The sequence below is a fragment of the Henckelia pumila genome, chromosome 2 (genome assembly GCF_033568475.1).
Source record: "Henckelia pumila isolate YLH828 chromosome 2, ASM3356847v2, whole genome shotgun sequence".
In the NCBI taxonomy this organism is placed as follows: Eukaryota; Viridiplantae; Streptophyta; class Magnoliopsida; order Lamiales; family Gesneriaceae; genus Henckelia; species Henckelia pumila.
The window spans coordinates 118,624,588-118,696,676 of record NC_133121.1 but is presented as its reverse complement, the minus strand read 5'-3'; the positions used below and the strand labels follow the sequence as shown (position 1 = coordinate 118,696,676).

Sequence of the window (72,089 nt, the reverse complement as noted above, 5' to 3'; positions counted from 1 at the left end):
TCTTTATATATAACCATTAAAAAACTAAAACATTTTTTAGTACATTACAAATAAACTAAAAAAACTACTTGATTAATAAAAAAATATATAATTATTCATAATAATAAAAAAACAAAATAAAAAATTATAACTCAATGTTAATATTAAAAAAGATAAATATAAAAAAAATTATTTGGTATATAATTATAAAACATTAATATTAAAATATAAAATTAAAAAAAATTATTTTTTTAATTAAAAAATATTATTAAAAAAATTTATTTTTATATTCGGGTCGGGTCGGGAATCCCGTCGGAAAGGGTTGCCTATCCCGATCCCGATCCCGACATTGATCGGGTCAGGAAAAGTTCGGGACGGAAAAAATTCGGGACGGGAACGGGTTGGAAATCGGGATGGATCGGGATTTTTTTAAAATTTGCCACCCCTAGATATATTCCTACAACATCAACCTTGCAAGTGTTCGGATTGATTTCACTCCTTGTTTTTAATTTCTCTCATTTTTGTTGATAAACCTGGAATGGAGAAATAATAGCTGGATTAGTATCAATCTTAGATTTACTCTTGTCAGTGTTGGGCCTAAGATTGATTTCTTCCTCTTTTACCCCAGAGGCGGAGGGTTGAATTGATGAGTATTTTTCATCAATTGTTGCTTCATCCAATTCATCAAAAGCTGATGATAGATTAGCACTTGTTTCTTGGATTTTGGAATCCTCAACCCTTTGTTCTACAACCAGTGGCTGTATTTTTTCTTCTTGTAAAACCAATGGTTTTAACATTTCCTGTTTATGAGAAACCAATAGTTTCTCTATAGCCTTAACAATTGGTCCTTGAATAGCAGCTCATAGTTGAGTTTGAGCTTGCATACATCCAGTAATACGATTAGATACTTTGATCCGATCAGTTTGCTGTAACCTGCCAGCCATTTCAGCATTAATGACTAACTGGTTGAACTCGATTTGAAGCAACCCAAGGTGTTCTCTGAGATGCCTCGGCATTTTCATGATGGAATCCACGTCACTGCCTTCCATCTCTTGTTAAGAAATCTACAAGAATATTTTCATGAGATTTAATAATAACAATATCAAAAATATAATTTTGACATAATGCTTGACATCTTAATAACCTAGCTTTCTCAGGTTTGGATTCAATCTTATTTCTTAAGAAAGCTTTTACCTGGGTGTTATCAACCTTCAACGTGAATTTTTTAGCAAGTAAAAATAATGGCCATTTTTCAAAAGCCCTTTTAACTGCATAAAATTCCTTCTCGTTGATATGCCATCTGATGGCCTCAGATTCTGAAAGAAGACCGCTACAGTATCTGCATGGTATTTCTCCATCCGGGGTGATCTTGGTAAGGACAGCAGCCCACCATTCGTCACTGGCATCCGTAAATAATACCAGATCATCTTCATCTACGGGTATAGCCATTTTTTGGAGATTCATACATATCTCCTTTAATTGGTTTACCCCTTTAGTATGGTCATCGGTCCATATAAACCTGACATCCTTTTTTAACAAAGGACTGAACACCTTTCTGTATATTGCTAGGTTGTTTATGAATATCACTGCAAAATTAACTACTCCTAAAAAACTCTGGAGTTGTTTTACATCTTTGAGTTTATCTGGAAAATTCTTTACATTTTCCACAATATGGGGTTGTAGAATTATTCCAGTTTCATCAATCTCAATACCAAGGAATTCAATTTTTCTTGTTGCTATGACTGTTTTCTTTTCAGATAAAACGAGTCCTTCTTGTTTACAAATTTTAGAGAAAATCTCTAAGTGTTTAACATATTCGTCTATATTTTTTGATGCAATAAGAATATCATCAATATAAACAAACATAAAGTTGAAATAATCTTTAAAAAGATTATCCATCTTTCTTTGAAATATTTGGGGTGCATTGGCCAATCCCATAGGCATAACTTCCCAAATATAGTGTCCTTATGGAGTAGAGAAGGGTGTGAATTTCTTACTGCCTTCTTCCATTCGAATCTGGTAAAATCCAGACTTACAGTAAAATTTTGAAAATACTCTAGCATTTCGTACACAACTAATTAGGTGTTCTCTACTAGGTATGAAGTGCCCATCAAACTCCAGGATTTTATTAATACCTTGGTAGTTAATAACTAACCTGAGTTTCCCTTTTTTTATTTCACCATGATTTCTGACCAGAAAACCTGGGCTGCTATATGGTGAAACTCCTTCTTTGATTAGACCAAAGTCCAAATGTTCCTTGATAATCATTCTTATATCCCTTTGATCTGTTATGTTCATCGGGGTAGGCTTATATCTGACGAATTCATACTCTTTGCCTTCCTTTAGAGTAAGGCTGGCTTTGAGTTGATTTCTATCCCACCATGTCAAAGGATGCTCATTACAACTTTCTTTGAGTCTCTTTTTGACATCTTCAAGGGATACTTTATTTTCTAACTCTATATCTCTGTTATTTAGAGTTACCTTGAGAAGCTTCATATCCTCTGTTCGGAGTTCTTGTTCTGTTGTTATTTTCAACATGGTTTTTCCAAACCTTCCTGAATCTTTCATTTTTGGGTGAAAAAGTTGTCCTTTATCACCACGCTGGCTGCAAAATATTATCGGCAATTGTAGATAAAAAGCAACCTTGAGTCTTTGAACGATAATTTTATGATCACAAATTGTAGTGAACATAAGTCTTCTTGACTCATTGTCTTGTGTGTACTTCTTAAACATTTGTAAGAAGTTATTTCCTAACAGGATATCAGCTCCTGTATCATGGAAATATATTGGTGGTGTCTTTATCTTGTACCAAGGTGTTTGACCTGCTCCTCCCACAAGGATTTCTGCTTGTTTTATTCCTTTGCAAATAATTAAAATTTTTCGAGAGAAATCTCGTCCAGCAATTTTTGGCAAGTCCTCTTCACATTTTTCAGGAAAGACTCCTCTTTTTGCTGTACAAATTCCTTCTCCCGAGTCAATATAAGCTGCAAAGTATTCAGCCTTATATTGTTCGTATAACATCCCAATTGGAATGTAGATGGAGAAAGAACTTGTTGTCATTTTACTTAAAGGGATTACTAAATGGTCCTGCCATTTTTAGTAAAGTGCATTGTAACTCAGTAATCCGATTAAGACTTTTTAGTCTTAATACTTCTAAGGCCTCATTAGGTAGAGTATTGTTACTCTTTTCTACTTCTTCAATGCGCTCTAGTAAATCATGCTCATGATTTACTAATCTCAAAAGTTGCTTCTTTCTCTGTTTGTGAACAGAGTTCTCGAATTTGATTAAGGGATTGTCCCTTATCCGATTCTCTTGGTTTTCCATCTCGTAGAATTCTTATTGAATCCTCCAAGTCTTTTCTTTTGCCATGAAATATATTCTCTTTTTAAGGCGTTTCCATGGTTTATGATCATCCAGGAACTCTAGACCAAGAATGAGCTGATCCACTTCTTTTCCTGGAATTCCCCAGATTTGAACTTCCAATTCTCCAATATTTATCACTCCTTGGTAAGTTCTTTTTTCCTGTTGTTCCAAATAGTAAATCGAGTTACAAAGGAACTGGTTCCGATGACTTGTAATTTCGAATACTATTTTCACTTCTTTCCATCCTTCTGGAGATCTAAGTTTTCCTATTATAGAAAACTCTTTTTCTTCTGGTGGAATTTCTTGAATAGGAGATTTGTCCCATCTCCTACTTGTCATTCGATTTCCTTGAAAAGATAACCTTCAGGGTTCTATTTTAAGGTCTTTATATAGAACTAGTCTGTCTTGAATTTGAATGTCTGTTTCCTGAATTAAAGGAAACTTGATTCTTTCCGGGTATATTGCTTGAGCAACTTTCCCAATGATCTCTGGAATTTCAATGAACTCATTTCTAATAAATAATTCAAAATGATAAGTATTAGAAAGAGCATATGAAATTTGATATGTAATAGATATGGTCTATTACCTTCCTTCATTAGTCTTTTTTCCTTGAAGTTTTGATGCAACGTCAAGGCTCGACTAAAGTCTCTGTCAGCTAAATTGTAGGCTATTCTTGGATAAATAACTCCTACAATTTTTCCTGCACAAAGATTTCCTGAGATAGTACCCAGTACAGCATCTTGCATATTCCCCATTCTTTTATCACATACTACGATATCTATGGATGAATCTATTCCTTTCTTAAAAGTTGCCTTAATCATAATTTGGATTGCTCCAATATGAATCCAAGACATCGTCCTTGCTACCTCACTTTTCAGCTTTTGCAATTCCTCTCTTATTTCTTCAAAAGGAATTAACTGCATCTCTATTTGATTACTTGTTAACTCCATAGGGATTGTCATTTCCCTTCTGAATACTTTGTAAATCAAATGACGTCTTCTTTGTCTAAGCCCTAGGTTGCCTAAGACTCTTTCTACTTGTCATGCCGAAAATCCTTAGTACTTCTATAACGTTGGATTTTCTCTCATAATCCTTTGGACAATAATATAAGATATAGTTGTTTGACTAAAGAACCCAGCCAAACTCTCATTTGTTTCATTTCGAAACACTTCTTCTTTATTCTGATTCTGATTCCGATTCATCATCAGATTCTTCTTGGCTAAACAACATCTCTTCTTCGTATATGCTTTCATCTGAGGGGATATCCTCAAATTGATATACTTAGACTAGATCTTGAAAGAAGACCGCATCATCCATATCCGGTGTTGCTTCAAAGAGTTTAACTCTTTTTTTTCTCGTTTTCTGGACAGTTTGTAGATATATGTCCTCTAGCTCTACATGTCCAGCAGTTACAATCTTTGAAACATTCACTTGCTCTTGTATGAGTTCTTCTGAAAGTTCTTCTAGATGGTGTTCTTCCCCTGCTTTGTGATGAGCCTGTTGCTGGGGATGTACTTGTAGGTCCACTTCTTTTACCCGATCTATAGGATCTGGCCTTTTGTTTGGACCAAAATGTTCTTGGTTTCCAAGAACTTTTCATTTTTTTATTATAGGGATTATTTCTGAATTTCTTCCTTTTAAATCCATGTGATCTGTTTCCAATGATCGTTGGAAGATCATTTTCTTTACAACATAAAGGTGTACGTTTATCTATACCCCTTATTTTCTTGTAGTTCTTCTTTAATGCTGCCATGTGGCACCATTCTGCCAATTTTCCTTTCAAAAAGGAGGCGCGTCTTGCCAATGCATCAAGATTACCTGGAACGTATTCTTTAATCAGCATTTCTCTCCAGGGACTTGACATTTTTGCGAAAAATAGCTAAATAACTACATTTTCATCGACTCCCAAATTCTATATATATTTAGTGAATAACATAATGTATTCATCAACTAAATATATATCATGTAACTCGAGGCTATACAGAGCTTGAGTATATCTTTTCTTTTTTTCTGTATCTTGATTATTGAAATAGTCTACCCCTATGAATTGTGCTTTAAATAGGGTGGCCATTCTTCCTCCAATTTCGCTGAGGGATTCTCCTGCTAAGATTGATTCCTTAGTTTCTGGCATAATCATCTCCCAAACGATTTTGACAGATCCCATTAGATTCATTTCTAGAAGTTTAATGAATCCTTCTTTATTGAGATCTAATGTTCCTGCTGCTATTCTCATAGCTGATGTCCAATCATCTATGAGATCTTCTCTATTTTTGATGTCCAGAACATCAAGGTTTAACATAACCCCATAAGGATGTATCGGGTCTAAAACAGTTTTTCCATAAGGAGTCTGATGTAGTGGTATCTTACTCCTTCTTGATCTGGTTCCTGCTGGATGTGAATTTTCTCCAACATGAAACTCACTATGTGGTTCTTCTGTTTTAACCACATATCTTGAGGGATTCCCTATGGGTTGTTCACCCTCAGGAGAATAAATTTTTAGATCTACTACTTTGAGATTCGCAAAAGATTCCGCAAGATCTTGTAGATCTTTGAGATTTAATCTTTCTAAAGTAGTCATCAGATAGTGTTTTTCTCTGATACTGTTTTATAAGATTAATCATTATTTCATCATCAGTTAAACGTTTTTGAACCATTTGGTTTTACCTTCTGATGTAACAAAGGTTCGGTACCAAACGAGAGTGGTAACCTTCCTCCTGTGTTTTCTTTTCTAGAACCAGAAGTTTGTTCTAGATTTGTGATTTTAGTTTGAAGATCCTTTAGAGTTACAAGAATTTCTTCTTGTTTCTTAAGGATTCCTTCAATCTGCCGAGGTATTTCATACAGCTGATTGCTGTAATATTGTACCGTCTTTTGAATTTCTCTAAGATCTTCGGAGAGTTTAGAGGAATCTGGGGTAATCTCTAAAAATTGAGAGTTAGAAATCATCTTTCTTTATCCCTTCAAAATTGAGAGTATTAATCACAACCTGTTGTAAGTAATCTATTGTGAATAGATTAACTTGTTTATAGGATTTCATATGAATAAAATTCTCTTGATTCAAACATTCGTTTGAAGTCATTTTTTGTAAAAATCTTCTGCTCAACAAAGAAAAGTATGAATTAACGAATAATATAAAGTATGAATAATAAACCTAAAGCTCTGATACCATTTGTGCGGATAATTCAAGTACCATAATTAAGCACATCCATTTGTGTGGATAATTCAAGTACCATAATTGAGCACAAACATTGCATAAATGAAGTACATAAATGCATAAATTGAGTACAAGAATTAAACATTGGATTTGACCAAGTTTGGTGGTCCTAGGGAGTTTTAAGAAAAAAATTTTAATGTAGAAATTTATAAAAAAGTTAGGTTTGAGTTTAGAGATTTATTCACAATTGACTCATAAATAAACGCAAATTCACATTTTACTAATAACATATAAATATATATGGTAGTTTATAGCAAGGCAATAGGCATCTCAAAAGTGATTGCAAATGTACTCTTGGATATATAAAATTGGTAAATATATCTAATATTTTTTATTTAATTCATGGTTGAGCAAATTAAAAGATACACGAACTGTGTGTCTATAATATTTATACATGACTAAACAATGTGTTCCATTTCATATCAAGAGTTGAATATAATGACATGCATTGTGTATAGTTTCGTGTCATTATATTATAAGCCTATCAAATGGACAATCGTGGAAAATCTTTCATTGAATAATTGTTTAATCATTTATATAATATAGTTCTGATTGATTTGGGAATATTATATTTTTAGTCACTAATTTCATCCCCAGTTTTAATTGACAATAGTGAAGTATATATGAATATGCATTGCGTACGTAAAATATATAATGACTATAATTTATGTAAGTGAAATGAACATATTATTTTTGTTAAAATTTTATTAAACGCTTAATTTTATGTATTTTCTCTAACTATAAATGTTTGCGTGAATTTTGACTTAAATATTATATAATTTAATAAGAATTGATAAATGATCAAATTTCAAAAACAAATTATAGAGAAAATGCAAAAAGGGATATGAATGTTAGAGAAAAAAATAGAGATAATGTAATCATTTAATTTGAGATCTAATTTGAAGAAGATATAAGTTAAATTTTGGGATAAATGGTAAGAAAATTTGGATTATTCTATGCTACACCTGGAGTACTTCTCCCCCATGATGTGATCAAATATCAACCATTGAATCATCAAGACATATGTCAATTTTTTCATAAAAATATATGGGTCCCACGTGATTTAATGGTATTAAAATAGGGAGAAAAGTACTTCCGGTATAGCATAGATTAACCCAAAAATTTGGTGTTGTTTGAAATACAAAGCAATTATTATGAGCTGTACAAGATAATACTTGCATTGATACGAAGATACGACATTGATTTTTTATTTATATTTATTTTATTTAATGTTTGACTCAAAGTTTTACAAATAAATAACATTATTAATCGATGTTATAATACCTAAATTATATTAATTTATGATTCAATTATGAATAAATCCCCAAACCCAAACCTTTCTTTCTCCCAACTCCCTCCCTTAAAGATTTTTTCTTTGCACTCCCTAAGGACCACAAAACTTGATTATTTTAATATTTAATTTTTGTACTCAATATGGGTTGTTTTGTGCTTAGATCTGAAGGTTTTATACTTATATCTAAAGATCTCTGTGCTTATATCTCATGTTTTAATGCTTATTTTGGTACAAAGAATTATGTGCAAAAAATGGTATCAAAGCTTTAGGTTAAATATTCGGACTTAATATTATTCGTTAACTCATACTTTTCTTTGTTGAGGAGAAGATTTTTACAAAAGATGACTTCAAACGAAGGTTTGAATCAAGAGGATTTTATTTATATGAAATCCTATAAACAAGTTAATCTGTTCATAATAGATTACTTACGACATAAAGATGATTTCTAACTCTCAATTTTTAGAAATTACCCCAGATTCCTCTAAACTCTCCGGAGATCTTAGAGAAATTCAAAAAATGGTACAATATTACAGCAATCAGCTGTATGAAATATCTCGGCAGATTGAAGGAATCCTTGAGAAACAAGAAGAAATTCTTGTAACCCTAAAGGATCTTCAAACTAAAATCACAAATCTAGAACAAACTTCAGGTTCTAGAAAAGGAAATACAGGAGGAAGGTTACCACTCTCGTTTGGTACCGAACCATTGTTACATCAGAAAGGTAAAACTAAAATGGTTCAAAAATCTTTATCTGATGATGAAAGGATGATTAATCTTATAAAAGCAGTATCAGAGAAAAACACTATCTGATGACTACTTTAGAGAGATTAAATCTCGAGAATCTACAAGATCTCGCGGATTCTTTTGCGAATCTCAAAGTAGTAGATCTAAAAATGAACTCCCCTGAGGGTGAACAACCCATAGGGAATCCCCCAAGATATGCGGTTAAAACAGAAGAACCACATAGTGAGTTTCAGGTTGGAAAAAATTCACATCCAGCAGGAACCAGATCAAGAAGGAGTAAAATCCCACTCCATCAAACTCCTTACGAAAAAACTGTTTTAGATCCAATAAATCCTTACGGGGTTATGTTAAACCTTGATGTTTTGGACTTCAAAAATAGAGAAGATCTTATAGATGATTGGACGTCAGCTATGAGAATTACAGCAGGGACATTAGATCAATAAAGAAGGATTTATTAAACTTCTAGAAATGAGTCTAATGGGATCTGTCAAGATTTCTTGGGAGATGACTATGCCAGACACGAAGGAATCAATCTTAGCAGGAGAATCCATCAACGAAATTGGAGAAAGAATGGTCACCCTATTTAAAGCACAATTCATAGGGGTAGACTATTTCAACAATCAAGATACAGAAAAAAGAAGAAGATATACTCAAGCTCTGTATAGCCTCGAGTTACATGATATCTGTTTAGTTGATGAATACATTATGTTATTCACTAAATACAGATGGAATTCAGGAGTCGAGGAAAATGTAGCTATTCAGCTATTTTTCGCAAAAATGCCAAGTCCCTGGAGAGAAATGCTGATTAAAGAATACGTTTCAGGTCATCTTGACACTTTGGCAAGACGCGCGTCCTTTTTGAAAGGAAAATTGGCAGAATGGTGCCATATGGCAGCGTTACAGAAGAACTACAAGAAAATAAGGGGTATAAATAAACGTACACCTTTATGTTGTAAAGATAATGATCTTCCAACGATCATTGAAAACAGATCACAGGGATTTAAAAGGAAAAAATTCAGAAGTAATCCCTACAATAAAAGAATGAGAAGTTCTTGGAAACCAAGAACATTTTGGTCCAAACAAAAGGCCAGATCTTATAGGTCAGGAAGAAGAAGTGGACCTACAAGAACATCCCCAGTAACAAGCTCATCACAAAGCAGGGGAAGAACACCATCAAGAAGAACTTTCAGAAGAACTCATACAAGAGCAAGTAAAAGTTTCAAGGATTGCAACTGCTGGACATGTGGAGCAAGAGGACATATATCTACAAATTGTCCAGAAAACGAGAAAAAAGGAGTTAAACTCTTTGAAGCAACACCATATATGGATGATGCAGTCTTCTTTCAAGATCTAGTCCAAGTATATCAATTTGAGGATATCCCCTCAGATGAAAGCATATACGAAGAAGAGATATTGTTTAGTCAAGAAGATTCTGAGGATGGATCAGAATCAGAATCAGAATAAAGAAGAAGTGTTTCGGCATGAAACACATGAAAGTTTGGCTGGATTCTTTAGCCAAACCATGATATCTCATAATATGGTCCAAAGGATTATGAGAGAAAATCCAACGTTACAAAAGTACCAGAGATTTTCGGCAGGAAAAGTAGAAAGAGTCTTAGGCAACCTAGGGCTTAGACAAAGAAGACGTCATTTGATTTACAAAGTATCCAGAAGAGAAATGGCAATCCCCATGGAGTTAACAAGTAATCAAATAGAGATGCAGTTAATTCCTTTTGAAAAAATAAGAGAGGAATTGCAAAAGTTGAAATGTGAGGTAGCAAAGACGATGTCTTGGATTCATATTGGAGCAATCCAAATAATGATCAAGACAACTTTTAAAGAAGGAATAGATTCACCCATAGATATCGTAGTATGCGATAAAAGAATGGGGAATATTCAAGATGCTGTCTTGGGTACTATCTCAGGAAATCTTTGTGCAGGAAAAATTGTAGGAGTTATCTATCCAAGAATAGCCTGCAATTTAGCTGACAGAGACTTTAGTCAAGCCTTGACGTTGCATCAAAACTTCAAGGAAAAGAGACTAATGAAGGAAGGTAATAGACCATATTCTATTACATATCAAATTTCATATGCTCTTTCTAATACTCATCATTCTAAATTATTTATTAGAAATGAGTTCATTGAAATTCCAGAGATCTTTGGGAAAGTTGCTCATGCAATATACCCAAAAAGAATCGAGTTTCCTTTAATTCAGGAAACAGACATTCAAATCCAAGACAGACCGGTTCTATACAGAGACCTTAAAATAGAACCTCGAAGGTTATCTTTTCAAGGAAATCGAATGACAAGTAGGAGATGGGACAAATCTCCTATTCAAGAAATTCCACCAGAAGAAAAAGAGTTTTCTATAATAGGAAAACTTAGATCTCCAGAAGGATGGAAAGAAGTGAAAATAGTATTCGATATTACAAGTCATCGGAACCAGTTCCCTTGTAACTCGATTTACTATTTGGAACAACATGAAAAAGGAACTTACCAAGGATTGATAAATATTGGAGAATTGGAAGTTCAAATATGTGGAATTCCAGGAAAAGAAGTGGATCAACTCATTCTTGGCCTAGAGTTTCTGGAGGACCATAAACCATGGAAACGCCTTGAAAAAGGAATAGAGTTCATGGAAAAAAAAAGACTTGGAGGATTCAATAAGAATTCTACGAAATGGAAAACCAAGAGAATTGGATAAGGGACAATCCCTTAATCAGATTCGAGAACTCTGTTTACAAACAGAGGAAGAAGCAGCTGTTGAAATTAGTAAGCCATGAACATGATTTACTAGATCGCATTGAAGAGGTAGAAAGGAGTAACCATACTCTACCTTCTGAAGCCTTAGGAAGACTAAATGTGAATAGTCTTAATCGGATTACTGAGTTACAACACAGTCTGTTAAAAATGGCAGGGCCATTTAGTAATTCCTTTAAAAAATGACAACAAGTCCTTTCTCCATATACATTCCGATAGGGATGTTGTATGAACAATATAAGGCCGAATACTTTGCAGCTTATATTGATTCGGGAGCAGGAATTTGTACAGCAAAAAGAGGAGTCTTCCCTGAAAAATGTGAAGAAGATTTGCAAAAAATTGCTGGACGAGATTTCTCTCGAAGAATTTTAATTCTTTGCAAAGGAATAAAACAAGCAGAGATCCTTATAGGAGGAGCAGGTCAGACAACTTGGTACAAGGTAAAGACACCACCAATCTATTTCCATGATACAGGAGCTGATATCCTGTTAGGAAATAACTTCTTACAAATGTTTAAGAAGTGCACACAAGACAATGAGTCAAGAACTTATGTTCACTACAATTTGTGATCATAAAATTATCGTTCAAAGACTCAAAGTTGCTTTTTATCGACAATTGCCGATAATATTTCGTAGCCAGCGTGGTGATAAGGGACAACTTTTTCACCCAAAAATGAAAGATCCAAGAAGGTTTGGATAAACCATGTTGAAAATAACAACATAACAAGAACTCCAAACAGAGGATATGGAGCTTCTCAAGGTAACTCTAAATCATAGAGATATAGAGTTAGAAAATAAGGTATCCCTTGAAGATGTCAAAAAGAGGCTCAAATAATGATCATCCTTTGGCATGGTGGGATAGAAATCAACTCAAAGTCAGTCTTACTCTAAAGGAAGGCAAAGAGTATGAATTCGTCAGATATAAGCCTATTCCGATGAACATAACAGATCAAAGGGATATGAAAATGATTATCAAGGAACATTTGGACCTTGGTCTAATCAAAGAAGGAGTTTCACCATATAGTAGCCCAGGTTTTCTGGTCAGAAATCATGGTGAAATAAAAAGAGGAAAACCCAGGATAGTTATTAACTACCAAGGTATTAATAAAATCCTGGAGTTTGACGGGTACTTCATACCTAGTAGAGAACATCTAATTAGCTGTGTACGAAATGCTAGAGTGTTCTAAAAATTTGATTGTAAGTCTGGATTCTACCAGATAAGAATGGAAGAAGGCAGTAAGAAATTCACAGCCTTATCTACTCCACAAGGACACTATATTTGGGAAGTTATGCCTATGGATTGGCTAATGCATCCCAGATATTTCAAAGAAAGATGGATAACCTTTTTAAAGATTATTTCAACTTTATGTTTGTTTATATTGATGATATTCTTATAGCATCAAAAAATATAGACGAACACGTTAAACACTTAGAGATTTTCTCTAAAATTTGTAAACAAGAAGGACTGGTGTTATATGAAAAGAAATCAGTCATAGCAACAAGGAAAATTGAATTCATCGGTATTGAGAATGATGAAACTGGAATAATTCTACAACCCCATATTGTGGAAAAGGTAAAGAATTTTCCAGATAAACTCAAAGATGTAAAACAACTCCAGAGTTTTCTTGGAGTAGTTAATTTTGCAGGGATGTTCATTAACAATCTAGCAATGTACAGAAAGGTGTTCAGTCCTTTGTTAAAAAAGGATGCTAGGTTTATATGGACCGATGACCATACTAAAGGGGTAAACCAATTAAAAGAGATATGTAAGAATCTCTCAAAAATGGCTATACCCGTAGATGAAGATGATCTGTTATTATTTACGGATGCCAGCGACGATTGGTGGGCGGCAGTCCTTACCAAAATCACTCCAGATGGGGAAATACCATGCAGATACTGTAGCGGTCTTTTTTCAGAATCTGAGGCCATTAGATGACATATCAACGAGAAGGAATTTTATGCGGTTAAAAGGGCTTTTGAAAAATGGCCATTATTTTTACTTGCTAAAAAATTCACTCTGAAGGTTGATAACACCCAGGTAAAAGCTTTCCTAAAGAATAAGATTGAATCTAAACCTGAGAAAGCTAGGTTATTAAGATGGCAAGCATTATGTCAAAATTATATTTTTGATACTGTTATTATTAAATCTCATGAAAATATTCTTGCAGATTTTTTAACAAGAGATGGAAGGCAGTGACGTGGATTCCATCATAAAAATGCAGAGGCATCTCAGAAAACACCTTGGGTTGCTTCAAAACGAGTTCAACCAGTTAGTCATTAATGCTGAAATGGCCGGCAGGTTACAACAAGCAGATCGGATCAAAGTATATAATCGAATTACAGGATGTATGCAAGTTCAAACACAACTATGGGCTGCTATTCAAGGGCCAATTGTGAAGGCTATAGAGAAATCATTGGTTTCTCATAAACAAGATATACTAAAACCATTGGTTTTACAAGAACAAGAAATACAACCACCGGTTGTGAAACAAGATGTTGAGAAATTTAAAACTCAAGAAACAAGAGCTAATCTATCATCAGCCTTTGATGATCTGGATGAAGCAATAATTGATGAGGATAACTCATCAAGTCAACCCTCCGCCTCTGGGGTAAAAGAGGAAGAGATCAATCTTAGGCCCAACACTGACAACGGCAAATCTAAGATTGATACTAATCCATCTATTATTTCTCCATTCAAGGTTTATCAACAGAAGTGGGAGAAATTGAATACAAGGAATGAAATCAACCCGAACACTTGCAGGGTTGATGTTGCAAGAATATATCCAAGGGTTTGGCTAAAAAACAATGTCAATCCTAAAGATGTAAAACTCTGGTATGAATTTGGGGCTTTGGCCTCAGTTTATACAACGTCACCAAGCTTTCTGGAGATATCACAGTTACCAAAATGGATTCAGGAAGCAGTCCAAGAAACATGGGCAAATAATGATCATTTGTCCAGAGGAGATGTGCTTGAGTTATATTTTTTCAGTGCAGCTCCAGAACCAACAGTGAAAGGATCACACGAACCCTTTCATTTTATCAAGCTGAGGAGACCTGATATAAACAGTCATAAATTTATCAAGGATCCTAAAACTGAAGAAATACCCTTAGTGTCCATTTTCGGGGAAAATGAGATCTCAACCAGAAGGGCATGGGGTATTTGGGTCTGTCTTACTGAGATGGACAAAGTCAAGTTTCCATTCAAATTTTATCAGAATTCTGTGAACGGATCGTTCCTGTTGAACACAATGACAGGAAAAACTACAGCATTTGCGGAAGAACTCTTCGAAAAGAAGAGAAATCTTTTGTGGAACAACAAGCTGCCGGGGAGTAAAGAAACTCGCCGAAAATTTTGTAACATGGCTCATATTGGACGATGGTCAGAGAATATCTGCCCAGAATGCCCAAATCAGAAGGAGCCAGAATTTTGAAAAACCTTTAGACCCCGAACGGATCGAAATGATTTTTTCGAGACAAGCAAAGGTGGACAAGGACCACCAAAGATGCGTTTTCACAGGGGTCTACTTCAAAAGCAAAAGATGCCCCGACAACAATAAAGCAGGCATGTGAGAAGAATAAAGCCAAAAGAAAGTGGCAGGCATGTGATTCCTCTACTAGTAAAAGATGCCATCAATAATGGCATAAAAAATTCAAGACAGCTGCCTCCTCCACTAGTAAAAGATGCCATCAATAATGGCATAAAGAAATACAAGACAGCTGTAAGATTTCCTGAAGTTTCTCGGTGAAACGAGTGGAACTACAGCTATAAATACAGGCATTTGAGGAAGCTGAAGATATCGATCATTCCCTTCGGTTTTCTTACGAATAAAATTGTTGTAATATTTCTCTTTTTATTGTAATAAGTTTTCGTTTATGTATTTCAAGAACGAGGCTACTATGAGTAGCTAAACAAGTTGTCTTCTCCTCTTCAAAGGAGTTGATTTATGTAATAATATTATGTCTGAATAATTTTTCTAAAGTCTCTTGTTCTTTCATGTTCATATTTTATAATTAAATTTATATATCATACGCCTTAAGGTAGAAAACGAATTAAGGCTGTGTTGAGTGTCGTTGAAGGAGTTTGTGCAGAAACCATCTGTTGCGACTGCGTGGTTGGAGTGTGAGGAGCACTTCGTAAAACTCGGCAGGTATGACCCGACGACATTATGGTCAAAGAGGTATTTAAATTTGATTTACTTTACGGAAGCATGTTGGACCCTAATCTAAAGTATATAGGCTGAAAACCTTGCGCAACCAATAGTTCTTCACGACATGAACTGGTTCGATAGGTAAAACAATGCCAAAGTACAAAAGATTAGTTAAATACTTGTTTAATCAAAATTGGGGACCACTAGGGAGTGCAAACTAAAAAATTTGAATATAGGAAGTTAGAAAAAATTTATTTTTAAGTTTAGGGATTTTAAAATAATTACCCCTTAATTTATCATCATTATATGATAATTTTTTAATATCTTATCCACGAGTCGTGCATTATCTTTAATAATAAAGAATAGATACATGGTATATGATGTCAACTTCCTTCAAAACTCGCAACCATGCCCCAAAACGTGATCAGTAGGAATCATATCAATTCAAATTCAAAATATTGAAATACTAAATCTGAAAATCCTATATTTAATCATCGATTACTCTGATGTATTTTGTGACCAATACTATATAGGCATAGTTTGGTACACATAATAAGGAGTGATTAATAAATTATCCTTCTCCATCCCATGTTTGGTACATTTTTAAAAAACCCATGATAAGTCAATGGACTCTTGATAAATGTTTTGACAAGAGACTATGTATCCCTTTGATTTGGTGTGATAAATTTAATGCAACTAAAAAAATACTAAAAAAAAAATGATTATCCTCCACATATATAAAACATCTAAACTCTAAACACGCCTCATTCTCATCCACATTACGGTAGAGTTAATTTTGTCATTAAAATCGAATATATAAATTTAATCACTCTTATTAAAATCATACCATACATTCACTATAGTATCCTATCATTTTATTTATCCTTAATTTATCTTTATATTATATATCATATACTTATACTATCCTATGTACTAAACTATGCCAATATATGAATTAAAATCATAGTTATGCATTCTTCAAAAAGAAATTATAGTTATTCCCTCCGAAATTTATTCGAATCTGGATATGAAATCTATTTTAAAATCTTAATTCTTGGATTCGGATCAATGTCTATATTTTTACATTTTTTAAAACCGGATGTACATTAGGATGACAAAAATTTTCGAAATCTCGATTCTTCCCAAATCTCATCTCATTCCCATCCCGAAAAAATCCTTACTCTACATTTTTTCGACCCGAACTTTTGAGATTTTTCCCGTCCCGATTAATATCGAGAGAGAGAGATCGGGAAAAATCCCTTATCCCGACCGAATTCTCGACCCGTCTCGAAATAATATAATAATATATTTTATTATTAATTTTATTAATATATGGGGCTAAATATTAGTATTATGTTTCAACCCATATAATTGTCGATTTAATTCACATAATCTTTATTGTTGGAATGATCGAATCGTGAAATCACGAAATAAAATTTTATTATTGTTTATTTTTTAAAAAATAAATTAATAATTTAATTAATTCATATTTATAATTATCTAATTAGAACAAATATGTAGAACAAGATATCAGTTTGACTATCTATTTAACAAAATTTATTTACTAATTGTATCCAAATATTTTATTAGTAATTATCAGATACACTTTTTTTTCTTACCAAAACCTTGAAGCATTATTCGAAATATATTCGGAATATTTTAATATTATATGTTTTAAGTTAAATATTTATTTTTTTATTTAGAAATACAAGTTTCTAAATAGCATTTTTAATAAATTAATCATATTTTTTTGTTTTTATAACGAAATTTTGAATTTGAAAAAAAAAAAAGAATTTCTCTTTCTATCCGACGGAATCTCGAATGTTTGGGATTCCGAATATTTGGGTCTCGACATGTGTCGGGTACGGGATCGAGAGATAAAAAAATTTTCGATTCTTTTCAACATGAGGGTTGTATAAGAGGAATACGTGACAGGTCCCGATTCTATTGCATCCCTAATCTACAGTATATTATGATGTGTCAAACATTTACTTAAACCCGAATCGATGACGGTCCCATGATGTGACTCAACATGCTTGCACATAATTTTTTTTTTTAACGGACATATGAATCTACATTATTTATTTTCAAAAAAAAAATATATACACTATTTTTAATAGAAAGCTTCTCATCGTCGATTATCTTAATGACGCCAACATTTTTTACGTGGCATATTTTAAACTTAGAAAATTTATTATATCTTGTAAAATTAAATAGATAAAATTGTAACATGTTCATGTGCAATGGCGGAGCTACATATGCTGCCACCCGAGCTAAGTGGCACAAAATGTTTTTGAATTTTTTTATATATTAATTTTGAAAAATTTTGGGTTAATTTGATCTTAGTCTGAGTAGCTCAATTTAAAAAATTAAAATATTAAAAAACTTAAAATTCTAATTCGAATAAATTAAAATTTCTAGCCCCACCAATGCGCATGTGGCATGTCAAGATTTCGTGGTGGGAAGCCTATCCTCGTAAACCATGTCAGTATACCTGGAAAATTTTTGTTGGAATTTATCCACAGTAATTTGATGTGATTCCATCATTATTACGAGGAATTTTCTCATTTATTTCGCTGATCCCATTTTTTTTATATATATATTTTCTCAAAAAAAGATATATATATATATATAAAAAAAATGTTGAGATATAGCATTGATGATTCCGCCGTGATTTTATATATATATATATATATATATAATATATATATATATATATATATATATAAAATCACGGCGGAATCATCAATGCTATATCTCAACATTTTTTTTCCTTCCTCGAAAATAACAAAACATATCATTATCAAATTATTCGATTTTAGAGCCATAACATAGATTTCACCGACTTCTTTGGCATGCATCCTGAATCTATATATCCCTAGAAATTATTTGACTATAAAGTAAGTTCTCATAAAAATTTCCTATGTATTTACGTACGTACTGGTTAAATATGACCATATATGTACATAGCCATAAATAAATATTAACGACATCACACACCATTAGAAGTAGATTATGCATGAAAACGAAAAGATTGAATATGTGTGTACGTAACATAACATGTAAAGATTATACCAAATTTTTTAAATATAATTTGATAGTTTTTGGGAGTTAATTTTGTAATTCAAAGTTGAGCGTACCAAAAAAAATATAATTTTTTCATAGCTATTACATGATAACTAGAAATCGAGACAAATGCATGGCAATGAATCTATTCATATAATTAACCCGCCAAGGGAGAGTACCGGACAATGACATTATACCTTTATACAAACACATATATATCTTTCTGCCTGTTTGTGTGTGTTGATGGGATGGAAGAATGATGTGCATGTGGATCGATCGGATTCATCGATGAATGGCGACAATTCATGAACGCATCTCACTCAGTTCCATCTCTCTCAAGAATTTAATCGAAAGAGATGGACAACATGAACAACTAATGTAGTGTTTGCAACTTGTGAAGAGAATCTCCATAATTACTTATTTTTAGAGGTTGCAAACACTACCTAAATTTATGGATAAAATTAATCTATATTTTTAAGCGGGCAAATTATTTTAAACTTTCCACTACCAAACTTCTCTTTAACTTAACTCCCTACCCACCATTTTTTTTATTTTCACTCCCTAGTGGTCCCAATTTTTGAATTAAAAATTAAATAAAACTTATCATTTGTACGTGGCTTTGTTATACCTATCGAACCAGTCCCGGTCATGTAAGACTATCAGTTACGCAAGGTTTCCAGCCGATATACTCCGGATTAAGGGTCCAACATGCTTCCGTAAGATAAATTGAATTTAAATACCTCTTTGACCATAATGTCGTCGGGTCATACCTGCCGAGTTTTACGAAGTGCTCCTCACATCCCAACCACAGTCGCAACAGATGGTTTCTGCACAAGCTCCTTTAACGACACCCAACACAGCCTTAATTCGTTTTTTACCTTAAGGCGTATGGTATATAAATTTAATTATAAAATATGAGCATGAAGAACGAGAGATTTAGGAAATTTATTCAGACATAATATTATTACATAAATCAACTCCTTTGAAGAGGAGAAGACAACTTGTTTAGCTACTCAGAAAACTTAATACAATAGAAAGAGAAATATTACAACAATTTATTTGTAAGAAAACTGAAGGGAATGATCGATATCTTCAGCTTCCTCAAATGCCTGTATTTATAGCTGTAGTTCCACTCGTTTCACCAAAAAACTTCAGGAAATCTCACAGCTGTCTTGTATTTCTTTATGCCATTATTGATGACATCTTTTACTAGTGGAGGAGGCAGCTGTCTGGAATTTTTTATGCCATTATTGATGGCATCTTTTACTAGTGGAGGAATCACATGTCTGCCACTTTTTTTTGGCTTTATTCTCCTCACATGCTTGCTTTATTGTTGTCGGGGCATCTTTTGCTTTTGAAGTAGGCCCCTGTGAAAACGCATCTTCGGTGGTCTTTGTCCACCTTTGCTTGTCTCGGAAAAATCCTTTCGATCCGTTCGGGGTCTAAAGGTTTTTCCAAATTCTGGCTCCTTCTGATTTGGACATTCTGGGCAGATATTCTCTGATCATCATCCAATATAAGCCATGTTACAAAATTTTCAGCGAGTTTCTTTACTCTCCGACAGCTTGCTATTCCAAAAAAGGTTTCTCTTCTTTTCGAAGAGTTCTTCCGCAAATGCTGTAGTTTTTCCTGTCATTGTGTTCAACAGGAACGATCCATTCACAGAATTCTGATAAAATTTGAATGGAAACTTGACTTTGTCCATCTCAGTAAGACAGACTCAAATACCTCATGCCCTTCTGGTTGAGATCTCATTTTTCCCGAAAGTGGACACCAAGGGTATTTCTTCAGTTTTAGGATCCTTGATAAATTTATGACTGTTTATATCAGGTCTCCTCAGCTTGATGAAATGAAAGGGTTCGTGTGATACTTTCAATGTTGGTTCTGGAACTGCACTAAAAAAGTATAACTCAAGCACATCTCCTCTGGACAAATGATCATTATTTGCCCATGTTTCTTGGACTGCTTCCTGGATCCATTTTGGTAACTGTGATATCTCCGGGAAGCTTAGTGACGTTGTATAAACTGAGGTCAAAGCCCCAAATTCATACCAGAGTTTTACACCTTTAGGATTGACATTGTTTTTTAGCCAAACCCTTAGATATATTCCTGCAACATCAACCCTGTAAGTGTTCGGGTTGATTTCACTCCTTGTATTCAATTTCTCCCACCTTTGTTGATAAACCTGGAATGGAAAAATAATAGATAGATTAGTATCAATCTTAGATTTGCCCTTGTCAGTGTTGGGCCTATGATTGATCTCTTCCTCTTTTACCCCAGAGGCGGAATGTTGACTTGATGAGTTATCCTCATCAATTATTGCTTCATCCAGATCATCAAAGGCTGATGATAGATTAGCACTTGTTTCTTGAGTTTTGGATTCCTCAACATCTTGTTTCACAACCGGTGGTTGTATTTCTTGTTCTTGTAAAACCAATGGTTTTAGCATATCTTGTTTATGAGAAACCAATGATTTCTCTATAGCCTTCACAATTAGCCCTTGAATAGCAGCCCATAGTTGTGTTTGAGCTTGCATACATCCTGTAATTCGATTAGATACTTTGATCCGATCAGCTTGTTGTAACCTGCCGGCCATTTCAGCATTAATGGCTAACTGGTTGAACTCGTTTTGAAGCAACCCAAGGTGTTTCCTGAGATGCCTCTGCATTTTTATGATGGAATCCACGTCACTGCCTTCCATCTCTTGTTAAGAAATCTACAAGAATATTTTCATGAGATTTAATAATAACAATATCAAAAATATAATTTTGACATAATGCTTGCCATCTTAATAACCTAGTTTTCTCAGGATTAGATTCAATCTTATTTTTTAGAAAAGCTTTTACCTGGGTGTTATCAACCTTCAGAGTGAATTTTTTAGCAAGTAAAAATAATGGCCATTTTTCAAAAGCCCTTTTAACTGCATAAAATTCCTTCTCGTTGATATGCCATCTAATGGCCTCAGATTCTGAAAAAAGACCGCTACAGTATCTGCATGGTATTTCCCCATTTGGAGTGATCTTGGTAAGGACTGCTTCCTACCAATCGTCACTGGCATCCGTAAATAATACCAGATCATCTTCATCTACGGGTATAGCCATTTTTGGGAGATTCTTACATATCTCTTTTAATTGGTTTACCCCTTTAGTATGGTCATTGGTCCATATAAACCTAGCATCTTTTTCAACAAAGGACTGAACACCTTTCTGTATATTGTTAGATTGTTAATGAACATCCCTGCAAAATTAACTACTCCAAGAAAACTCTGGAGTTGTTTTACATCTTTGAGTTTATCTGGAAAATTCTTTACCTTTTCCACAATATGGGGTTGTAGAATTATTCCAGTTTCATCAATCTCAATACCAAGGAATTCAATTTTCCTTGTTGTTATGACTGCTTTCTTTTCAGATAAAACCAGTCCTTCTTGTTTACAAATTTTAGAGAAAATCTCTAAGTGTTTAACGTGTTCGTCTATTTTTTTTGATGCTATAATAATATCATCAATATAAACAAACATAAAGTTGAAATAATATTTAAAAAAGTTATCCAACTTTCTTTGAAATATCTGGGGTGCATTAGCTAATCTCATAGGCATAACTTCCCAAATATAGTGTTCGTGTGGAGTAGAGAAGGCTGTGAATTTCTTACTTCATTCTTTCATTCGAATCTGGTAAAATCCAGACTTACAATCAAATTTTGAGAACACTCTAGCATTTCGTACACAGCTAATTAAGTGTTCTCTACTTGGTATAAAATACCCATCAAACTCCAGGATTTTATTAATACCTTGGTAGTTAATAACTAGCCTGGGTTTCCCTCTTTTTATTTCACCATGATTTCTAACCAGAAAACCTGGGCTGCTATATGGTGAAACTCCTTCTTTGATTAAACCAAGGTCCAAATGTTCCTTGATAATCATTCTCTTATCCCTTTGATCTGTTATGTTCATCGGGATAGGCTTATATCTGACGAATTCATAATCTTTGCCTTCCTTTAGAGTAAGACTGACTTTGAGTTGATTTCTTTCCCACCATGCCAAAGGATGCTCGTTGTAACTTTCTTTGAGCCTCTTTTTGACATCTTCAAGGGATACTTTATTTTCTAACTTTATATCTCTGTGATTTAGAGTTACCTTGAGAAGCTCAATATCCTCTGTTTGAAGTTCTTGTTCTGTTGTTATTTTCAACATGGTTTCTCCAAACCTTCTTGGATCTTTCATTTTTGGGTGAAAAAGTTGTCCTTTATCACCACGCTGGCTGCGACATGTTATCGGCAATTGTCGATAAAAAGCAACCTTGAGTCTTTGAACGATAATTTTATGATCACAAATTGTAGTGAACATAAGTCTTCTTGACTCATTGTCTTGTGTGTACTTCTTAAACATTTGTAAGAAGTTATTTTCTAATAGGATATCAGCTCCTGTATCATGAAAATAGATTGGTGGTGTTTTTACCTTGTACCAAGGTGTTTAACCTGCACCTCCCATAAGGATCTCTGCTTGTTTTATTCCTTTGCAAAGAATTAAAATTTTTCGAGAGAAATCTCGTCCAGCAATTTTTGGCAATTCTTCTTCACATTCTTCAGGGAAGACTCCTCTTTTTGCTGTACAAATTCCTGCTCCCGAGTCAATATAAGCTGCAAAATACTCAGTCTTATATTGTTCATATAACATCCATATCGGAATGTATATGGAGAAAGGACTTGTTGTCATTTTTTAAAGGGATTACTAAATGTCCCCGCCATTTTTAACAGACTGTGTTGTAACTCAGTAATCCGATTAAGACTATTTACCTTTAGTTTCCCTAAGTCCTCAGAAGGTAGAGTATGGTTACTCCTTTCTACTTCTTCAATGCGTTCTAGTAAATCATGTTCATGACTTACTAATTTTAACTGTTGCTTCTTCCTCTGTCTGTGAACAGAGTTCTCGAATCTGATTAAGGGATTGTCCCTTATCCAATTCTCTTGGTTTTTCATTTAGTAGAATTCTTATTGAATCCTCCAAGTATTTTCTTTTGCCATGAACTCTATTTTTTTTCAAGGCGTTTCCATGGTTTATGGTCCTCCAGGAATTCTAGACCAAGAATGAGTTGATCCATTTCTTTTCCTGGAATTCCCCAGATTTGAACTTCCAATTCTTCAATATTTATCACTCCTTGGTAAGTTCCTTTTTTCTGTTGTTCCAAATAGTAAATCGAGTTACAAGGGAACAAGTTCCGATGACTTGTAATTTCGAATACTATTTTCACTTCTTTCTATCCTTCTGGAGATCTAAGTTTTCCTATTATAGAAAACTCTTTTTCTTCTGGTGGAATTTTTTGAATAGGAGATTTGTCTCATCTCCTACTTGTCATTCTGTCTCCTTGAAAAGATAACCTTTGGGGTTCTATTTTAAGGTCTCTGTATAGAACCGGTCTGTCTTGAATTTGAATGTCTGTTTCCTGAATTAAAGAAAACTCGATTCTTTTCGGGTATATTGCTTGAGCAACTTTTTCAAAGATCTATGGAATTTCAATGAACTCATTTCTAATAAATAATTCAGAATGGTGAGTATTAGAAAGAGTATAAAAAATTTGATACGTAATAGAATATGGTCTATTACCTTCCTTCATTAATCTTTTTTCCTTGATGTTTTGATGCAAAGTCAAGGCCCGACTAAAATCTCTATCAGCTAAATTGTAGGCTATTCTTGGATAAATAACTCCCATAATTTTTTTTGCACATAAATTTCCCGAGATAGTTCCTAGAACCGCATCTTGCATATTTCCCATTCTTTTATCGCATACTACGATATCTATGGGTGAATCTATTCCCTCTTTAAAAGTAGCCTTGATCATAATCTGGATTGCTCCAATATGAATCCAAGACATTGTCTTTGCTACTTCTGCTTTTAATTTCTGTAATTTTTCTCGAATTTCTTCAAAGGGAATTAACTGCATTTCAATTTGATTACTGGTTAATTCCATAGGGATCGCCATTTCCCTTCTGGATACCTTATAAATCAAATTATGTCTTCTTTGTCTTAGCCTTAGGTTTTCTAAGACTCTTTCAACTTGTCATGCCAAAAATCCTTGGTACTTCTGTAATGTTGAATTTTTTCTCATAATCGTTTGGACTATATTATGAGATATCGTGGTTTGACTAAAGAACCCAGCCAAACTTTCATGTGTTTCATGGCGAAACACTTCCTCTTTACTCTGATTCTGATTCTGATTCATTCTCAGAAACTTCTCGACTAAACAATATCTTTTCTTTGTATATGCTTTCATATGAGGGGATATTCTCAAATTGATATACTTGGACTAGATCTTGAAAGAAGACCGCATCATCCATATCTGGTGTTGTTTCAAAGAGTTTAACTCTTTTTTTCTCGTTTTCTGGACAATTTGTAGATATATGTCTTTTTGCTCCACATGTCCAGCAGTTGCAATCCTTGAAACTTTCACTTGCTCTTGTATGAGTTTTTCTGAAAGTTCTTCTTGATGGTATTCTTTCCCTGCTTTGTGATGAGCCTATTGCTGGGGATGTTCTTGTAGGTCCACTTCTTCTACCTGATCTATAGGATCTGGCCTTTTGTTTGGACCAAAATGTTCTTGGTTTCCAAGAACTTTTCATTCTTTTATTATAGGAATTATTTCTGAATTTCTTCCTTTTAAATCCCTGTGATCTGTTTTCAATTATCGTTGGAAGATCATTTTCTCTACAACACAAAGGTGTACGCTTTTCTATACTCCTTATTTTCTTGTAGTTCTTCTGTAATGCTGCCATATGACACAATTCTGTTAATTTTCCTTTCAAAAAGGAGGCACGTCTTGCCAATGTATCAAGATTGCCTGGAACATATTCTTTAATCAGCATTTCTCTCCAGGGACTTGGCATTTTTGCAAAAAATAGCTGAATAGTTATATTTTCCTCGACTCCCGAATTCCATCTGTATTTAGTGAATAACATAATGTATTCATCAACTAAGCAGATATCATGTAACTCAAGGCTATAAAGAGCTTGAGTATATCTTCTCTTTTTCTCTGTATCTTGATTATTGAAATAGTCCACCCCTATGAATTGTGCTTTAAATAGGGTGACCATTCTTTCTCCAATCTTGCTAAGAGATTCTCCTGCTAAGATTGATTCCTTAGTTTCTGGCATAGTCATCTCCCATGCGATCTTAACAGATCCCATTAAACTAATGAAGTTTAATGAATCCTTCTTTATTGAGATCTAATGTCCCTGCTGCTATTCTCATAGCTGACGTCCAATCATCTATAAGATCTTCTTTGTTTTTGAAGTCCAAAACATCAAGGTTTAACATAACCCCGTAAGGATGTATTGGATCTAAAACAGTTTTTACGTAAGGAGTTTGATGGAGAGGGATTTTACTCCTTCTTGATCTGGTTCCTGCTGGATGTGAATTTTCTTCAACCTGGAACTCACTATGTGGTTCTTCTGTTTTAACCACATATCTTGGGGGATTCCCTATGGGTTGTTCACCCTCAGGGGAATTCATTTTTAGAGCTACTACTTTGAGATTCGCAAAATAATCCGCAAGATCTTGTAGATCCTCGAGATTTAATCTTTCTAAAGTAGTCATCAGATAGTGTTTTTCTCTGATACTGATTTTATAAGATTAATCATCATTTCATCATTGGTTAAAGGTTTTTGGACCATTTTGGTTTTACCTTTCTGATGTAACAAATGTTCGATACCAAATGAGTGGTAACCTTCTACCTGTATTTCCTTTTCTAGAACTCGAAGTGTGTTCTAGATTTATGATTTTATTTTGAAGATCCTTTAGGTTTTCAAGAATTTCTTCTTGTTTCTTAAGGATTTCTTCAATTTTTCGAGGTATTTCATACAGCTAATTGTTGTAATATTGTACCGTCTTTTGAATTTCTCTAAGATTTCCGGAGAGTTTAGAAGAATCTGGAGTAATCTCTAAAAATTGAGAGTTAGAAATCATTTTTTCTTTATCTCTTCAAAATTAAGAGCATTAATCACAACCTGTTGTAAGTAATCTATTGTGAATAGATTAACTTGTTTATAGGATTTCATATGAATAAAATCCTCTTGATTCAAACCTTCGTTTGAAGTCATCTTAAAAAAAATCTTCTCCTCAACAAAGAAAATCATGAATTAACGAATAATATTATGTCTGAATAATTAACCTAAGGCTTTGATACCATTTTTATGGATAATTCTTTGTACCATGAATAAGCACAAAATCTTCACATTTTAGCATAAAGTCTTTAGATTTTTAGCATAAAAAAGCATAAATCCAGTACAAGAATTAAACAATTAAATATTCAAGTTTTGGGGTCCTAGGGAGGTATTGCAAAGAATCTTATGGGTAGAGAGTTAGGGCAAAGTCAAGTTTGGGTTTGGGAATTTATCACCAATTTGCTCTTTTTAAGCAATGAAATTAAATAATTAAACATATATATGGTTGCACTTGCATGTAGATTAATTAATATAGAGTACTTGGTCATGCATGTGGATTTTTTCAGAAAAAGAGAAATCGAAATGATTATATATATGAATATATATAATTTAATTTTAATTATGTAACCAAATTTCTGGTATAAGCATGAATTATTGAAAGGATAGGAATCCAAGTTTGGCAGGAAAAAAGGAGAGATGGAGCCATATGCATCCAAGAATTCTGAATTTAAATTAACTACTTTTGTTGTTTTATGGAGCTAGCTAGCTAGCTAGCTAGGCTTCTCATTTCTATACCTAAGCAACAAACATAAGTGGCTCATACAAACTGTGGAACCACAAATTAAAATCAGTCCCCACTTTGATTGTTTGGGACTTTGTAAAGTGTTCGATCTAGTTGAATTGAATTGTCACATTTTTATTGGCAATTCTGTTAGGTCTATTAGGGTTTCGGTGGTTTCATTTGAGTAATAATTGTTATTGTCACTTGTCCAATGAGCTTTTGCATATGATGTTGTCTGAAATTATAAGTTTTTTTTTATGCTGATATTATATCCAATTTAAACGTTTCTGAATTAATAGATAATTAATTAATATAAGACATCACAAATACATATCGATCCCATATATATATATATATATATATATCAAGCATTCCAATATACTATATATGCTAGCGCATGCTTCTGAGCTTATGGCTTATAAAACGACGTGACTCGATTCTCTTCACGGGTTGAAATTCACCATGTAGTATAGAAAAATCCATAGGATATAAAAGGGTGAATGAATTAATAACATTGATGAGCTTATAATTTTTAAGGATAATTAGCATACATGGAAGCTCCATTAATTTACTTGTAGAGTCAAGTGATCTTGAATCTGTTACAATTGTTCCACATTGAAAAATAAAACTATTAAAAAATGAGTTATAAACCCTTGAGGTAACCCTACCTAATAAGCAAGCTTTTTCATAGGCTTATAACCTAACATTGGTGCTCTCGTTAAGAGTCCGCATAGCGAAAGGAACGACCTAAAAACAACCATCGGATTTCAATTTATAGGTCGGATTAAGTTGTATATATGGATGCATGCACAAGTAACCCTACCTAATAGACATCTCTTTTGGGATGGACACTTTGGGTTTATAACCTAACAGAATCTTTTGGAGATTACTGAAGATATATAACGATTGATATTGTGTCGTGCATGATGATGATTTGCCATTTTCCCCAAGATAAGGGATTATAATACTTTATTACATATCTATTCATTTTGGGAGATTTTCGACAGTGAACATGGATAAAATAGTTGATACAAGATTAATTATCACTTTTTTTTTGTTAATTTGTATGATTCCTTGATTAATTGTGGTATGGAGATTTTCGACAGTGAACATGGATAAAATAGTTGATACAAGATTAATTATCACTTTTTTTTTGTTAATTTGTATGATTCCTTGATTAATTGTGGTATTCAAATGTTAAGTTAGGGTTTGTTCTTGCTACCATATGGTTATATATATAGTATCTTAAATGTTAATCTAAGACGACAAGAGGGCTACATGCATATGTTTTTTCATGAAAACAATGTGTGGACAAGCCATTAAATTTCAGGCTAGTATGGTCTCTTGGACCATGAAATTGATCAATTCCTCCGATCGAGAGAGGGATGAGAATAAATCCGTGCAAACAACAAGATATATATCAATTGATAAAATCTTTAATTTACAAACACATAACAACAACAATTGATTGAAATGACGTCTGTTTATTTGATGTATAAGATGTTACTTCAACAATGTTCACTTAAGTATATACGATAAATATTCATCGTATCAAAATATATATATATATATATATATATATATATATATATGGAGAGAAAGATGGGTCACGATCATTGTAGGGTGAACAACAGACATAGTATAGGGGGGGGGGGGGGGGGGGGGGCATCAATGTGGTTGGGACCGTGCATAAAAGGTGGGTTTACGGGAAAAAAAGGCTCAAATATAGCAGTTGCTTTTACTAATATATCAATCCAACCTATATATATATAATTATTATTAATTAATGTTCCTCCCAATCAATAATATATAGTATCGAAACTACGGTTCCGAAATTAGGTTATGCGAAATATTTGCTGATTACATAAAGCAATAAACATTGTACACGTAATAAAATCTATAAATTTTTATCCATGTCCAATGTACTGATAATGCGTTTCACGTAAGAACACTTTTTCAAATTAGCACGTCACACAGATTTTGTCTAATGAGATGTACTGGACAAACTGAGGTTGTATGCCGCTGGGTTAACTTGAAATTTAATTCTTGTAAATTACGTCCACAGACCACACACATACATACGTGAATTCATTTATATTTACAGTATTTGATAAATAATGTTAATTCTAATTGATTTGTTCAAAAAACTTGACCTCTTTCTTCAAGCTTTTGTAAGTTAAATCTTACGGGGGTCAAAACTTATATGAAAATAAATCAAATTAAATCACTTATTTTTTGTTCAAATCAAAATAAATCACTTTTTCGAAATCTAATTCATGAGTGGAACGCAATATTAAATAAATCATAGTAAAACAAAATTTGAGGATATAGAAAACGTTTATTTTTCTCAGTTGATCACAATTCACAATAGCCATCATAATAAATATATATGGACGCAATTATTGAGGCACTGATTTATAAAATGCCTTCAATGAAGTCAATTAGTATAATTGAAGAAGCAATATGGGCTCGAAATTTGACAAGTGAGATGGTCCAGTCCAGCACACAACTAGAAAAAAACATGTGGTTACCAATTCAAGCAAATTAGTCTCAATTGGGTCTCCATGTGGTAGGTCCATTTTCCAAAGAAATTTGGCTCCTGTTGCTTTCCTCTTATCGTCACATGTATGGGTATAAATTACTCTAACGCAATATGTTTTTTTTTTTAATATTATATATATTCTACTGAAAAAATATATATTATTTTTAAAATAAAATAAAAAATCATTTCAGAGATATAAATCGATTCCTCAGGTTGATTAGAAGCCAGTGGGAGAATATGGAGTATTTATGAATGTACGTGGGAACCTCAATCAATAGCCTTTTAATATCCGATTCTATGATACGTGTGGTGGGCACTCCATCCCTTGTTCGGTCTTTTCTGATATCAGACGAGATTCAATGACCCAAAAATTGTCTCAAAAATTTATATATTGGTACACATAAAAACTCTTATGATAACGTTGTGCTACATGCTAATTTTATGAGATGAATCTCCTACTTAATTCAACGCATAAAAAAATATTATTTTTTATTTTTAAAATATTACTTTTTACAATATACATGTCCACTCATCTCATTGACCTTCTCGTAGAGACCCGCCTAAAACAATGGGTCCATTACGTTCTGAACGTGATCCAATGATTCAAAACTTTCTTGGTGCCTTGGAATCATAAAACACGAGATCTGGATCTATATCTTCAGCTATTGGATTGGGTCAGGCCGCGTAAAAATCAGTAATAATCGGATCTATTGTCTCGAACCTACACCACTTGTAGGCCTCAAAATCCACATTCCACAACACCAGGACCAGTATGCGTCCAGTCCCATTTAGGAATTGAGCCACAAAAAGGAATTAAAACTGAAAATTCACCTATATATATTTAAGATTTATATTATTTCTCTGTCAAAACTCGTGCAAAATACCAAAATTAAAAAGACAAATGATGGAAAAAAACTTTTAAAAATCCCAAATCAGTCCATCTTTTCAAAAAATTGAAGTCAAATACACATTCAAAACCGTTACCTATAGATCTGGTTCAGGATCAATTGTTTTTCCCCATTTTTTTAAAATGTTAAAGGCTAAAATTTCACCTCATCCTACAATGCGGAGCTGGGGGAACAAAATTACGTGTGTTGTTTAATGTATTAGCTAGACTTGGCTACGAGTAGCTCCAAGATACACTACAAAAAAACTGTGAAATAGAACCGGTACTTTAGCAGCGGTTAAGAAACCGATTTAATTGTATTCCTTAATCCCAACGGTATTTTATAACCGATGCTAAAAACGATTCAAGTGATAGGTATTACGCGCGGTTCATTTTCCGCTCCAGTTAATCAATATTTGCAGCGGTCGTTACAACACGCTTCTATACACGTTTAATTAAAGCGGTTTTAAACCGCTGTTACAGATATACCTTCCGAAGCGGTTAAAAACCGCTGGTATCATTGAGTATTAGAAGCGTTTATATAACCGCTTCGGAAAACCATAACAACCGCGGGTAGTGTTGTTCTGTAGAAGTGGTTTCACGGACCGCTTCGGATTTCCGATGCTAAAGGTTTCACACGTAATTAAAAGATAGGTTTTACACATCCCAAATCTATTTGGCATTAGCTTCCTCTCTTTCTTTGTTCGACGAAGTCAAAGATTTATTTGTCCTCATCTTCAACAGAAATTTCTTTACTTTTGGTTTTGTGGGTAATTATTTTTCTTTCTCTGTGTTTTTTTATGGTTTCTCCTCTTCACATGTAGTTGCTGGTTGAAGGATTTTAATTCATTTTAGTTGGGGTTTTGATTGTAGATCAGTATATTCTCTCGATTACTGCCTTATTCATGTTTATATCTTTGAAGGATTAGGAAAAATTTTCATTCTTAATTTGTTTTCAATTATAGTAAATTTGATGTTCGAGATTGATAAAAATGGGATGACCATTGTTAATGAGTTTTATATCTGAAAAATTACTTAATTTTACATATTCTGCGGATGCAAATGTCTTAGAAACTGGAATTTTTACTACAAAAAGTAATGAACAGAAACACAACTCTTGTAATCAACTTTTGGTTATAAAAGTTGTTTGGAATATTTATATTTCCTTGCACACTTGGATTAAATTTTGCTCATAAAAGTATTTTTTAACAAAGTTTGAATTATTTGAATATTAGATTTATATTTCCTTCTTATGCTATCATCAACTTTTCCTTCTAATATTTGACTAAGTTTAATTCAACTAATTAAGTTCAAAGATTACTAATTACATAATCTTGTCCAATTTTTTAATATTTGACCATTACAACAGAAAAATAAAATAGTTTTAATATTGCACACTGGTGAACATTAGAATTCATTAAAATTTCACCATTAGAGATATTTTTACTATTTAATAAAGAAAACAATATTTGTTATCATAATTAAGTTGTGTTAATAATTGACAATAGTTAACAAAAATTGGATGTACTATATGCGCAATTAAGTTATTTTTCCAAATTATTTAAGTTTTTATGAATATTTATTTTTTTGTTTGTAAACTTGTAGAAATAATTGAATTGGATCGAAAGATGAAGGAATGGATGACTTCTCCACGTGGCAGCCTTGAGTATCGGGTGGGAATCTTATATTTTTTACGTTTTGCATTTGGTGAAGCGACTCAAGAAGTCACTAAACCATGTCCTTGTTGCAAATGCATAAATTCATTGAATCATAACCGAGAGACCGTATATGAGCTGATGATAAATGGTATCTTACAAGATTATCGGATCTGGAATTTTCATGGGGAAAAACTAACAGTACGAGATCATGATAGTTTCAACAATGAATTTCAGGATTCGGTTCAACAAGTTTTTGAATTTATTAGCCATGAGCCCGTGGTACAAGAGATGTTATGTGATGCATTTGGAATGCACGAAGGTTCTACAAGTAATGAAAACAATATTGGCGCATCGACGAGTCATACATCAATGGAGTCTAATGTGAAAGATTTTTATCAATTAATAGAGGATGGGAAACAACAGTTATATGTCGGTTGCACAGAGTTTTCTAAACTAACGTTCCTTGTTGAGTTATTTCAATTGAAAGTGAGTGAAAAATGGAGTGATATTTCATTTACGGCATTGTTGGACTTTCTTTGTCGAGTACTTCCATATGATGTTCATGTGCCTGCGTCTTTTTATGAAGCAAAGAAATTAATTTCTAAATTAGGACTTCATTATGAAAAGATACATGCTTGTCCAAATGATTTCATGATTTATTGGGGGGAGACTGAGAATGAGCAAGCTTGCAAAGTGTGTCACCTTTCAAGATGGAAAAATTTGCAGAAACCGTCGAAGCAGTCATGTAAAGGTAGGAAAAAACGTATTTTGGTTAAAATTCCATCCAAGGTCTTTTGGTATTTTCCATTGAAATCAAGACTGCAACGATTATTCATGTCATCCAAGACATCTGAGAGTATGCAGTGGCATTTCAAGAAGCGTGTGTCTAATGGAACTCTGAGGCACCCAGCTGATTCTCAAGCATGGAAGGCGTTTGATGAACGACATTGTGAATTTGCTTCTGATCCTAGAAACGTACGTTTGGGACTCACCACCGATGGATTTAATCCATTTAAAAATCAAAGTACTGCGCATAGTACTTGGCCTGTTGTCCTATTGCCTTACAATTTGCCACCTTGGGAATGCATGAAGCCTCATTCTATCATATTATCCACACTTATTCCAGGTCCAAAAGCACCTGGAAATGATATCGATGTGTATTTACGCCCTTTGTTGACTGAATTGAAAGATTTGTGGGAAAATGGGATTGCTACATATGACGCTTGTGACAAGGAAATGTTTCAAATGCGGGCCGCATTACTTTGGACAATCAGTGACTTTCCTGGTTTGGGATGCTTATCTGGATGGAATACATATGCAAAGAACGCATGTCCAACTTGTGCTGATAAGACTGATGCATTGTACTTGAAGCATGGTAAAAAATGGTCATTTAGAGGGCATCGTCGTTTTCTACCACCTGATGCAGAAATTCGAACAATGTCCAGTTATGGCAAGCCAGAGCATCGTGAGTTAGACTTGGTGCCACTATCTGGATCTGATGTTCTTAGAATGACTTTGAACAAGAATGTGGTTTTTGGTAAGAGTAGTGCTTCAAAACCAGCTGCGAAAATAAAAACCGGGTCAATGGAACAAATGTGGAGAAAAAAAAGTATATTTTTCAGCTTACCATATTGGGAATTTAATTTGATTCGACAAAATCTGGATCCGATGCACATTGAAAAAAATGTTTGTGATAACATTGTCGGAACACTTTTAGATGATTCCACAAAGAGTAAAGATAATTATGCCGCACGTAAAGATTTAAAAATTTTGGGTATTATGAAACAATTATGGCCACGGACACAACCAGATGGTGCAGAGTATTTGCCACCTGCATGTTTTTGTTTGACCAAAGCTGAAAAAAAAATATTTTGTTCTGTATTGAAAGATATCCGTGTTCCTGATAGTTTGTCTTCTGACATTTCAAAGTGTGTGGATATTGGACGTTGTAGGATCATGGGTCTAAAAAGTCATGATTGTCATATCATGATAGAGCAGTTCCTTCCAATAGCTCTTCGTCGCGTGTTGTCAAAAAAAGTGACCGCACCACTTATTGTTTTGTGTGAGTATTTTAGGGCAGTCTGTGCAAAGTCCTTACAAGAACAAGAATTACAGAAGGCGAAGAGGGAGTTGTTTTGGCTTTATGTCAATTAGAGAGAATTTTTCCTCCGTCCTTTTTCACAGTAATGGTTCATTTGGTGGTACATTCAGCTTATGAAGCAAGAGTTGCTGGGCCAGTAAATTATCGGTGGATGTATCCAATTGAAAGGTATTTGGGGAAACTTAAAAATTTTGTCAAAAATAAAGCACGTCCAGAGGCCAATATTGCAGAAGCATATATAGCAGATGAATGTGTTGTGTTTTGTTCTCGTTATTTGGATGGGAACAATTCATTTAACAATCAAAGAACACGACACATAGAGACACCTGATATTGAGTTTTCTGCGCTCCCAATGTTTCCACAAGTAGGGCGACCGACAAAAGGGCATCAAATAGTTACTTTGGATGACAAAACTCGAAACCAAGCTCATAGATATATTCTCTCTAATTGTACAGCATTGCAACCATATCGTGAGTAAGTATCATTTGTTGAATACACAGTTTGTTTAGTTTTTTGTAAACAATATAATTTTCTAACTTTTATTATTGACATTATTGTATAGTGAACTGAAAAATGAATTGAAGAGAAGACATAGATATGGTCAGCGTCCAAGTAATTCTCAATTAGATGACATGGTTAGACTGCAATTTCCAGAATGGTTTGCAAGACGAGTAAGTAACATATGTCATTCATTTATATTGCAAGTGTATTGATAGATTGATTACCTATTGAAATTTTTATTTCTCAGGGTGAATGTATTATTTATACCTTGTAGGTTGATCGTGAAAATGAACAGATTGAAAACTTAGATTTGAGGGTACTTTCACGTGGTCCAAATCCAATAGCATTTAGTTACCGTGGGTTCAACATAAATGGTTTTGCTTTTCGCACGATTGAATCTGAACAAAGCAAAAAAGTACAAAATAGTGGGGTCATGGTGCAGGCGATGCATGATAATGATGATCGTGAGTCAATCTATTATGGTCGATTAATTGATGTCATCTCGCTTGATTTCGGTGGTCGTGGACGAATTGTTCTTTTTCAATGTGATTGGGTTAACACCACTGTAGGTTTGAAAGTTGATCAATTTGGATTTTCATTGGTGAATTTTTCACGCTTGATACATACAGGAGAACGTGAGGAACATGAACCTTTTGTTTTGGCTTCGCAAGCTCAAATGGTTTATTATGTTCGTGATCCAAAGGACGAGGATTGGTACTGTGTCATTTGTCACACACCAAGAGATACATACAATATGGGTGATGAAGATGACATGGATACAATGCATTTTATTCATAATAATGTTTCTAATATGCAGTTGATATTAGGTGATGTAAATAGTACAGATGTTGAGTTAATTAGAGATGATGTAGAGGGCTCAATGGTTGATATTCTTCCAGAGGTGGAGAATGAAACTGATGATGAAAATCTTGTTTGATCTTTGGATTTTTTTTCATAATATTGAAACTTTCAATACAATTTTTGGCAGATGTGAGATAGTGCTCTAATTTTTTTTTTATGGCTTATTACTGTATCTTTTGATTTTCATTCTAGTTGGTTTCTGCATTTGATCGTGTATTTTGCTCTTGGTTTGGTATTTACTTTGTCAACAAGGATAGATTTAGAGAGGTGGAGACAAATCGTGTGTTGATCCTTTGTTCTTTTGCATTGTGACTGTACTATTTGGTACAGAGACATAACCCTTTATAGTGTTTTAACTAAGCTCTTTGCCATTGCATTTTTTCTTGTGGGTTTATTGATATTTTGTTATCTGGGATGGTTAGTTATGTGCCGGATTCACAAGAGGATTGTAAAGTGGCATAGGAGGATGACAAAGTGGGTACATGTTTGGCCAAGATATGCAGTAGCTCAATTTATTACTGCTGATATTGATAACAATAGTTTTGTGAGGTAGTTCTCAACTATTTGTGAGCAATTTAGGTCTTATCCATTTTGAATTGGAGCGAATAATTTTATGTTCACAAGACATGTATCTCTGTTCTGGTTTTGATAATGATTTGTATTTTATGATGGTTTAATTTTTATACTATTTTGAGTTAGGTGTGTCTATGCATATTTCTAGCCACAGTATTGAGATTGGTTTGGAGAGGGGAAGATAAATTATTATAGCAAATTAGCTTTATTTCTAGCCACAATCTTTGCTCTGTTTTTTTTTTTGGAAGGACATTTTTTATTTCTATATAGTATTTCGATCTGCACAAAAATTATATTGCATTTGGGCTTCTTGCTGTTGTCCTCTTGCACGAATGACTTGAATCATTGAAAGATTAATTAATTTCAATTACAAAAGAAAATGACCCCAAGAATTGAATATTTATTTCTTTGAGTTGGTGCAGTGCAACGAGCCAATGTTATATAGATTATTTCATTGCACCATTATTATTTAATAATGATTTCAATCAAGTTTTTTCTATTATCTTCCAAACTCTTTTATTTGTGAACATGAGAACTACATGTGGGTCATATAATTTCTACTTTCGCTGTTAAACCATCAGTTTTGCTATAATATTTTAATTAATTTATATATATATATATATATATATATATATATATAACTTAAACAAATACGTAGAAGTAGAATCAATGTTCTAAAAAGCATGAAACATTTTGAAGCGTGCGAGCCAAGCTTCAAGCTTTTTAAGCTTAAGCGTGATTACTACGATCTTAAATGTACGCTTAAGCGGAAAAAACCGTTTTTAATTTAAACTATAGTTATAGTTATCTCAAACAAATTAACGGAGTAAATAATAAATGAATATAATAAGTTCAAGTGTAATGCATTAATTCTTTGTTAGATTCTAATTCAATTTATTTAATCATTCATTTCATATCTTTTGTCATCAAACATAAACTAAATTAATTGGTCTAATTTAAAACATTAGCTGTAAAATTCATCAATATGTAATGCATTCACATAAACGCTACACTTAACTATACAATATTGTACATTTCTAACATTGCTAACAATCACTCACTAATAAAATCGCTAATTTATGATCTATTTTTATCTTATTAATCAATTTTGGTTTTAGAAAAGTCACATATATGCGTATTTAACGAGACTTAACATGATCAACTTATGTCTAACCACTTTTAGGCAAAACAAAGCGTTTTGGCGAAACTTCAAGCTTAAACGAGATTAAGCGATAGCGAGACTTAATCAAGCTTTTTAGAACAATGAGTAGAAGTAATTATTTTCATACACCATGTCTTGAAATAAACAGAGCTTTTATTTTATATTTTTTAGAATTCAAGACAGTTATGAAAATCAAAACATTAATTTTTAAATATTAAAATGTTTATACATGATAGTTGTCTAAACAAATATTTAATACATTTTATAATTTAAAAAATAATATTTTATAAGTACATGCTCAAACTGAATCATAATGTGTTAATGATCATCAGGATATAATAAAAGTAACCCCAAAGTTGGAGAAAATATTTTATTTTTAATTAATTAATTTTAATTTAATACAAAATTTATCATAATATATTTTTTAAAAAATAAATTTCAAATGTAAAGCCATTTACCCCGAAACTGATAGAGATTTCTTTTAAAAAAAGGTTTTGTTTATATTATATAAAAGTAATATAAATAGATTTAAATGTAAAAACATATCTCTCCTTATACATAAAAAATATCCCTCTTAGATACCATTTTTTTATTTTTCGAAATTGTCTTAATGTGATATAAGTATTACAATTTTATTTTTATTTGTTTTCTTCAAATTTCAATAATATTTCTCAACTAAACATTATAAATAAGATAAATTGATAAATAAATTTAAAATTTACTTTTATATTATATTATAAATGGGAAAAAATAAATTTAAATATAATATTTATATATAACATACAATATTAAATATATTATATGATTTTATACACACGCAATGCGTGTGTGTGATTATGCTAGTATTTATTAAAATTTAAATCATATTAGATAATAATCTCTATAAATAATAATGACTTTTTAAATAATTTGATTGGTTTTTTTTTGTGAAATTTGATACAGATCACGATTTGTTTCGGAAATTTTTGAAGTTACCTTATTAATATATATATTTTTAAAGTAAAGTTACCATATTTTTATTAAGAGACAAAAAAAATATTATTTACTTCCCTTCACACTTACACTCCCGCCCCCAAAATTCCACTCTCCCGCTTCATTCATGTCGATTCATCTCCCTCCCCCATTTTTCCCTTGATCTGCTTCTACCCATTACCTATTTTTCAGAAATCGTTTGTTACCGTCAAAAAAAAAAAAAAAAAATCGTTCGCTTATTGCCTTGCGAGCTTGATTTGCCACTCCATTCTTCTCTCCTATTCGTGCAAAGCTGAGCCGCTGCTTTTGGATTTGTAAGGTAATTGATTTATGTCTCGCTTTTTGAAGCATTTCCTTCAAACACCTATGCAACGGTTTTCAATTATCTGACTCCCCAATTTTTGAAACTGGATCGTCTCATTGACACACTCAGATTTCAACTGCTCTCTCCTATGTTTCACCGTTTTTTCGTTTCATCGTATGTTACTTTGTTGTTTTTGCTTCTTTTTTTTTTTTAATCAAATGACATACGCTAAATGGGAGAATATATAGGAACTTCGAATTTTAAATTGGCACGATAATATACCTTTTTATATTTCTTGTATCTATTCACGGTTTTGAGTAATGTATTATGGCCAAGTTACAGTCATTTCTTAGTTTTAATTATTTTTCTGCTTTTTTTTTTGTGGTTGTAAGTTCTCTCCATGTCTTTACTGCTTGCAAACAGAGTGTTTATAAAAATTCTAATTGCTTGGATTTCCCAGGGAGCAATAAAAGATATTCTTTTCGTTTGTTTGCCATCAATCATAGTTTATGATGCTGAAAAATTTTCATATTCAATCTGCCTGGAGAATTCTTTTTGTGGTATGATAGCTTAATGTATAATATTAGTTTCCTTAACCAAAGTAGATAATTTTAATTTTTTTTTTAGTTTTTTGCAATGATTGATAGACTGAATATAATTGTGTTGTAGGTAAGTTTCAAAAATGACAAACAAAAGAATGCGAAAATTGATTCTAAATAGCCGAAGACGATCTAGGTGAGAGGAATCAAGTAACAGAGGCGCTAATGATGAAAATGAATCACAAGACATAACATCAAACGAAGGGGTTAATGATGACCAAGGTAAAAATGTCACGAATGTTAAATTATATTTACAATACCAAGGGAAATCATATTTTAATAACATTTTTCAGATGAGAATGAGGACATGCCTTCATCCGAAGCGCAACAAAGAAGACGTGGAAAGACTGTTATGAGGGATATCCATGCATTAGATCCTGGTCGTTTGCTAGTAGTTAAATTCAATGAAAGGGGACAGCCTTACGGTGATCTACAACCAACTCTTGCAAATTTTATTGGGACTGTTGCACGGAATGGGAATGCATTGCCACTACACTATTTAGATTGGAGAAAAATGCCGAGAAAATGTTTGAATGATGCATGGAAGGAAGTTATTGTAAGTTTGTCAAAGTGTTTAAGTTATATTATGAATTTCAAACATTAAGACATTTCATTTTACGTTATAGGCACACTTCGATATCCCCGAACGTCATAGGGGTGTTATAATGCAAATGATGGGGGCTGCTTGGAGACGGTGGAGGACTGAAGTGAAAGCTACATCTTATGATTCGAATATGTCGTTAGAAGAGCTTGTTCAAATACAACTCATTCCTCATGGGCTATCACAACAAACTTGGGAGACTTTGTGTGACTATTGGAAAAAAACCGAGGTAGTAGTTGTATTAATTGCTTTTGACATGTGTTGTGAATATAATTTTATTACAAACTTTTTTGTTAGGATATTTCAAAAATCAATAGAGAAAATGCAAACAAAAAGAAAGGGACTCATGCACAAGGACGCACGAGTATTCCATCATTGGAACATAAGTTTGTAAGACATTTTTCCCTTTACATCTATTTTTATATTGTATATTTCGTGTCATGTTTGCTGCTCTACAGTTTAATGCTATTATTATCTATTGAAATTTTTTAATGAGATTTTTAAATTTAGTACAAGAGATACGGTATAACAATTAGCTTTTATATATGAATTAATGTTGTTAATACTTGGTGTTAAATGTTAATTTGTTATTTTAGTTTCAAGAGAATGGCAGAAAACCATCTCGTATTGAAATACTACATTTGAGTCGGCGAAGTAGCAAGAAAGGAGGTGCGCCTGTTGACGATGAAGCAATACGAGTTGAGGTAATTATGTAATACCTTTCAAATGTTATTTTTATTCTATTAAAAATTTATTTATTTTTCTTAGAATGAGCTTCAAGATGCTGTGCATCGTCACCTCGAAAATAAGCCCGAAGAAACACAACCAATAGAAGTGCACGAGGAGGCATTTCGGTAATTTAGTTATTATTCAATTTTTTTCTCATAAAAACTATTATATATTGTTCAACATTAATTATATTCTTTCATATAGTGATGTTTTTGGACTTGAGCATTCTGGTCGGGTTCGATGTTTAGGAGCTGGTGCACTACCTAGTCAAGTGTTTCCAGAGCAATGCAAACGCAACTTAGTTTATAGGCAAGAGTGCAATCCTACCTTCGCATTCACAGAGGAATTTAGATCAATGACTGAGAAAATTAAAGAAATGGAGGCACGAGAAGCACAACGACAGACAGAAATGGAGCAAATGAGAAGACAAATGCAAGGAAATCAAATTCAAAATTTTGGACAAATTATGCAAAGCATGATGTCTGGAAGTGCTGGAGGATCTCATGGACCAGAGTCATTACCGTCACAGGTAATATTTTTCATAACTTGAAATTGGATAATTGTATGATTCAAATATGAAAGCAAATTTGTTTACTTTTTTTTTTTTGTAGATGGCAACTATGTTGGCAAATATCATACAACAATGTATTAATGCTCCATCAAATGCAGAAGAAAATGCTTGTGGTTCCTCCCCTCCAAGAGAACAAGATTAAATTTTCGCACTGGATCGGTGAGGTTAGTTTTCTGCTAGAGTCTTGTGCTATTATATCTTGATGTTTAATTTACATGGATTTATCATGCGTATTAGAATAAAACTTCGAACAAATTTGCAACATTATCTCAATCATGTGTTTTTATATTATCGTAATAGTGACACTTATTTATGACATTTTTTTTTTCCAAATTGTGACTCCTCTAGCAATTTCTATTAATTTTTTGAGTTTAACTTTCATTTTGCAATTATTATCAATTAACTTTTCTTTTCTTTTTAATTGTCTTCATACATGCTTAATCAATCTATTGTGCTGATTTTTGAATATATTTGGATTATACAGATTCTATTTTTCTGCCGCTTGGACCAAATGCAATGTTCATGGATGACTGATGTGTTGAAGATTTTTGGCATTTTTTTGCATAAACTGCGGGTTCAAACTTAAGAAAGGATTTGTTTTGATGCGTGTCTTTTGCATAAAATGTTTTGTGGATAGAAACAAGAAGATTTTGAGTTGGTTGCATATTCTGGATATTGTCAATCGATTTGGTACTTAGAATTATTATTTTCAAAATTTACTTTTGAATGTTTTACATATTTGATAACGTAAATATTTTGTGAGTTATATAAATTAGTTTTGATGAATGAAATGTGAATATCATAAACTAATTTATGAAATACGGAATTTATTGATTGATGCGAGCCTAAAAAAAAAGGCTTCCAATCGTATACATAAAATAGAAGCGGTTTGATCCGATGCAAACACATCTTATAGAAGCGGTATCTAACCGCTTCTAATAAATTTCATTCGTATCGGGCCAATTCTGCGGCAATAGGTTTGCATCTAGAGCGGTTACAACTATTTCTAAATGTGTCCAACAGAAGTGGTTTTTAACCGCTCCAATAGACACGAAACAGAACCGGTTACAATACTTGCTAAATGCATATTTTCAGCAGCGGTTAACAAGCGTTGCAAAATGCATATCCCAAGCGGCTAAAAACTGGTTCTGTTAAAATAGAATTAGAAACGGTTATAACCGAGGCTGTAGAGGCGTTATAGGAGCGGTTATGTCCGATGCGATAGCTTAACATCCGAAGCGGTAATTAGACTTTCACCACCGGTGATTAATACCGACTCTATAAGAATTAGCGACGGTGAGTACCAAAGCGGTTGTCAAACCGCTTCAAATAATATGGCAACGGTCAAAAACCGCTCCTAAAGGCCATATTTAACAGCTTCTAATGCCATTTTTTTTTGTAGTGATAGGGATGCACGCAATTAGAGTCGAGCTCAAATATCACACTATTCGAGCCTGACTCGATCTTGATTTTGTAAGCACGTACGAGTTCTACTCGAACTCAATCGAATAGCAATTTAAACTTAAGCTCAACTCGTGAAAATATAAAGTTACTCGAGCTCGTACTTGAAAATATCAAAAATTTTGTAGTACAATAAAGCATAACCTCAAGCTTGAAAATTTTAGTTCGTTTGGTTTAAGGGTTTAAATTGTACTACTACATTAATTATATATCCTCTAAAACACGAACACACTTACTAGCTCATTAGCTACTCGAAATATACTCTAGCTTGGTCAAATTAAGCTTGCGTTGAATATTTACCAAATCACTCATAAATAGTTTAACTTGTTTATATCCCTACTCGTGATCAATTGGATATAATTTGCAACAGTGGTCAATTACTGGATCGAAAAATGAATTAAATTTCATATTCAAATAATTAAATTTCTAATAACATGTACTAATTTAATGAGTTGAAATTTGGCACATATGCTTTGGTATAATATATTAGACTTTTTTTTGTTCTTTTTTTTTTTAAAAAAAAATCTGGCCAGGTAAATTGGGATTTGGAATCTGATAAAACAATCTATGGAGTCGGACACTAAGGACCACCGACCATAAATAATCAATCCGTTGAAATAGAACAATTAAATGAGAAAAAAAAAAACGAAATGGAAAAAAAAAACCAATTTATATGACGATTTTGGTAATTTTCTCTTTGCAGTTTCACTGAAAGTTTTGCCTTAGCGAGTTAGTTATGTGAGTTGTCCTTATTACTAGCTAAGGAGAATTATATCGCATTTTAGACATGCTTTTAGACTTCCGCCGGCTTGCTAGCTTAGAGTTGCCCTATTGTTTTTAACTTCTTTATCCAATAATCTTGAAAAAAGATACAGTAAATTTTTTTTAAAAAAAAAAAAAAACCCCTAAATTTTTATGGAATGATAATCCACGTATGGAGCTCAATGAATCTTGATAAATTTAAATCCATTCAAAGTAATGTCTGTGAATTCTTGAATGCTTGAGTTTGATATGTTTATAATCGAGCCGGACTCGAGCTTTATTTAAAGAATATATTAATGGCTAACGAATTTATTTGAGCTTTTATCGAACTTAAAATGCTCAAAAATATAAACTATATATTATAAAAAAAAATATAATATTTTTATTTAAATATAAAGTTATATTCTAATTATAAATAAATTTAGTAAACTTTTATTCACTTGATGTCATAATTAAAAGCATAAAATTTATAAATTAAATATAAAAAAATTATCTAAGAGTTTAACTCATAATGTGTCTATACTAACTAAACTGTTCACGTGTTAAAAAACCGAATATTATAAAATTTGAGCTTCATTCTTTCATCTTGACGTGTTGCGTCAAACGAATTTTTATCAAATCAACCTTCGAATAGTTCACGAACAACTTATTAAATTTACATTGTAGTAAACACTAAAAGATATATATACTTTGTTCGTATCATAAAATCCTATTAAAAGAAGAAAATGCAGCAGTTTTTTAATAGGATTTTACGTGCTTCATCAAACGAGTTTTTATCAAATTTCGAATAGTTCACGAACGACTTATTAAATTTACATTGTAGTAAACGCTAAAATATGTATATACTTTGTTCGTATCATAAAATCCTATTAAAAGAAGAAAATGCAGCAGCTTCAAATATCTCATGAATGTGTGTGCACAATACATCTCAAAGTATATATATTTTTTAGCGTTTACTACAATGTAAATTTAATAAGTCGTTCGTGAACTATTCGAAGTTTGATAAAAACTCGTTTGATGAAGCACGTAAAATCCTATTAAAAGAATAAATGCAGCAGCTTCAAATATATATTTCATGATCAATGTGTGTGCACAAAATTAATACATCTCAAAGAGCAATAATTCAATATATATTATAGATAGGTGTTGCTAAATGCTAAATGTCTTCGTACCATCAACAATTAAACATACAGGATCGGATTTATTACTCTCGCATTTTCTTTACCAATCACACATACTCATGTGCCGCCAAAAATTTGAATGGGCACAGTACATGCAGTGCAATGTTATCACAAAACAATTGAAGAACCCATGGAACTCGTGGGAAGTTCCAAGAGCTCAACTAATTGCTCCGACAAAATATCAAATACCACCCGACAATTGTCGATCTTATTGTAAAATACAAATCAATATACAGTGTTGCATGTTGAGTCAAAAGTACTCATACGAAATTCCAACTACATATATCAGGTAAAAGGAAAAAGTACAACCTGCTCCAGTAGCCATATATACACAAATTTGTGATTCAAGAACAATTTGTTGACTACATAATCTCAGTATACGTACGTCTCATGAGAACTACATGCTCTTCCATGATCTGGAGCTGTTGATGTAAAATTAGTTTAGGTATTGATTTCCATGCGAAGCCTTGGCAAATCAGCAGTCCCTTGCTATTCAAACCTCACGTTCGTTGCCATTTCAACCTTAAATTAATATATAGTTTTTAATGAACCCTAGCTAGCTATATACTTTCTTATTTGGATCGGAAAGCTAAAATAGTTCGACTTTTTACATAATAATATTGATTCGGAACAAATGACATACTTCAAAGCTTAATTAATGATTTTCCAAGACATATTAATGTTATCCCATTTTTTGTATTTTGGTAGATGGTATATGTAACATGTATGCATGGCAGAGCAGATGCAGAAAACGTACGCAGCTAGCTATCGATGATTTGGGTATATATATAAGGAATGCTTCAAAATCAGTTGAAAAATAAAAAAATATTTGAAAATTTTATAATTCCAACATATATAGCCACTATATTTAAAGTTTCTTGAAAAGAGACTCGTAATTTTCTAGCACGCAGTCAATAAAATTTCCCCTAATAAATCTTTTTAAATGAAATTTATGAACGGTGGTTCCTTGTTTTCTATATACATAAAATCTAGCAGGTGTACATCTGCACCCTTCACGAACACCTAACAAATCTAAGATAGATCTTAAATAATAATTACTAAATGAACAATTTAGTATGACCATGAAAAGGACAATCAAAACAACTCTAAGAATATCGGACCATATTTAATAAACAAAATATCGTTTTTCATCACGTCACATGCAAAACTTAGCTTGATTCACATGAAAGATGTGTAAAATCATAAGAAATAACGATCTTTGTCGCGAAAAAAATATAACAAGAACTAATTAGGGTTTTGTTAAATTTACTTTTAAGGTCGAACAGACAACGAATCAAAGGCTAATCGCGATTGGACTGCTCACTTGACAAGGAAAGCATGGAAACCACTCACCCTGTTCGACGGACCTATTCGATCGAGGCAACACCCAAAGAAGAAGAACAATCACCTGAAAAAGATCAAAGGAAGTTTGTATAGTGGACTAGCCTGAAATCAAATCATGATCAATATATATACAGCTTTCTCAATTGAGCAAATTAAATCTCATGACAAGAATCTTTGAGTGGGGAGATTATAAGATTTGGGAAGATAAGGTTGTAAGAAGTGTCGAAGGATTGTTCGAGGGGGGGCTTAATTGATTGCTGGTTGCTGGGTTGGTTATAATAGGGCAGATTTTTATAGGCCAAACGAGTCGAGGATATATATGTCTCGCGCGTGCGAGGAGGAGCAAAATATTTTCATGCCACACGTGTGAGAGGATTTGACTGACAGGTGAGATTTGCTTCTCCTTGTGCATTTGCCTCTATTTCACCAACCCGTTGTATTACTTATATATAACAAGTAATTAGTTAAGCAAATGATGATTTGGATCCTATTTAACTCTAGCCAGGCATTCTTTTTGGAGCATGTTTTAGGCATTCAAATAAAAAAAAAGTAGTGAATTGAAGCTTTGGTTTATATAATTGAATTCTTTTTGTTAGAATAATTACATTTCTTCTTACTAATTATATGATGTTTCGCTTAATTTATTAAAAATAACTTACAAGTTTTTAAAACCTGTACGTTTTAAGAGCTTATAAGATGTCAAAACGTATTTTAAAAGTTAAAGTGTTTGTGTAAAATTATTTTAATTTTAAACAACTTAAAGATGTTGATATGATTTATATTATAAAATCTTTTAATTGTCAAAATTATCCAAAAAAATGTAAAATTCCATGAAGATAATGTAACGAGTTATACATATACGAAAATAGTTTTAGAATAAATCTATATTAAAAAAGTAAAATATTTTAATTTTGAAATGTTTATGTTATTTGGAATTTTTTTTAAAATAATATTTAATATATAATGGTGGATGATATTACGAGGATTTGTGAAAATATGCAAAGATATTTTGTATAAAATATTTTTTTAAAAAAGTAAGATCACCTTTACGTTTTTAAAAAATAGTTTACAAGCTGTCGAACAGCTTATTTTGACAGCTTGTAAGTTGTTTGGAAAAATTTTTACCAAACAAATTTTAACATCTTGTAAACTGCAAAACTCAGTTTTGTAAAGCTAAGCTCAACCAAACATCCTCTAAATAAATATACTGTTATCTTTTCAATGTATCTTCGGTGCAGAGTAACAATATATTAATTAGAATAACTTTTCTTCAGATCAAACAAATATGTTTAATTTGATTAAAGTACATATTTTTGTAAAACAATGAAACAAAATAACGGGTGATAAAGCACATTAATCCCTAATTATTTCCATTAAATGAACACAATAATTAACGAAAAATGTTATATCTATAATGAGGATTACAAATTTGGTTACAAAGTGCAATTAAAATTACAAAATTATCCCTGCATTTTATTTGAAAAAAAAATCTTTCAAAGTGTATTGAAGAAATTTTTTTTATTACAAATGTAATTTGTAACTCAATTTGTAATCTCATTTGTACATGTAACGTAATATGATTCTAAGTTAACACCTCAACGAAAATCTTCAAGTAATTAAAACAGGCCTTCAAGTTTCTTGGCTTCAAAATTACAACTATTCTTGTTTATTTTTGTTACTCTAGGTACGTTAAATACACCATCAAATTTGAGTATCATTCACATATATATATATATATATATATATATATATATAATATATATATATATATATTTCCTTTGATTCGTGCGTATTTGTGTTTAAACACTTATTAGGCTGTCTCAGTAATAAGTTTTTGTGAGACGGATCTATTATTCTACTCGACTCATGAAAATATATTATTTTTCAATATAGATATGAATTGAACCGACTTGTCTCAAGAACATATAAACTATCTCTGTGAAAACTTACTCTAACTATTATGTCCCATTCTGATCAGATATGCATGTGATGTGAATTTCTTGTGACCATCGATCTTCCTCCTTCATGGAATTAGATAGACCCTACCATTATCGCAAACGCCCATTTTAGGATGGGTAAGTACACATGCATGCTTCTATAAGAATACCAAACCGGGATTTGTCCATGATAATTGAGAAATATTATAACTAATAATAAACTCAATTTCAAGATTTAAAAATATACAAAAATCACGAGCCATTCTTTTTTTAGAAAACAAAATATTGGCTCCTCATGTGCTAACTTTAATGAGCTGTATTGGTTTCGTTTCCGGGTTTCCTGGGAAATTATATTGACGCATTGCAATTTGCAACTTACCAAATTATAAACATCAGAACATTTAAAGGGTGCATGAAGCGTTGATTTGGACATATTTCGTGAAACAAGTCATATTAGGAAATTTCTAATCTACTTTTTTACTTACAAGGAATCTCTCCCATTTCATGACTCAAAGTGTAATGACTTAAATTAGTGGAATTGAATTATACTAAAAAAAAATTCCACTTTTTAATCATCAATATTTATACTCCCATTTAATTTGTGAATCCCGAGTATATAGGGTATGGAATTAACACCTAAAATATGATTATGTGTGACATGTACATGGTTGAAGGTGTATGTTGCAGTACTCGCACATGCACCTACCACAGGCTCAAGATTCCCACCAAACATCCTCTTGTATGTGCCAGTTTCACCAACCAACGGGCAACGAATACATTTATTAGAATTAAAAAAAAAAAAAAAAAAAACTTTATATGCTCCATAATATCTCAATTGACCCTTTTATTCATTATTTATTTATCAAATAAGTCAAGTATTTTGGTGAAATACGAAATTGAACTTTATGGTATGAACAGCTATAAAATAGTTTTTTGATGAACAAATTATTAAATGCTAGTCGGGTTTTTTGTTGGAGATTATTTTTGTTAGGGTTGTAACTTTTAAGTTTTTTTTTTTTTGAAACTGTTTTAAGTAATTTTTCTGTTTAATATCGTTCTTTAGGTGCAGATTATAAAATATTGATTGATTAATCATTTTTGTTTTGTCTAATAATTAGCTCAAGATCTATTTAATCAGTGACAGATCCAGAAGGGGGCGAGCCTACCTAAAATTTAATTTTCTTGGACAGAATAATACATTGAGTAATGAAATTAAACTAATGAGTATTAAATTAATAATGTACATTTAAAAAATGATTTCTTAAAATTTTAGTGATAGTTTAATATATAAAGAAATATCAAGCACAACTTAAAATATTTATAAATGGTAAATAATTTAATAAATAGTTTTTTTGTATATTATTTTGGTTACTCAAATTTTTTTACGAAATTGGATTATAAAATTAAAACATATTATTTTAACCTTTTTTTGCAAATTTGATAGCTGGAGCCTGGAAAAAATGTCACGGATGCGCATTGAAAACTTTGCTTTTGTACCTTGTTACTCCAACTTTTAAGTAACTTATTTTGAAAAAAATAGTCTTTGGCTTTTAGAAAAAAAAAAAAAAAAAAAACCTTTTTATTACCTTTTTGTCATAATAAATGTACAAACATGATAAATGGCCATTGTTTAATGCAATACATCAAGTAATATGATTATAGTTATAAATTAATCAATATTTAATTATTTATAAAATTGATATTTGTCCCGATTAATTTAATTTCCTAACTCCATCCCTAAGTCGATATAGTTGGGGAGTACGTAAAGTTTTTTAAGAGAATGTTTGACAACGCTTATTAAAAAGAGCTTATAAGCTCTTAGAACTTAAAAGTTATTTTACGAGCTTATAAGCTGTTAGAACTTATTTTAAAAATAAGCTGTTAAAGTGTTTGGATAAATTTATTTTAAACAACTTAAAGGTGTTGATATGTTTGATATTATAAGATATTTTTATTGTCAAAATTACCAAAAAAGTATAATTCTTTGTAAATAATGTTTCCAGTTATACATATACGAAAATAATTTTAGAATAAATCACTTAATCTGTGTTTGAACATTTTTCATCATAGTGCTAACGTGTTGTGAAAGTTACACGATCAAAAATATTTTCCGAGACCATATTGCTCAGTACTTCAGCTAAAGGAACCAGATTCGAAGATTTAATAATGAATCAAGGGTTGAGTTTGAAATTTTTTTTAAAAAAATCATTGTATTTAAAGTATGGACATTGAACAATTAAAAGCTTAAGATACAACAGTTATCAACCCCTTATTTAACACAACTTTTCTTAAAAGCATTAATGTGTTAATTTTGAAATAACGTGATACCACCTACCAAGAAAATAATCAATAAATATACACACAAAATCTATGAACTTTCTTCATCAGCAATCACCAAAAAAATATTCAGCGCTAAAATAAAATAAAATAAAATAAAAATAGCAGAATCTATATTTTTTTTAAAAATAAAATACATTAAATATATGTGCATATATCATAACGAAACAAAGCTACCTCCTCCAACTTGGTCATCCACCATCCCCCGCCTACCACGCCAGACGAAAAACGAAACACTCACACCAACTCTCAAGTTGTAAAGATAGTATATAGTTATTTATTAATTCATTCCATTAATCGCGGGAGCCCAAAATTAAATTTTATAGTATATATATTAATATATAAATAAATTTTATACGCCGTCAAAAAAAAATTATACATAAATATTATATACTTGATCATATCCGTCGTCTCAATGATATGTGTTTGTTTTTCTTTTCCGTTGTCCTAAAAAATTTATAGTACAACTGTACAAGTTGCGACAAGAATTAACGGATTACAGAGTCAAAAAAATTCATCGAGTGGCCGAAATTTTGTTATTGTTAGTTTTTAAAATATTTTTAAAATAAATATTAATTGTAAAATAAATTTTATTTAACAATTGTAACTGCGGATCGAGTGGAATTATAGTTTTTTTATAACAATTAAATTATTAAATTAAAAAATTCGTATTTAAAAACTTAATTAGTAGGAACGTGAGAGGCTTTGGCTAAATTAAAAAAAAACAGACGGGATGTTAAAATTATTGTAAAAAATAAAATTTTTGGTTAAAATAGGGATAAGAAGGAGGAGGAGTTGATCAGGGGGGTTTTCTTTAATTTTACTAATATATCTCCAATAATATATCTCCAATAACCAAGTATTGAAACATCAAGCAACTATTTTTTGAATAAATTAAATTATAAAAAAATTGAAATTTTTTGTTTGTCAATTTTGTATTTCTAATCATTTTTAAATATATGTGAAAAATCAAACAAGAATATTTTTACTCTATTATAATTGTGTAACACCCTAAAATAATCGCTTCGGGTCATGATATAATTTAGATTTGCCTAAATATTATTCCTTAGTGGAATATATTTGGTTATCTAAAACTCCCACGAAAGGGTCTAACGGGTTAATTTTGTTAGACGAATATCATAATCCACTTATTAAAAATATTATTTTTTATGCAAAAAATATAACTTTTTTTTAAATATGGTCAGGTTTGACCTATATATATATCACGAATATAGATCCGTGAAACGATCTCAAAAGAAATCTATTCATTAGGTTAATTACACAATCACATGAAAACTTATTTATTATTAATGAAATGAGAGAACTACATTTTTGGTCCTTTTATTTTTACTTTTTTCATTGTTTGTCCTATTAACGGTAAATTTGTACTTTTAATCCTGTCACTTGCATTTTTTTTAAATTTTTGGTTTTGTTACGGTGAATTTGCATTTTTAGTCCTGTAATTTGTATATTGTTTGTATTTCTTGTCCTTTAACTTGTAGTTACTTTCATTTTTTTTTTATTTCTTGTCCTTTAACTTGTAGTTACTTTCATTTTTTATTTTTCTTATCGGTCATAAAAGGACCCAAAAAAAATACAAGTTAAAGAATGAAAATTGAAAACAATACACAAGTTAGATGACTAAAACTTAAAATTCACGGTAACATGAACAAATATGAAAAAAAAACATGCAAGTTACATTAATAAAATACAAATTTACCGTTAACATGTCCAAAAGTGAAAAAATGCAAATAACAAGACTAAAAATATTGTTATCCCTAATAAAATTAATATTTTGATTCTATAATGTCAAATAATTTGTGACAAAAATATAATATTTTGGGATATTCACTATTTAATATTTACACAAAAATTCTTATGAAACTGTTTCACGGCTCAATTTTTTAAAACTGATCTACAACCCGAACCAACTCATTATAAAATATTTTTTTTTTCAAAAATATTAGTTTTCACTGCAAATCAATTGATCCGTACCACGAATGTAATTTGTGAGACGGTCTCATATTATAATAATTTATATCGAAATACTTTAAGATTTTAAATATATTGCGAGAATGTCATACACAAAATTCACAATGCACTTAAAATTTCTTTAATATATTAAACTAAATATTTAAATAACTTCTGGTTGAGGCAATTTAGAGAGAAATTACGTCGTATTTAGGAAAGTCATTGGACACAAATTCATGGAAATTTATATATATAATTTTTTTATCTCATCCGAAAAAGGAAAAAAATGGAGCTAGATGACAGCTATAGAAGGTTGCTTATTTGTGGATAAAAATTGAAGCTAGCTAGCGTTGAATATGCCTTCTTTAAGTTACTTCAAAAAAAAATGATTAATTGTATTATATATGAAAAATAAAATATTTATGACGATTTATTATTGAGTTGTACGTGAGCATTGATTAAAATTTATTATGATTGTATGAGTGTGTCGGTATTTCGAAATGAAAAATGATACATGTACACATTTAGTTATACATCAGTTATATATTACACTTTGAAATTTTGGTTTGATTTGGTTTCAAAAGGGTGATGCTCATGACACGGAGCGTTACAATTGAGTTACAAATGCAAAAATTGACTTTCAAATGCATTAATTATACAACTAAATTTGATCAAATAAGAAGTAGGTTACACATATTATTTAGGTTAATAAAAACATGTATAGATGATCATAATATATTTAGTTTTTTTAAAAAATAAATTAACCAAATTGAAAAGCCAACATTCTAGGGTTTTTTTTATTAAAACTAGTTTAAAATTAAAATAAAATTTAGCGGATGTTGTATAATTTTGCAGCGTCCGCTGCATGGGAGACCGTGCATAATATATGCACGGTGTTCCATGTACCCAAAACTTTTTTAGTTTAATTAAATGTTTTAAAGCACTATAAAATAAATCCAAACACATTAAAAACTGTAAAAGTACTTTTAAAATAATAATAATAATAATAATAACTTATCATACTTTATATCTTCATTTCAAACACACACAATTGTTTGTTTTTAATTATATTTATAAAAAAATTAGTTGAACTAAATAAAGATATTTTTTTTTATCAAACTCATTTACATTTTTAATACAAATTCGAATTTTAAGTTAAAATTTTTGTTAGTGCGGTTACCAACACTAATTAAAAGAACATAATTAAACTAAAATAAGTCTTTTTCTAAAACTCAAATTTATAGTTTTTCAAATCTTTTTTAAATAACTCAAATTAAAAAAAAAATGCTTTTAGTATATTTATCTAATGATAAAATTATTATAACTTTTACTTAAAAACACTTTCAAAATAAAATATTTTTGTTTCCAAACTACCTCGACCAAATATAATTGTTGGACTATAATTAATAATACATGCATTTGATTATAATAAATTCAAGATATAATAACAAATTTTACTTTTTGTATCAATTGTAATTATATATATATTAAAATTTTATATTATATATATTATTATTTTTTTCTAAAATATTTTTTAGCTAATTATCGAATCAAAAATGAAAATAAAAAATTGAAAGTTTTTAGAGAACAAAAATTATAAAAATTGATAACAAAAAGCAATATATAATATAATATTATTTTGTAAATTATATAATATAATTAATAAAAAATAAAATAAAAAAAGTTTTTGGGTACGTGGCGTACCGTGCATATATGATGGCAGCAACAGCGGAAGCTGCAAAATTATGCAGCGATCGCTGTTTGTGACATCGTGAAACGGTTTTTGAAATTTTATTTTAATTTTAAATTAATTTAATAAAAACCCAACATTCTATATATATATTTATATATATATATATATATATATATATATCTTCTTCACGCTTGCTGTACCCAAAACAAGTACAACTGAAGCGAACATTCTATTTAATACAAAACTGGATTATACGATGGAGTACGAAAATAAATCAGATCCATCCAAAAATAAGATGAACCAAATTGATCATTAATTATATGCAAGCTAGGTACCAAAATTTCCTCTTTAGGAAAGAAAAATAAAGTGTATTTTCCTTTTTCTACAAAAGAATAAATGAATAATCCTATTAATATCACGGACAGATAATATAATGACCAGGAAAATTATAAACCTTGGTTGCTTTGAAAGGGTCCAATTTGTTATGGCACGGGGATGCACTTGAAGGTGGCACTGGTCCCCTCGGCAGCCGGTTTTCGAGCAAATTTCCGAAAACCCTACCCCTCATCGCTCTCGCGCTCTCTCCAATCGAAACCATAGATACGAGCAGAAGGAGCAGAATGAAACAGACCCTCATAATCCTGCCCATGACAACTGAATTATGTATTTTAGCTCGATCGTGCTATCGAATAATGCAAGAATCGTAGCAGAACAAGCTGTACAGAGATGAACTTGTAATGAATTAGTGGCCGATGCAATGTAAGAAAATAATGTTTTTAGGATGTTAGTCATGTTATATAAAGTTTGAACGAGAGAATATTTATGCTGGAATTGGAAGAAAGTCATGGTATGCAGTGGCAGCCAATATAGATTGAAACCTGGAACGGGGTTTTGAATTAAACGTCTTTGAAAATTTTGAGTAATTTAATCATTTGACCAGTTATTTTTGATGTTATATTTAATCAGAAATGTGGCATTCAGGAAAAAAAAAAAAAAAGAAAAAAAGGACAATCGTGGCGGCTAAAACCGCAGATTTGTAGCTTTAAAACTTTGATTTGAATTGAATGGAATCGCAGGCTGACTGGTGACATTATATACAATAGCGACGGAGCACACGCGTTGTGTGTGTAAAATATTATATACAAATATAATGTATTGTATGTTGAATAATTTGTTAATTTTAAAGTGCTTGCTTTTTTTTTGTTTTTTTTTCAAATATAAAAAAAAATTAGTCATGAATGAAATTCAGTTTTAATTGATGAAAAAAGATATGATAAAAGAATAAATGATGAGAGCAGTTGAGAGAAAAGATGAGATAAGTGAGTTGAAGATAAAGTGTAGGAGTGAAAAGGAAAAAATTGGAAAAAACTGATCATCAACAAAAACAGTTAGAATAAGTCACACACATTTAATAAAATAGTAAAGATATATATATATATATATATATAAATAATATGCATTCGGATCCGGGTACACTTACCTGCCCCACCAAAATAGGCCGAAATCAAGAATTTAGGTTTTGGGCCTTGGCCCAAAAATGGTAAAATGCCATCCAACATCTCTTGGAAGAATAACAATTGAGAGAGCTACTAGCTAGCTTTTAGTACCAACAAATTGGTTGAGGATGAAATTAAATCTAATATGTTATTTCTATCAACCTTTGTTAACACATGTGAATACATGAGTAACCATATAAATTTTTTTTACCAAGCTTAAGCATATTATTTTAAACTTTAAAGATGTTATGTCTCTATCTTTTTAATCAGTTATTATCTCTTTTTCGATGTAACTAAATCCTACTTGTATATTATATGTTAGATTAAATGTTAGTTTTCTTTGAATAAGTAAGAGATGTCATTTTTGTTATTATGAATCTAATGTAACGGTTCGATTAATGCGAGTGGAAATTTGACAGATGCTAGTTATTTACAAGCGAAAATGGGGCCATAACAGAGCCATCAATCACTCTTTCAATAGGACTCAACATGGTTATCTTATCTATATATGTGTCCAAATGCTAATAAGTCAAATTTAGGTAGGAAACCTTACCCGTTGTTGTATAATAATAACAATAATAATAATTGAAATTTGGAGCTGATTTCCGATTGGGCTCGACTTGGAAAGCTGAACTTAATTTTCAAGTTTAACGATGTAAGCTTGACATTTTGTTTTATAGTTAGAGAATGATGTATTTATCATGTAATAAGAACATATTATATAAATAAATATTAGAATAGATTAGTAGATATATACTTATTCACCTTACATCGATTAATTATATTTGAGCAACGGTAGATTTCAACTATTTCACCATAATTTTGAGCCAAATGGATAGAGACGTGGATTTGAAATCAAATCCTCTCAAATATCCTCCGATCCAAATACAATTGTATAAAATTTTAAAATATAATACATACTCTCTCATAATTCCCCGTGAAACTAAAACCTCAGCATCGTAAACATGGCGATTTTTAATATACAAGAGTGCTAACCAAACTTAATTTATACTTGATTGCTGAAAAATCAAACGGGGAATTCGGAGAGATAATACAACATATTGGATATATATGTAATAATCAATCCCTTTGTTCTTGGCTACGCCGCAGCGAGTTGGATCTCTCCTTCATTGATTGGCATAAATCCCACTCGTTTCTGCATAAATATGAACAAAAGAAATCGTCAAAATACATAAAATTAAACAAACTCAATAATAATTGCATAAATTTGGTCAATTAAAGTCTGTAAAATTAACTAAAAAAGGTTAAAGTAAAGGTTAGTGCCTAGTTTCTTTAAATTTTAATTATTCAAGAATTAAATAATAATTTTTTTAGGGAATATAATGTTTTACCAAACTTTAAAATTTAATGATTCAACTATTAAAATTCTACGTTATTTATGTAGCTTGTACATTTGAAAGCATCATGCAGGATCACACATAAATCCTTATCCATTAGCGATGGAGAGCAATCATCATTATCACGGGTTATTACATGTCGCTCGCAGGACACTACCCTGCGGATGATGTGTAACCCCATTATTGGTCAACATTAGTGGGTCCCACATGGCGCCTACTGATTTTAACCAATTATGCGCCGCCACGCCACCCGCAGGACACTATCCTGCGGGTAGGGTCTACTCAACCCATCGTCACACAATAAATAACATAATATATATATATATATATATATATCTATATTAGTTTCTTTTAAGTATCCACCTACCATGCCCACCAATGGTGTGGTACTATTCTATTGGACCTACAATTTATCACATCTTTATCAAATCTAATATAATAGTGCCACATCATTGGTGGGTGGTGGACATGATAGATGGGCACTTGAAAGAAACTTATATATATATATATATATATATATATTCAAACATTAATTAATTATGTTCGCAGAAAAGGTTACAAAGACATGCACCATTGTCCATATCCACATAATTTTTCGGGATACAAGTAAAAATAAATTTAATTATTATTGAATCGAATAAATATATACATTTAAAAAAAGAATTGTCCTGAAAATGACAATGACATTTGGAAATTCAAAATCTATTACCCAGAATAGTTTATGTGTAATTACTTCTTTGCATTGATTATAGAAACCATTAAACTTCGTCTAGTCAACCACTTTGACCATTTCAAACAAAAAATTTCGGCTTCATTACAATCAGATTCTTTCAATTTTATCATTTACAAGATACCAACACGGAGATAATATATTTAGGTATGGTTTGGTTTGAGTCATTATTAATCTATGTATAACTTATCCCAATGAATTTCGTCTTATTTTCGTCATATTATTTATCTATTTATTAATTAATAATTTTACATCAATTAAATCAAATAAATTATAATCTATCAATCAAATCAAATAATGTATTAACTATTTTTTCTTATTTATTTTTAATTTACATTATATTAGTTATCTATGGATTACTTATACTACGTCAAATGTATAATACATTTTATTTAATTTTTTGAGAATCAATGTATAGCAATTTTTATTTATTCATGGAATGAATGTTCCAGCGATGAAATATCTAGTCCAGTCAAATTTAATTATACGAAAACTCTTCCAGCCATATGTTTGAAATTCTTTAATAATATAAACAGTTTTAGAAGTTTTGTAATGTCAACCTAATTAAATAATAATAAACAAGAAAAACATTTCCTTTCAGAATTTTGAAAAGTATAAGACTTTCTTTTCTTCTTCAACTTATTTGAACGAGGATCAGTGGTAGATTCATCATTATTTTCGTTTTTTTTAAAAAAAATCAATCTAATTTAAAATATAATTAACGGCAAAATTTATTCAATTAGTTTAATAAAAACTAATTTTTTTTTATAAATATATCTTATTTTGCATGAAAATATTTGTCACCGTATGTAGGATTGTTATTGTACATCATATAATTTAAGAAAATCACGTGATTTCAAATGGGAAGCCCTTTAAACAAGCCATGAAATCTGGAGCAATATAATTAAAAAAATTCCATAATAATAATTGCTTGATAAAATAATAAGTAAAAAAACAAACCTCTCGAGTTTTGAGGCCTGGTTTAACGGCGTCAAGATCCCGCCGCCGCAGCTCTCCGCTAGCTGCCGCCGCAACGCCGCCGCTCCCCATGTAAAGGCTAATGATTTTCTCCGCCACCTCATCCTCGCTCTTACTCTCCGCCATCAGCCTCTCCACTTCCGCCTTGGGCAACCTCACCTTCACCCTCACTCCTCCTCCGCTCTCTCTTTTCTCCTCCTCCTCCGACGCGATGCTCGGCGGCTTCATAATCGAAAGATCAGAAGAAGACCGCCGCGCCAGCAGCAAGCTCTCGAGCCGATCCTTGGCGCTCATTTGGATCCCGGAACGCACCCTCCGGGTGACCCTCTCCTCCGGGAACTTGGGCAGCTCCACCAGAAAGTAGAGCCTTTTGGGCTTCAGCTCCTGCCCGGGCTCCATCGGCTTGGACCGGACGCCGTAATGCTTCACCGCCTCCGACTCCAACAAGACGTGGCCGGGGTAATTATTCAAAACCGAACCGGCTTGAACCGGAGCCTTCAATTTGAAGGTTTCTCCGTTGATTTTCATCACTTTTACACTCTTCCTACCTCCCAAACTATTCCCCATTATTATCACTAATTTTTCTAGCTTGGTTATTAAAAATATATAGTGGATGAAAGATTGAGAAATGGGGGTGGTACGTTTTTATGGAGGATTGTTAATGGTTGGGAGTTGTGGGATATGGATGGAAATGAACTTTGAGCTATACGGGGTCAAATAAAGAGCGCAATTTTGAAAAACAGGTCCTTCTTTGACAAATTGTATTTATTCTTGTTTTTCTAACTAATAACAACCATGTTATTGTATTTATCAAATATATTGACAAAATAGGACAATTTCATTATTTAGTAATTTTTTGTTTGGGATCTTATTTAAATATAATGTTAAATCTATTTTTTGTTTTGAGTCCTTCATTTTGAACTAGTTTTTGGGTTGAGTTCTGTCCAGACCCAAATCTCAACAATTTTAATTAGATATTATGGATCAGATAATGGATTATGTGTACAAATATGATAAAAATATAATAAGATATAGGTGAGTAATATATATTGATGAATAATAAATTATTTTGTATGTTTTTAATTTTGTAGGATTATTATGTTTATTATTCTATAATGTCTTAAATGACTTTGTCAAATTGCAAATAATTATAAAAAAAACGTATATTTTTAAAATTCATTCATATCAAGTCAATCTTGCCTTATGATGGGCTGAGAGTAATGTCTCATTCAACTCATATGCAATACATCACGTGTCATGAGACACGATTAAATTAACCAATGGAATGAATAAAAAAATTGTGGTTCATCTCATTTTTATCTGTAGTACAAAACGGTACAATTATCTACTTAAATTTAAAAGGTAAAATTATCAAATATCAATATAATACAATAATGGAGCTCGATCTTGAATAACTCAATTACTCAAACAATTCTCCAATCGAATTTTAACTTGGAAATATGTTTCAATTTGGGAGTAAATTAAATTAAATAAAAAAAATTATATATTGAGCGAGAATTAACTAGATCGTCACATATTTCATCCCACTTTTTTGCCTTTGTCGGGGGAGGATTTGGATTACGGACAACCATTTATTTTTGTTTTAGCGACAGACCACAATGGCTTGTTGTGTTCACACATTACGAACTAATATAATAAATATTGTATCTCTTTCTATATTTGACTTACGCAATTACGATTGAGCTTCATGTTGAAAACCAAAATTAGAATTAAATTCTTGTCTATTGTTACGCTTGAAACTCATAGCTTTATTATCAAAAGTCGTCAGATTATGCATGTCTTTTTTTTAAAAAAAATTAAAAACTATATATAATCTACAAAATAAATCAATGATTTTGACATGACCAAAATAACTTAATGAAAAAAAAGGAGCTAGGCGATTGATGGGCAATCTATCCATTACACAATTTTAGTCTTATAATTTCATATATTTTTAAGTAAAATCGTAGTTCTTGCCCTGAAGGAAGCTGGAGATTACATATATACGTGTCCATTGGTTTTGAAATTAATATAACAACACATGTATATCCATTGATTATGTCAAAAGCCGTGCCATGTTGAAAAGTGAGAATTTATAATTAGATAGGAATCCTTGAAATGATTACACCAATATATATTATAATTCGGTAATAATGTTGGGTGAAAATGACTAATAACGTTAATCACGGTGTGGATCCAATAGATTCCGGTCACATATAATGCATGTGGTCTTTGGACTTTATGCATATTAATCGACTTTATGATTGGAAAATTCAACACCAATTCGTCACCATCTGAATATATTATTTGAAATCGATCGGTGCATTGTTTTATATAGGAAAATATATATATTTAAAAACCAAGGAAATTGTTCGTTTTGGACTAGTACGACTATATTGTACGAGCGGAATCGCTACCAAACAATAAAACAATAAAAAAATGAAGGTATAATATGAAAGTTTTTTCCGCGTAATATTTTGTGATCTAATTAAAATTGCGTCGCTAATTTTCCAAGTATTAACATTGCAATTTATACTATATTCGGCTTCATAATTTTGAATAAGAAAATTACATTTTTTCCCATTTGAAAAGTATTTTAATACGTGCTAAAAATAAAATCGATGCATAAGCAAACAAGTAATGTTTTGTTCAATAACTTATTCTTTTAATTGTGGACTGGAAAATCATGTTGTTAGGTTGAGCAAGAAATTGATTTTGTTCAAGAACGTAACATATTTTGTAGCTTACTTTTCTGCATACGCCCAGCCAATTGAATCAATCCAATATTACACACTCTGTAGATTAATAATATTCGAGAATCACCATTAATTAGACATAGTAAACTTCTAAATAATATTCTTAAAATTTATCTCAATTGTTCGATTTAAATTACCCGCTGAACTCGAATAAATTTCATATAACGCACGTGTAATATTTTTGATAATTTATGCATGCGTTGGTCAAATATTAAATACTTTTCGAAACTTTAAATTTTAGTTCTTTACATATTATATTATGAATTTTAGTCGCATGATTAATTATTTTTCCTTTTACATAAATATTTTGATTTTTCTACCAAAATTAAAAATTTTCATCAATATATAGTTGACGCGATATTTAAAATTGGCTATTATATATTAGGCAAAAACTCCAATGAGACAGTCTCAAGAGTCATTTTTATGAGACGAATGTCTTATATTGGTTATTCATTAAAAAGTATTATATTTTATGTCAAAAATATTACTTATTATTATAAATATGAGTAAGATTAACCCGTCTCATGAATGAAACTGTCTCATATAGTGAAACTCTATATATTATCATCCCGTATCAAACGTTTGTTGTCAAATTATAATATTAATAACTTAGAAAATCATGGACACGCTGATCTCACACACTCCGTTTTTCATCCGTCGCACTTCAATTCCCTTTTTATAATACAAAATAGTTAAAATATCTTTTAGGTTGCTTTTTTTTAAAAAAAAAAAAAATAATATCGTAAATTTCAAATTCATCTCTTACATATTGATATATATTATTTCATGTTAATTACGATATATTTCAAATTCATTTAATAAGAATGTCATTTGATTTTTTAAAAAATAAATAATAAAGATGTCATTTATAATAATTTATTCTAATTTGTATTATTAATGTTTAAATAGATAAAACATGTATTTAAGATTTGATCTATTTTTTCATCATAAACAATTAAAAAATAATATCAAAATCGATTGACTCCAACCTCATATGTCCAAGTGCACCTATAGGTTGCGCTTGAATTGATAAATTTCAAATATATATTCAAATGTATTTTTATTGTTTAGAGAAATAAATTTATAAATATCAAATCCATCACCTATATATTCTTATATAATATTTCATGTCAATTTGGATAAACTTTAAATATATCAATATTGTGCATGTTAATTATTTAAAATCTATTCTACTTTGTACTATTAACATGTGAAAAATTAAGGTGTACGTAGATTTAAATTTTGATCTATCGTGATCGAAAACTATGAATTTTATCAAATTCATCAATCCAAGCACAACTTTAGTGATTTATCAAGGCTTTTTCAAACTAAAACACAATGGCTATGTTTGTTACGGATGATGGGATAAATAATATATAGATAAGCAATGTATTATAATAAAAATAATTAAATAAGAAATGATAGTGGATATAATATTTGATTTGATTGATAGATTATAGTTGATTTGATTTGTTTGATTAAATTTTATATAAAAATGATAAATTACCATTTTATCCTTTTAACAATAAATAATAAATAATATTATTTATATGGGGTAATATAGTAATTTAAATTCAATGATTTGATTGATGTATGTTAAATAATTAATGATTTGATTGATGTAAAATTATAATTAATAGATGGATAAATAATATGATAAGAAGAACGTAGGATTAAAGAGGATAAATTTATACATGGATTATTAATAATGCTATCAAACATAGCCATATGACTACGCACGCATATCTACATAATATATAAATTTAATTTATTGTAAAAAGATTATAAATGTAAGATCTATTGACAACCTTTCATAATTTCACATTACCAAGTACATATACATCAACTGATAAGCTTCAAGGGCCTCATCAATCATGATGTCATTGTCTTCAATTCTTCATGATCTAATATTTGAAAACTCAGCAAGAAAAAAAAGTCATTTTACTAGCTAGCTAGCTGCCTTGAAAAGAACATTATTAATCCAGAATACATACATACATACGTATATTGAGGAAAATATCACTCACATGGCAATGGTAAACGTAACCGGTCTCCGCCGTTGCGTCGAAAGTATACGGTTCATTGGAGTGAATGTAGGAGAACCTCACCAATATATCCTTGTCACATATCCAGGCATATATAATCTTGAACACATTTTTCCATCCTTTCTCGTGGGCGGGCACTTGTATAGTCTCTCTGTTAGGTGAGACATCACCGTCTTCATATTCAATAAAGGAGGGTGATGATTTCTGGTTGGGGAATTGTGCATTATGTGCACACGTTTTCTTTTGCCTATAAAATGGCAGATCCATTCTTCATTTCCTTCATCCCAGAGCGAGAGAGCAAAAGAAAAGAAAGTAAGAAAAAAGAGTTTCTTAGGTTTTCTTGAGTGTTCTCTTGTGTGAGTTAGAGAAATATTTTTCTCGGTAATACTCGGGTGTTGGGATCGTGTGAGAGATATAGTTTTTGTATACACTTGTAATATTTCTCCGGTTATAAATATTTGCAGCAGCTCCGTGGACGTAGCCTATATTGGGTGAACCACGTAAATCTTTGGTGTCCTTATTGATTATTTTATTCTGCGTTATATTATCGTCATGATCACTCCGGCATAATCCATAACAACTGGTATCAGAGCTGTTACGGTGTCCGAGAGCCTTGGTGAAAAATTTCTTAAAATTCTGAGTATGCTCTGTGGTTGAAGCTTTGTCTGATCTTCCACATCAGAAAAGTTTTTTTGAAATTTTATCAAGGCAGGAGAAGCGATGGCCGAAAATGACGGATCGGGACCTGGAATCAATAAGTTCGACGGTACAGATTTCACGTTTTGGCGGTTACAGATTAAAGATTATCTGTATAGCAAGAAGCTACATCAACCTCTATCAGGGGTGAAGCCAGAAAAGATGGAGGATGATGAGTGGGAGCTTCTTGATCGACAAGTGTTAGGGGTAATACGATTGACCTTAACAAAGAACGTGGCGCACAACGTGGCGGAGGCAAAAACCACGGAGGAGATGATGTCCATTTTGTCGGACATGTACGAGAAGCCATCGGCAAATAATAAAGTATTCCTCATGAAAAAGTTATTCAACTTGAAGATGGAAGAAGGTTGTAACTCCCAGAAATTCGGCACGTAAATCCGCATGCATAACTAGGGGATTTAATAATTTTAAAATAATGTAAAAATGTGTTAAATTGTTTTTATGAATGATTATTTAAATTATGTGATTTATTTGCATGTTTTAAATAATTTCTTTCGGTATTTAAATCGGTATGATATGATTAATGAATTTATTTGGGAAAGTTTATTTTATGATCGCGTAGGCGAGACCGTGGACGGACGAGATGTTTGTTTTCACCCAAAATATTTTATGATATTTTTAGGAGCCTTAAAATATTATTTTAAGGTATAATTGGAAGAAAATTATGGTATTTACATATATATTTATTTATGTGCTAGTTTTTACCCAAAATAAGTTATTTTAATTACTTTTATTAACCTTTAAAAATCTCCTATTTTATTATTTCGAGATTATTAAGTTCTTAGCAAATTATCATGTATTTTTTTTAAAGGTTAAATTACAGTAATTATCTATCCAAAGTACTTATTTAAATATTTAACCTAGATTACCCAAAATATTATCCTAAGATTTTCTACCCCAATCCACCTACCCCTTACACTACGTAAACTCACCTTTGAGCCGCCTCCATCATTCATCAGAAACATCCTCCAATTCACAGCACACACAACACGATTACCTTGAGGAAAATTTAGGATATTTGACGTCTCGATCGTCCAGGTGCGCCGATACGTGTTGTTATCACTTTTTGGATCAATAAATCATCGAGGCACGTTTCGAATCCCTTTTTGCTCACCGTTTAAATCGTAGTACACTGATTTTTACATGATTGATCAGTTAATGCATGTATAATGTGGCGTGAATGAAAAATCTTACAAGATCATGCATGTGTTTCACGTTTTTCTGCATACATCCAGATTTTCGGTTGTTTTTTTTTATTTTGGACAGATCTAAGCTGCTGATCCATGTGTTAGGGTCGTTCTAGGGTCCTTAGGAGTGTCTTGGGGTGGTGTCTCGGCCATGGAAAAGGGCTGCATTCAAGCTGGACGTGGCTTTTTCCGGGACGCGGCAGATTCTCGCATCGGCTTGGGTAGGGGTTCGGGTTATTCTTGCTGGTTCATGGTCGGACCAGGGACTAACCAAGGGCTAGGGGGTTTGAGTTAGGGTCCTTAGGGGCTGGTCTGTAGGGTGGCTCGGTCTTGGTAAGGGCTGGAACCAAGGCTGGTCGTGAGTGGGTGCAAGTGGCGGGTTGCGCAGGTTCATGGGGTAGATGGGATCAGGTTGCTCGGTTAGGGGGCTGGCTGGACCAGGGGCTGGTCTGGTCGGTCCGGCAGGACCCTGGGGAGGTCCTGCCGACGGAGCTCCGGCCAGGGGTGGCCGGAGCTGGGCAAAGGAAGCAAGAAAGGATGGGGCAGCGTGAGGTACGTGGGCTTGAAAAGACACGTACAGTGTGGGTTTTTGGGTTTAGGCGGGCCGGGCCCGGGTTTTGGGTCCGGGTCGGGTCTAAAATGATGGGTCAAATAACTTTAGTTCGGGTCTAGATTTTTATTATTTGGGCTTGGGTATTTTATTTTAATTAATTAAGAGTCTAAGTAGTTAATAAATGAGTTGAGCTTGTTAATTAATTAATTGAACTAATTTATGGGCTTTAATAATTATTGAAGTGAGCCCACTAATTTTTCATGGGTCGTGTGATCCATGAGAATTATTGGGTCAAGTTGAGTCGGGTTTAATAATTTTATCGGTCTAATTTATAATTAATGGTTAAATAATAATTTTATTAATTTAATTTTAAGTTAATTAGTTAATGGACTTAAATTATGTTTTTAAGTGAGCCCATTAGTTTCTCATGGTTCTGGGGGCCCATGAAGCTTAATGGGCCAGGTCAAGTTGGGTTTTTGGTTTTGAGCCAGTCTAGGAATTTTTGAGTTTAAGACTAGTGGTCAGCAGCTCGAACAAGTCCTTGAAAAAATAAATGTCCGTAAATATATATTTAATTCATGCATGCATTTTTATTAGATATATAAGTATGATTTTTTTTAAGAAAATAAATTAAATATATATTTACGGACAAATTTTCATGAAATAAAGAAATAAAAAAAGGTAAGCTTTTCAAAAGAGGCTAGAGAACCGAAATCGGCGGATTTGGAGCTGGTACATACTGACGTATATGGACCATCTCCTGTGAAATTCCTTGGAGATCACTCAAGATATTATGGCACTACTGTTGACGATTCGAGCAGGAAATTTTGGGTTTATTTTTTGAAAAATAAATCAGATGTTTATGAGACCTTTAAACAGTGGGAGTTAGCCATGAAAGATGTGATAGATTCACTGTCATCCAATCACATGTGGGAGTTTTCAGAACTTCCTGAAGGTAAAAAGGTTTTACATAGCAAGTGGGAGTACCGGTTAGAACATGATGGTAGCAAGCGGTACAAGGCGAGACTTGTTGTGAAAGGTTTTCAACAGCGTGAAGGCATTGATTACACCGAGATTTTCTCTCCAGTGGTGAAGCTGACCACTATCAGAACTGTACTTGGACTAGTGGCGAAGGAAGACTTACATTTGGAGCAGTTGGATGTAAAGACGGCGTTTTTTCATGGTGACTTGGATGAAGAAATTTATATGAAGCAGCCACAGGGATTTAAAGTACGAGGGAAAGAGAAAATGGTGTGCAAACTTCAAGTGGGAGAAATGTTAGGTGAGACATCACCGTCTCCATATTCAATAAAGGTGGGTGATGGTTTCAGGTTGGGGAATTGTGCATTATGTGCACACGTTTTCTTTTGCCTATAAAATGGCAGATCCATTCTTCATTTCCTTTATCCCAGAGCGAGAGAGCAAAAGAAAAGAAAGTAAAAAAAAAGAGTTTCTTGGGTTTTCTTGTGTGTTCTATTGTGTGAGTTAGAGAAATATTTTTCTCGATAATACTCGGGTGTTGGGATCGTGTGAGAGATATAGTATTTTGTATACACTTGTAATATTTCTCCGGTTATAAATATTTGCAACAGCTCCGTGGACGTAGCCTATATTGGGTGAACCACGTAAATCTTTGGTGTTTTTATTAATTATTTTATTCCGCATTATATTATCGTCATGATCACTCCGGCATAATCCATAACACTCTCCACATGCGTACTTGTCGATTTCGCATTTGATTGCATCATTCATTTCTATCATACAAGACTTGAATTCATCCACTTCAACCAATTTTGTTTGATTTAAGGCAACAAATTAAAAAGCCCCAGATAAATGTGTAAAGGGTGATTATCTTCGGTTAGATTGATCACGGTCCAAATCTCCGTAGCACCTACCTTAGGTGTCTCTGTCACCAGTGCTTCGAAGGGTTTCACATTGATGTACAAATGTGTATGCTCGTCAATGTTGCTCGTGTACTCGTACATTGCAATGTACCTTGTGATGGATGCACTGGACGGGTTTGGAGATGGATATTTGATCAATGTACTAGGTGTTTTTTGTAGCGTCGGTCTTTCGACCGATCACTTCCGGCAGTTATGATGAATTTCATGATCTTGCTATTTGGCTCATTGATCACCGGATCTCCTGTTGGGTAGGGATATGGGGCATCGTTACACAAAATAGATGACTCGGACTTAGATTTTGTGAAGTCAATTATCGCTACAGCTATTTCAGATGGGGCTAACAAAATCTTGGTCAGCCTAATTGGCTTCTTGTTGTATGTTGAATCCGATCCTATATGGATGAATTCCAACCCATTGTTGAAATAAAAGCTGAAAAATCTAGCACTGCTTGTGCTTATCATTCTAAACCGATATCGTCTCCGGCCAACGAACATGTACGGCCACGCCTTTCCGTTAACTATAATCACTATGTACAATTACTCAAAAATCGCAGGAGATTTCGACCATTATATAGGTAGAGGTATTGTAGTGACCCAACCCGAATCCACTACCTAATCAGAGTTATAGTAAAAGCGCACGCAATAAAAGCTTAAAGCGTAAAGAGCGGATAATTAAAATACAACAAATCCAATCGGCAGAATACAACCGACGCCGTCACAAGTATAAATACTATTATACAACCAAATCTAAGGTTCAGGGTAAATAAATCCCTACCCTCTACAACCTTGGACTCTCCGAAGCTCAATCCTGCTGGGAGCCGCCTAAACCGTCCAGCCTCAAACCTGCCCCGCCACAAGGTACACAATACCTAAACACAGGGGCGTGAGCTAGAACGCTCAATACGAAGCAATGATATAAATACAAATATGCGCACACAGATGATTTAAAACTCAAGTGAGAATACTTGCTCATGGCGCCGGGAATATACAGTACCGGCTAGAGAGCTACTCCGCGGGGTACTCGTGTATTCCATATCAGGGCTGAGCCAACCCCATTCTGACCCGAATCCAAAACAGGATACAAGTCCCATATGGAAGCTGTCATACCTGACTCGAGTCCAAAATGAGATCATCGTTCCCTATGGAGACTGTCAATGACTCACATCTCTCCGGATGCAGTCACACGTAAAATCGTGTATGTGCTAAGGCGGTAAAACATGCTAAAACATGATAAAACATATAGCACATACTCATGCAATATATAAGCAAATATATCATGCCGGCTATCTCGGTCAGTACTTACGTACCTCTAACACTACTGGTCTAGACTCCAAGCCTACTAGTCCAGTCTACTAGCTACTACAATGCAAATATCCATGCATCAACAATTAAACTCTAAAAGCCTTAACTAAGCTATTGCATACTCCTAAATATTTTTAGGAAGCCAAATTATACCTTCGTTCGTCGTCAGCCCGCTGGTGTAGAATCTCCTCAAAACTTAGGCACACCTCCGCTACGACGCCGGGATTGCTAGGCAACTTCCGGATTCCCAATAGGATGCCTAGAACTCTGTAGATCTAAGTAAGAAGGTTCGAAAACCAGAGGAAAGAAGGGAAAATCGGTGCACAGAATGAGGGCTCGAACCCCTTATTTATAGACGACGATCGGAACCTCCGATCCCTGTTCGGAACGTCCGATCACGATCGAAACTTCCGATCTCCCCTTCGGAGCTTCCGATCGCCAGATATTACGTCAGCCATGACGTCACCTTGCTGACGTAAGCGATGACATGTACACTGAGTTCGATCGGAGCTTCCGATCTTGTCGACGGAGCTTTCGATCTCGATCGGAGCTTCCGATCCTGGCACGGAGCTTCCGATCCACTTCGGATCGTTCGAACTCCTCATCGGACCGTCCTGTCCTGCTGAACCAATTCAACTAGTTCGAGTGCTCTGAATCCATTTCTGAAGTCCGTTATCCCAACCGGAACTTACTTAATCATGTTTTACTTAATCTAAACATGATCACGTGATTAATTACTCATTTAATCACTAATCAAAAATACGGGTTACTACATTCTCCCCCACTTAAGAAATTTCGTCCTCGAAATTTAAGTTTTAGTGGAAAAACATAATTAGCTAACCAATGTTCTTTATTACAACTGAACACGTATAAACTTGATACAAAGAAGTACAAAATCTCAAAATAACTCGGGGTGCTCGGCTAACATTCGGCTCTCCAACTCCCAAGTAGCTTCCTCTGTACCTCTGCGTTGCCACTGTACCATCACCAACGGTATACGCTTGTTACGAAGTACCTTGTCCTTCCTATCAAGAATTCGTAGGGGTTTCTCCACATACGATAGATCTCGATCCACTTTTACCTCGGTCAGATGCAAAATATGCGACTCGTCTGCCACATACTGTCTTAACAAGGATACGTGTAACACATCGTGGATCTCCGAAAGATCGGGTGGCAAGGCCAGACGATAAGCAACATCCCCAACCTTCTCGAGAATCTCGAAAGGACCAATAAATCTTGGTGAAAACTTACCCTTGTGACCAAACCTCATCACCTTCCGGAAAGGTGACACACGCAAGAAAACATATTCCCCTACTTCAAAATGAAGTGGCCTGCGGTGAGTATTCGCGTAGCTAGCCTGTCGATCCTGGGCTGCCTTAACCCTGCGTCGGATCAACTCTACTGCATCAATCATCTGCTGAATCATCTGAGGACCCTCAACCTGATGCTCACCAACCTCGTCCCAAAACAAAGGTGTACGACAATGGCGTCCATAAAGAGCCTCAAATGGTGCCATGCCAATGCTGCGATGGAAACTATTATTGTAGGCGAACTCCACCAAGGGTAAATGGTCATGCCACGCTGGACCAAAATCCATCACCGCAGCGCGAAGCATATCCTCTAGAGTGCGAATAGTACGCTCTGACTGTCCGTCCGTCTCTGGATGATAAGCCGTACTCAAGCTCAAAGTAGTACCAAGGGCTCACTGGAAACTACCCCAAAATCTCGAGGTGAATCTCGGATCTCTATCACTGACAATGCTCAACGGAATCCCATGCAATCGCACAATCTCTCGCACATACAATTGCGCCATCCTATCAAAGGTGTAATCGCGGTTATAGGGAAGAAAATGCGCTGACTTCGACAATCGATCCACGACAACCCAAATAGCATCACAACTCCTGGAATACATAGGTAAGTGGGTGACAAAGTCCATCGTCACATGCTCCCACTTCCATTCAGGAATCTCTAAGCTGTGAAGTAACCCTTCGGGTTGTCTAAACTCTGCCTTGACTTGTTGACACACAAGGCATCGGGATACGAACTGATAAACGCTGCGCTTCATCCCTTTCCACCAAAATCGAGTGCAAAGATCCTTATACATCTTCATGCTGCCTGGATGTACAGAAAATCGACTGCGGTGAGCTTGCGATAAGATCTCATCCCTCAAAGTAGAATCCTCGGGTACCACAACTCGACCAGAAAGACACAACAAACCGTCTCCTTGCAGATGAAAATCAGAAGTATTATCACCTTCAGCCAGCCGGACCAACTTCTGAGTCTTCAGATCAGAATTTTGAGCTTCCCGGATTCGTCTGTATAGCGCTGGCTCTGCAAGCACAGAAGAGACACGAATCCCTTGTTGTTCTTTCTTATGATGGAATGTAAATCCCAAAGAACAACACTCCTCCACTGCCTTCGAAACCGAACTGGTACGAATGGAACTCATATAAACTTTGCGACTAAGCGCATCAGCAACAGGATTTGAAGAACCTGGTTGGTACTTGATCTCACAGTCGTAATCCTTCAACAGATCCATCCAACGACGCTGCCGCATGTTTAACTCAGCCTGAGTGAACAGATATTTCGAACTCTTATGATCGGTGAAGATCTCGAATCGTTCTCCGTACAAATAATGACGCCATATCTTAAGAGCAAAGACAATGGCTGCAATCTCTAAATCATGTACGGGATAGTTCTCCTCGTGAATCTTCAATTGTCTGGAGGCATAGGCAATCACGTGGCCATTCTGAGTCAACACACACCCCAAACCCTGAAGAAAAGCATCAGTGAAGACTACAAATCCACCTGATCCAGACGGTAAGGCAAGAACTGGAGCTGTCGTCAGACGACGTCTCAACTCACAAAAACTATCTTCACAAGCATCAGACCAAATGAAAGAAACATCTTTCTTCGTCAACTGAGTCAAAGGCTTAGCTATCTGAGAGAAATTCTCCACAAAACGACGATAGTATCCTGCTAAACCAAGAAAACTACGAATCTCAGAAGCTGTAGTCGGACGCGACCAATTTAAAAT

The 72,089-nt window shown here is 32.7% G+C and overlaps 2 protein-coding genes and 1 pseudogene across 2 annotated transcripts; 1 reads left to right on the top strand and 2 right to left on the bottom strand.

The window, feature by feature from the left end:
• The first annotated feature begins 32,505 nt into the window (after positions 1–32,505).
• LOC140878261 (uncharacterized) lies at positions 32,506–34,521 on the top strand. The gene has a single exon (XM_073281858.1). It carries the CDS (start codon positions 32,506–32,508, stop codon positions 34,519–34,521), a length of 2,016 nt encoding a protein of 671 aa, XP_073137959.1.
• Positions 34,522–56,315: 21,794 nt separating this feature from the next.
• LOC140883845 (uncharacterized protein At1g66480) lies at positions 56,316–59,309 on the bottom strand. Its single transcript, XM_073290441.1, has 2 exons — positions 58,572–59,309; positions 56,316–56,679 (listed from the first exon to the last, which is right to left on the bottom strand). The coding sequence occupies exons 1-2, from the start codon at positions 59,154–59,156 to the stop codon at positions 56,623–56,625; spliced, it is 642 nt and encodes a 213-aa protein (XP_073146542.1). The 5' UTR covers positions 59,157–59,309; the 3' UTR covers positions 56,316–56,622.
• A 3,855-nt stretch (positions 59,310–63,164) lies between these two features.
• Positions 63,165–70,322, bottom strand: LOC140878260 (multicopper oxidase LPR2-like; annotated as a pseudogene).
• Between the last annotated feature and the right edge of the window lie 1,767 nt (positions 70,323–72,089).

What these genes read in the sequence shown, in the direction of transcription:
- LOC140878261 (XM_073281858.1), top strand. Translation starts at nt 32,506, where the DNA reads ATGATAAATGGTATCTTACAAGATTATCGGATCTGGAATTTTCATGGG.
- LOC140883845 (XM_073290441.1), bottom strand. Translation starts at nt 59,156, where the DNA reads ATGGGGAATAGTTTGGGAGGTAGGAAGAGTGTAAAAGTGATGAAAATC. An exon ending in CAGGCCTCAAAACTCGAGAG is followed by an intron (nt 56,680 to 58,571) that starts GTTTGTTTTTTT and finishes ATATTTATGCAG; the next exon opens with AAACGAGTGGGATTTATGCC.